Source organism: Eschrichtius robustus, chromosome 19 (genome assembly GCF_028021215.1).
Source record: "Eschrichtius robustus isolate mEscRob2 chromosome 19, mEscRob2.pri, whole genome shotgun sequence".
Taxonomy (NCBI): Eukaryota; Metazoa; Chordata; class Mammalia; order Artiodactyla; family Eschrichtiidae; genus Eschrichtius; species Eschrichtius robustus.
In genome coordinates, this window is record NC_090842.1 from 52,747,700 (window position 1) to 52,801,076 (window position 53,377).

General features: G+C 41.8%; 1 long non-coding RNA gene and 1 pseudogene across 1 annotated transcript; one reads left to right on the plus strand and one right to left on the minus strand.

The window, feature by feature from the left end:
* The first annotated feature begins 11,158 nt into the window (after nt 1-11,158).
* LOC137752887 (uncharacterized) lies at nt 11,159-18,411 on the plus strand. The gene is made up of 3 exons (XR_011071315.1): nt 11,159-11,242; nt 14,951-15,077; nt 15,206-18,411. It is a non-coding gene; the product is annotated as an uncharacterized lncRNA (long non-coding RNA).
* Nucleotides 18,412-42,805: 24,394 nt separating this feature from the next.
* LOC137752399 (armadillo repeat-containing protein 10 pseudogene) lies at nt 42,806-50,601 on the minus strand (annotated as a pseudogene).
* Nucleotides 50,602-53,377: the final 2,776 nt, after the last annotated feature.

A 53,377-nucleotide genomic window follows, 5' to 3' on the forward strand; every position in this document is an offset into this window, starting at 1 on the left:
TTTATTCCAGAGGCCAGCAATCAGGGGAGAGGACGGATTCCTGTCCAAAGGCCAACTCCTAACTGCCGATCAAGGCGCAAGAGCTTTTAAGTGGGGTTTAAGTGGTGTATAGGCGAGGGAGGGGGCAGAGTAGCACAGTCAGGTCTGACAACCATCTTGAAACTGACAATGCGGTGGTCTGATCACCATCATCTTGATTGTTTTAAGTACAGTTAATCTTCAGTTCCAGGATCAGTTTGTTCCCATTTCCTTGAGGCCTGTTCTCAGAATTGTGTGACATGGGGCGGCTTATGTCATGGCTACCATCTGGTCATCATGTACTCATCTTCCTCCACCTGGTGGGGCTTTAGTATCTGCAGAACAGCTCAAAGGATATGGTTCTGAATATTACCTATAGCCCCTGAGGAGTAACTTGAGGACTAGACTTTGTTTCATGACTAAACGATTATTTTGTCTTATGTAGAGGCTTAGAGTTTAAAGTATAACTAAGTTCTAAGGCCATGGGGGTGGTTACAACAGCACCTCAATCTACACAGGAATATTTTCCCCAACCTGCTTCTTCTCTTGAGTGTCTCTGTACTGTTCCCCCCATCACCTCTCCAGAGCTCCGGCTTCAGGAAAAGCCAAGCCCCTTCTAGGCCCACAGTCCCTGGGCCATTCGCACAACCAGTCCCGCACCCCTGCTGCCTCTGTGAACTTATCCCTGCCTTTCTTTCCTCCCTCAGTGACCTCCTTTCTGCTTCTTGACCAGCCCGAGTATGCTCCTGTAGCAGGGCTTTTGCATGTGCTGCCCTCCCTGCCTGGAATGCTCTTCCTCCCAGTGGCTGCGTGCTTCGTTGCCTCATTTCTCAGGTCTGTTCAAATATCACACGTCAGAGAAATTTCTCCATACTCTTTTTTTAAAAAATACGTTTATTTATTTATTTTTGGTTGCGTTGGGTCTTTGTTGCTGTGCGCGGGCCTTCTCTCGTTGAGGTGAGCGGGGGCTACTCTTCGTTGCGGAGCACGGGCTCTAGGCACGCAGGCTCAGTAGTTGTGGCGCACGGGCTTAGTTGCTCCGTGGCATGTGGGATCTTCCCAGACCAGGGCTCAAACCCGTGTCCCCTGCATTGGCAGGTGGATTCTTAACCACTGCGCCACCAGGGAAGTCCTCCCCATACTCTTGACCCCTTACATCAAAGGCGCTGGCCCCCTCCTTCCCCCCGTGGCACTCTCTTTTTTCCCCCTGCTTCATCTTCCTCCATAGCACTTCTTGCCATTGGTTGATTGTCTTTCACTCCCTCTTAGATGCATAAAGAGCTGCAGGAGAGCGAGAGCTTTGCTGTGTGTGCTGCTGCATCCCCAGGACTAGGACAGGGCCCAACACTCAGTGGGTGTTTCACAATGTTTGTTAGAATAATGGAAGGAATATTCCATTTCTCTGGAGTTGATAAACAAGAATATTTTTACTTCTATTTGCCGTAGATGTGCTTATGAATATTGCCTGGGATTAATTAAATTAGGTGAAGGTTTAAAATATTTTGATAAGTCAGAATTAAGTAACTTTTTGTTGGAGGCCCCTGGCTGGCCTTTTCTCTGAGTCACCTTTGGCAGAATAAGGTTTGCTGAAGCCCAGATTTGAAGTTGGGACACAAGTTGTGTGACCACAATCAGAACCTTATGCCAGATAGGATTCACATCTGGTAACTGCTCTTGGCAAGGAGGCACCAAGTATTGAGCTCCAGCTGTCAGCTGGTCTCCGTGGAGCCCTCCCTTGCCATGGCTACTGATGCCTGGGGGCCATACCCCTGAAGGTCACCCCATGAGGGGCTCAGGTGGCTGCAGATGTACCTCAGAGTTCCTGGGCAGGAACGTGAACACCATATGGCCCAGGCTGCACGTGCTTGCCCTTTGTCTGTGTGGGACAGGACTTCAGTGTGGTGGGACACCTGGGCACGTGCCACAAGCCTCCTGTCCTTCAGAAGACACTGCCCTCCATCCCCTCCCCAGCTCTGTGAGATGAGGAAGCCAGTAGCTTGGAGTGCTGAAGTAACACAGGTTGCTGCTATGGATCCAGCCCAGTGCCCTTCCGAGGATGCCACAAGACCATCTGAGACGTCCCTGGATGGTGGGGACATTTGGTGAGGTCAGGGCAAAGTGCTGAACAAGGTCAAGAGAGGAGTTGCAGCAGATGTAGCCCTTTCCTAATGCAAGCTTTTTTAAAATAAAATTTTAATTTGGGATAATTTTAGACTTATAGAAAAGTTGCAAAGATTTGTTGAAACTGAGAATCAACGTTGGAACATTACTGATAACTAAACCCTACACTTTATTTGGACGTCACTAGGTTGTCCACTAATGTCCTCTTTGGGTTCCAGGATCCAATATACAACCTACACACACTGCATTCATTGTCTTGTCTCCCCAGTCTTCTCTGCTCTGTGGAGTGACTCATTCTTTCCTTGTCTGTCATGGCCTTGGCAGTCTTGAGGAGGACTGGTCAGGTATTGTAGAATGATCCCCAAGCTGAGTTTGTCTGCTGTTGTTCTCATAATGTAGACTGGGGTACAGACTTTGGGTTTTGAGAACACCACAGAAGTGAAGTGCCCTTCCCATCACCTTACATCAGGGTATATATGGCAGCAGTATGTCTTACCACTGGGTATATCAGCCATGATTACTTGACTAATGTTGTGTTTGCCATGTTTCTGCACTGTTTTCCCCTTCCCCTGCTGTTTTCTTTGGAAATGAGTTACTAAGTCTAGCCCACTCTCAGGGAGGTCAGGGCAGTAAGTTCCCCCTCCTGGAGGGGATAATCTACATATATGATTCGGGATGTTTCTGTAGGGAATGTTTGTCTCTTCTCCCCCATTTATTTATTTAATCATTTATTTATATCAGTATGGACTCACACATATTACTTTATACTTTAGGTTATCATCTAATATTCTGTTATTTATTTTGTTGGTCAAACTGTTTCCAATTTGGACATTGGAAGCTTTCTCAGGCTTCCTTCTGCTAGAGTTTTCAAGGACCATCTCATCTTGTTTGCACCAACAAACTGCTTTCCTAGAGTGGAAAGTTGAACTTGACTCTTGAGAGAGTTTTCAGCATGTGGAGGGGCACCTCTGGTGGACCCAGCACTCTGGGCCTTAGGACTCCCATCCACAGTGGCCTGTAAGGCCGTGGGCCTCAGAGTCTCTGATGCGGGAGTCAAACCCCACGAACCCACAGCTGTTTACTGATGCTTCTGGATAGGCTATGCAGTCCAAGCACCTCTTGGGACCAGGTGCACTGATGGAGGAGGGCGAGACAGCCAGGAGAGGGGGCAAGGCTGGAGCCACTGGGAGTCAAGAGCGTGCCCAGGAACTTGCTCCCTTAAGGGTCTGAGAAAAGCTGGCAGCACGATCAAAAATGACAGGACTACCGGCCCCTAAGAAAACCCACGTGGCCACAAGTCCTGTGAATTCCCTGGTAGGGAGTGATTCAGAGCCCAAGGCTGGTGTCCGCCAGTCCTCGGGGCCCAGTCCAGAGACTGCAGCAGTTAAGATATTTAGGGGGCTTTGGTAAGGTCCAGCTCCTCATTCTTATCTCCAGGACTTAACCTTGGGGAAAAGGTAAGGATGCTGGATGACTCCCTGTAGTGGTGTAGACCTGTCCTTGACCCTCCTGTGCTTTCCTCTCCGCAGTTCGGGAGAGTACTGCCTTTGGAGCCCGGATAGACTGGGGGGAAGGATGACCAGGAAAACAGGTGGTGGCTGGGGCTGGGACAACAGAGCATTTGGCTCAGAATGGAGTCCCTTAGAAATGTCAGCTCCAGCTGTTCTTTGGCAAAGATACCACCACGTCTTCTCCAGGAGCTCTGCTCTCAGAGTAGGAAGGGCTTCCCACACTAAACACCCGCAAGGGCTGAGGGAGCCACCTGCGCCAGGTGCCTGCCCTCAGGCCTGTGGAGCTCCCTGGAGGGGTGTGGGCTGGGCTCAGGGAGCTAGTGGTTTATAAAGCAGCAGAAACCCTGCCCTGAGCAGAGCATCCCAGCGCTGACACGATGAAGGGAACACTGCTTGTGCTGGCCTTGCTGGTGACCAGAGAGCTGACCTTTGAGACGGGTGAGGGTAGGAAGGAGGGTACAGATGGTCTTCCTGACCCTTGCCCCATGCCATCTCACTGCATCCTTCCATAGTCATCTCCAGGCAGCTTCTAGGGACAGATTTAGAGGGCAGCTGGCAGATCAGTGCCCAGGAGTCCTGCAGAAACCCCCTGAGGCTTTCAGTCTTTGAATGCAGGGGGAGGTCATTAGCTGTGCACACTGTGAGGGATAGTTAGTTGGGGGTAGTGGTGCTTATTGGAAGGGAAGAAGCAGGCAGGCTGGTATGCCTGGGGGCAGTGGTCAAGGGCAGAGGGGTCTCCAGTCCTAGCCCCTCTAGCTGCTCCCTTCTGCTGGGAGTGCCTCATAGAGAATGTTTTCTGTCTGGGATATAACAGTCCTGGGAGAGGGTGGATCTCAGTGGGAGGTGAGTCTGGAAGCATCGGATATGTGAGTTACTATCAAGTGGTGGGGAAACGGGAACCTCCTACCCCGGTGATTCCTTTGATGAAGTGTTTTCTGTCTGTGCTTTCAGTGGAAGCTTGCCCTATATTTTACGGAGTGGTTAGCACCGTGGTCCTCGGAAAGCAAGACACTGTTGGACCTAGCCCTCGAAACAGTCGGCACTACTGAACGGGAAAAAGCAGCCATAGGAAAAAATCCAGGATTGCTACAATGAGTTGGGATTTCTGGACAAGCTCAAGCCTCTGAAACTCATGGTAATTTACTCTCCCCATCCGCCACCCTGACAACCACATGCAGCATATTGCAATATGCCACGTGGTAATAGACCGTGCAGTCATGGGTTATGTGAGAGACAAGAGCTATAAACAATGAAACGCATAAACCTTTGCTCCACCCTACGGCACATATGATATGCAACCACAGGCCACCTGCACACCCAGCCTCTTCTGCTACCGAATATGTCCATAGCATGCCAATTGGCTCCCACACAGCAGAGAACTAATATCAATGCAACACACCAAGTGTGTTGACTCGTGATTTTTTTCTTGGTGAGGGGAATTAGCATTGGAGGAGCAGAATTTTAATCTTTGTCAGGAAAGGAAGAATTCAGCTCACACGCACTAGGAGTCCTGTCAGAGCTCTTTTAGGAATATTGAAAATGACCCCCTGCCTTTAGACTCTTTTCCCAGGAAGGGACTCCCTTGGCTTTGTAAGGTTTCTGGCTTGTGGCCACTTCACTTCCTCTTGTGCCCACTTTGATGGCTATTCCTCTGGCTCAGAGCCCCACTTCCACCGACATTGTCTCAGTGCCTACAGGCCAGAATTCCACTCAGGTGTTTTGGGGCCTGAGGCTCCTGAGGCAGCTTCTAGCTTCATGCAGCTGCTCAGCTGCGCTAGTAATGTATCTCCTGAGGAAATATCTTTCTTTCGTTGTTGTTCTTGTCATACCTCATACTACCAGATAGGTAGTCTGCCTTTTACCCTATTTTCCTCAAAGTGTTGATACTGCATAGCGAGACGTTTTCCCATAAAGCAGAGTTTCTTGCACTAATATAAGCACACAGGGCACATGGGGTTGTTTACAACACCTGCATGCACCTGCATGACAGAAGGGGCTCAGGTGCAGGAGATGTGGCACAAACCCAGCCTCCGCTACCTTGCTCCTCCCTCAGGACCAGCCCCTGCTACGCCCTGCAGAACCCTTGTCATCTCCTCCCCTGCCTGGCATAGCTCGTTGCTCTGTCTCCATCCTGACACCTGTGCACAGGCGATTAGGGAGCCATCCTCCTCCTGGCCTGCCTGATGGCAGCCCCCTCTCCACTGGTGGGTCTGTGGGCCAGAGGTTCTTGCTGGGGATGCAGCTGAATCACTGAGGGTGAGGTGTGAGGTGATCCTGGGGAGACAGGGTCGCCCTGCTGTGGGCTCAGGTCCTGTCCCTCCTCATCCTACTCCCTCCCAGGGTTCCATCCTCCTCAGCGACGAATGTGTTAACTATACAGTGTCCACGGCGATGGATGATATTCTAGGAGACATTTGTAAACTGCTCCCTTTGGGGAGATAATCTATGCGAGTGATGCCTGGTCTACGCTTGGTCTTCCTGCCCTGTTCTCCTTATCAGCTGCAGCTAGAATCCAACACCTGTCCCCACCTGACTCTGATAAAATAACTGCCGCTTCGCTCAGTGTGCCCATCGTCTGCGTGCCGTGTGGGGAGGATGTGAGGCCCAGCAGGAGATCTTGGGAGATGGTGAGAAGTGACACATGTGGTCATTGAGAGCATGGGGACCGGAGTCAGAACCAGGGTAAGCCTAGGCTCTGTCCTTGGCAAGCTGTGGCACCATGGGCAAGTTTGCTGTAACTTTCTCAGGCCATTCTCTCATCTGCGAAATGGGGATTGTGTGTGAAGGTTAAGCAAAATAACACATATCTAACCCCCGACTTCACCAGCCTGGAAAGAAAAGTGTTGTCTGGGGCCACAGATAGCATATCTCCCACTCTGGCCTTTATCACAGTTGCAGAGTTTCTAGTCCTTTAAATGTCCCTCCGGTTATTGGAGGGTGACTCAGGAGATGACCTGAGTAGGCTCATCACAAGTCCCCTCTTTTTCCCAGTGGCATTCGCCATTTTCTACTTCTTAGGTGGATGTCTTCTGAGGATCCTGACCTTTCTTCAGGGACACTTAGTACCACTGCTGTCCTTGGGTTCTGCCACTGGGACCAGGACCCCCATGAAGTCTTGGGCCAGGAGGAAGGGAGTGGATGGAAGAAGCTAACCCAGAGGCAGTGTTGTTGTCATGGAAAGAGCTCAGGCTCTGAAGTCTTAATTGCAGGATGTGCCACATGGGGCACGTGTCCCGAACCCTCCGAGCCTACTTCTAAAAGCATGAAATGAGTAATTGCGTTACCAGTAGGAGACTTGTGAAGCTACAAAGAAGGGACTAGGTTTCACCTCTCTCTCCTAGGGTCTAGGGCAATGTCAGCTACAGTGAGCATGGCCCACAAAAAGAGTGGCATAGCTGGTAAAATCTCTCTACTGTCTGGCCAGGTGAGCAAAATAAGGTCACATGCCAGGAGCTGAACTTGGGACTTGGGGCTAAGAGGCCAGGGCCTTGAGTCCTGGCTCTTCTTTGACCTGATGGCTGAACTTAAGCATTTAAATTCACCCGTTTGTCCATTCTACACCTTGATTTTACATCTGCCAAGTGCTGGATGCTCTGCTAGGCTTAGTATTAAGTGTTCAGGTCATCCTAAAAAGATGTAAAATTTTGTTGAATGGTACAAAATAAAACTTGAACAGATAAAGAGCTAAATCATATCCTTGTATGAGATGAATTGACATTTTAGAAATGTCATCTGTTCCCAAACCCATCTAAATTAATCTTTGTTCGAATGAAGATTGACTTAATATTTGCCCTTGAAGTCAACCAAGGAAATTTTGAAAAGCAGGAACTGTAAAGAGGATTGTTTTCACTGGGTACTGCAACAGAAGTATAAGTCTCCAGCTAATAAATACTCTAGCTTTAGTGGAGGAATATTTAGGTGGTCATTGTGACAGAAGAGAAAACACATGGATAGAGTCAAAGATAGTTTAAGATATAATAATAACAATTTATTGAATCATGAAGAAAGAATGGATTTTTAAAAAATGGCATTGAGGGGCTTCCCTGGTGGTGCAGTGGTTGAGAATCTGCCTGCCAATGCAGGGGACACGGGTTCGAGCCCTGGTCTGGGAAGATCCCACATGCTGCGGAGCAACTAGGCCCGTGAGCCACAACTACTGAGCCTGTGCGTCTGGAGCCTGTGCTCCACAACAAGAGAGGCCGCGATAATGAGAGGCCCGCGCACCGCGATGAAGAGTGGCCCCCGCTTGCCGCAACTAGAGAAAGCCCTCGCACAGAAACGAAGACCCAACACAGCCATAAATAAATAAATAAATAAATAAATAAACCCAAAGTTTAAAAAAAAAAAAGATGTAACACTCAAGATTTCAGCTTTAAAAAAAAAAAAAAAATGGCATTGAGAAAAATGGCCAAAGATTAAAACAATCGAGATGGATCTACCAAGCCTTTTCCTATGGATTTATGTGGATTAACGATTTAATTAACATTGCTCCAATAGTTAATTATTCGTCAGTCACAACTGGTTTCTCTGTCTCTCTGTCTCTCTGTTTCTTTCAGTATGACATTCATGATATCATAAATACTTTGTCTCCTAGGGCAGAATATACAATGGAGAAAAGACAAACTCTTCAGCAAGTGGTGTTGGGAAAGCTGCACAGCCACATGTAAATCAGTGAATTTAGAACACATGCTCACACCATACCCAAAAATAAACTTAAAATGGCTTAAAGACTTAAACATAAGACATGACACCATAAAACTCCTAGACGAGAACATAGGCAAAACATCCTCTGACATAAATCGTACCAATGTTTTCTTAGGTCAGTCTCACTAGGCTATAGAAATAAAAGCAAAAATAAACAAATGGGACCTAATCAAACTTATAAGCTTTTCCACAGCAAAGGAAACCATAAACAAAATGTAAAGACAACCCACAGCATTGACATATATACACTACCAAATGTAAAATAGACAGCTAGTGGGAAGCAGCCGCATAGCACAGGGAGATCAGCTTGGTGCTTTGTGACCACCTAGAGGGGTGGGATAGGGAGGGTGGGAGGGAGATGCAAGAGGGAGGAGATATGGGGATGTATGTGTATATATAGCTGATTCACTTTGTTATAAAGCAGAAACTAATATACCATTGTAAAGCAATTATACTCCAATAAAGATGTTAAAAAAAAAATAAAGACAATCCATAGGCTGGGAGAAAATACTTGCAAACAATGCGACCAACAATGGCTTAATTTCCAAAACATACAAACAGCTCTTACAACGCAATAACAAAAAACCAAACAGCCCAATCAAAAAATGGGCAGAAGACTTAAATAGACATCTCTCCAAAGAAGACATACAGATGGCCAATAGGCACATGTAAAGATGCTCAACATTGCTAATTATTAAAGAAATGCAAGTCAAAACCACAATGAGGCACCACCTCACACTGTTCAAAATGGCTATCATTAAAAAGTCTACAAATAACAAATGCTGGAAAGGGTGTGGAGAAAAGGGAACCCTCCTACACTGTTGGTGGAAATGTAAATTGGTGCAGCCACTATGGAAAACGTTATGGAGGTTCCTCAAAAAACTAAAAATAGAATTACCATATGATCTAACAATTCCACTCCTGGGCATATATCTGGACAAAACTATAATTCGAAAGTGTTCATAGCAGCACCATTTACAATAGCCAAGACATGGAAGCAACCTAGGTGTCCATCGACAGATGAATGGATAAAGTAGAAGTAGTATATATATATATATATATATATATATATATATATATATATATATATATATATATATATATATATACACATACACAACAGAATACCACTCAGCCATTAAAAAGAATGAAATAATGCCATTTGCAGCAACATGGATGGAACTAGAGATTATCATGAAGTGATAAGTGAAGTAAGTCAGAAAGACAAAGACAAATACCATATGATACCATTTATTTTATTTTATTTATCAATTTTTAGAATTTATTATTTATTTATTTATTTATTTATTTATTTATTTATTTATGGCTGCATTGGGTCTCTGTTGCTGCCCGTGGACTTTCTCTAGTTGCGGTGAGTGGGGGCTACTCTTCGTTGTGGTGCACAGGCTTCTTATTGCAGTGGCTTCTCCTGTTGTGGAGCATGGTCTCTAGGCATGTGGGCTTCAGTAGTTGTGGCACGTGGGCTCAGTAGTTGTAGCGCACGGGCTTAGTTGCTCCACAGCATGTGGGATCTTCCTGGACCAGGGATCAAATCCATGTCCCCTGCATTGGCAGGCGGATTCTTAACTACTGTGCCACCAGGGAAGTCCTATTTATATATGGAATCTTAAATATGACACAAATGAACTTATTCACAAAACAGAAATAGACTCACAAGCATAGAGAACAGACCTGTGGTTGCCAAGGGGCAGGGGTGAGGGAGGAATCAATTTGGAGTTTGGGATTAGCAGATGCAAACTATTATATATAGACTGGATAAACAACAGGGTCCTACTGTATAGCACAGGGAACTATATTCGACATCCTGTAATAGCCATAATGGAAAAGAATATGAAAAAGAATATATATATATATACACACATATATATATAAACTGAATCACTTTGCTGTACACCAGAAACTAATACAACATTGTAAATCAACTACACTTCAATAAAAATAAATTAAAAACAAATAAACAAACCAAAAACAAAACCTTTGTCTCCTAATCAGATGCTTGGAGATGGTCTTAGGACATTAGTGCAATTTTCCCAGGTTGCCGCCTCCTGAATAAAGCAATTTTTCCTTTTCCAGCAACTCTTATCTCTCCAGTATCGACCTTTCCAACAGTGAGCAGCTGAATTTGGGTAGGGTACTGGCTTCCTCCAGATACACTCCTGGGTTGAACAGTCACTGACTACATAGACAGGGATGTTTACTGTGGGAACGGCAGCAGAGCTCCATACTTGACCACCTGCTCAGTCACCCAATATCCCTCCACCATTTTCCCCAATATGACCCTGTCTAGAGTTTTTCTCTCTTGTCACTGCCCAAATATACTGTAGCCCATAAAATCGACTTCAGCCCACATGTATTTGAAGAGAAATAAGATAGTATTTATTAGCTTACAGATAATAGGTGGATGCACTGCATATGGAAATGACAAGCTTTAGTGTGTCTTTTGATTTTGTAGCTTTGTGAAGCATAATACAATGTCTCTAATTATTTCTGTGATCGGTTGCAGAGTACACACCACGGAAATCTTTGTGCGTCCCTTTGAGAGGAGCGAGACCCCATCTCTTTATGGGAACTTCGGGGCACCACTTCCGAGAGCCAATTGCTGGGCATCTTGGCCTTTGCCGAGAGGTCTGGAGAGGGCGCCCCTAGCCAGGGTCAGCGTCTGGGTGAAAACTACATTACCCAGATGTCTCTGCGCTGCGCGTCTGCAGCGCTGGGCCAATGAAGGAGAGCGTCCGAGGAGAAGGACGCTCTCATACTTTGCGAAACCTGTCAAGGAGGGACTTCCGGCGTTCGCCCGGCGGCGGTCGTTTTGGTGACCAGGGGTCGGCCTGATTGATCCTGTTCTGGAGCTTTTGGTCCGGCCCGAGGTAAAGTGAGCGGGAAGGGGCGAGAGAAGACGTTGTCTGCAGCTCATAGAGGCGGATCTGTGGCTCGGAGAGGGCGCCGCCTGGGGTGACTCCGCCCGGGGGCTGGGGTAGGGGCTTGGCTGAGCCCACGGCGCCCGGGCTTGGTCGCCCGACTCTCCCGGCTTCGCTCCGCCACAGGCTCTCTGGCGGCTGTGCTGAGGGACCCAGCAGAGGTTGATGCTCTGTGCCGCAGGCCTTCACCTGCCCAGACCCCCACCTCCGAATCCTAAAGCTTCGAATGAGGGGTGCCTGCTCGGGTCACTTCAGGTTGTCCCCTTTAAGACAGTGGAGCGTTCCTGGGTGGAGTCCCCATTTCTGACACTCAGTGTAATGAGTAGAGGACTTTTACACGCAGAGGGACCAACATGTGCAGAGCCATGGAGGTGCGATTGAGGAGCATTCGGGAAACCTGGGGCGAGTCTCCTTATGGAAACTTTGTGAGCGGATGAGCCCTATGTGGAATGGTAGTTGCCCGAGCAGCTGGGCCTGCATTCTGAAGACGCTGGTAGCCACGGAGAGTTGTGAGCAGATAGACTAGATTTGAGCTAGAATTCTAAAAGTTTCTTAAAGGATGCTGAGAGATCAAACTGCGTGCGGGGTAGAGGGTAGAGGTGGGCAGTTGAGGACAGTGGATATGGGGTGACGTTGTGGAGGCTACTGCAAACAGACCAGAATTACCATGGAGGCTGGACCGGAGAGGTGGCTGTAGAGTGGGGAGAAGTGATCCAATTATGAGAAGTTTTTTTTTTTAAATTTTTAATTTTTTTTAAAATTTATTTATTTTGGCTGCTCTGGGTCTTAGTTACGGCGCACGGGATCTTTGTTGTAGCATGTGGGCTCTTAGTTGTGGCATGTTTGCAGGATCTAGTTCCCTGACCAGAGATCGAACCCAGGCCCCCTGCATTGGGAGTGCAGAGTCTTAACCACTGGGCCACCAGGGAAGTCCCTATGAGAAGATTTTAAAGGACAGAAAAACTAGCATCCACTCAGCCCTCTTTCCCCATTTTTAACTAGGAGTTTATGAAACAACCACTCATTTCAACACCGAGAGATCAGTATTTTAAATGTGTAGGTATAGGTAGGCATTTCAATTCAACACTGAAATGTATGAATTTAACAAGTTTATGCAAACACTTAATATTTGGTTCACACCTTAATATACCATAAAGCAGTATATTAAGACACTAAAAAGTCTTAAATATTACATTTTCTCAAATACTCAAAAGGTAAATATAACACACATCTAAAATTTCAAAAGCCATTAAATCATTTGCACTGAAAACATTGACAAAAGCCTTAATTCTGTGGATGGTAGTTATAGCTCATATTTAACACTTGACATACACTAAGGCATACGATACCAACATCAGCCCCATGAGGTTGGTACCATTTTTATGCCCATTTTACAGATAAAAACACTGAGGCACAGGAAGATTGAGTCCTAGTTTAAGGTTACACAGCTAGTAAGAGGCAGCACCAAGGACTGAAGCCCAGAAGTTAAAGTCAGGTCATCTTGCTTCAGGGTAGGCATAGGAGGTTGGATCAGCCCTTGAGACCCCACCATGGATGCCCTTCCTTCATAGTCTCTTCCCACAGTTTTCCATGGCTTCAGAAGCACTTATGAGCAATGCACAGGTGAGTAAAGATTGTCTCAGGCCGTCACTCTCCCCATCTCCCACTCATGGTCTCCAGGATGTGTCCTGGGACCCCCTGCCTGCCACTCTACTGTTGTCATTGGTTCTGAGGCCTCTCCTCAGACTCAAGACCCTGAATCCAGGCCAGGGGTTATATGGAGGGGTCCCTGGTTTCTGACCACTAATAGTCTGTCCTGTAGAAGGTATTAAATGTACTGGAATCACCACGTGCAAATGCTTAGAGGTGAGACTGAGTGGCAACCGCAGTTCTCCATTACGTCTTATGGGATCAGAGAGCCGGGGTGCAGGAGTCAGGCCTGAAATGGCAGGCTGAGGAACTGTGCCTCTATTCTGGGGACACTGGGAGCCATGGAAGTTTTGGAGTAGAAGAGGGTCTGAATCAGGTCTAAACAGACTTTCTCTGGTCACAGAGTGGAGAGCAGACAGTAGGGGTGAGGGAGGCTTCTGCAGTACTCTAGATGAGTGTGGTGACAGCTGGACCAGGTTGGTGGCTGGATCAGGGTAGTGGCTGTGGATGGGGGTTTGTGGATTTGTTTTTAAAGTAGGTCCAACAAAACTTTCTGACTAGAGAGGGGAGTTGTCTAAGTTTTGGCCTTTGCAGCTGGAAGGAAGGAGATGACATTAACTGGAATGGGGAAATCACTTGTAGGCGTAATTTTCAAGAGGGAATATTAGGAGTTAGATTTTGGCCATGTTGAGTCTGAGATGCAGAGACCCCCCCCCCCCCAAGTGGAGGCTTTGAGTGGACAGCTGGACATAGGTCTGGATTTCAGGGGAAGGATTCAGGTTGGAGACACTACAAGCTGGTGGCCTGTGTGTGGACTGGGATGGAGCTGTGAGTCATTTAGGAGGGGGAGTCTTCAGATAATGGTGACAGTGTTGTTAGGGGACAAGGAAGAGGAGGGCCAGACTGGAGGACTGGGCCTCTCTCTGGAGCACCTGAATGGGGCTGGTGCACATCACAAAGGCAGATGAGGGAGAGTAGCGGCCGTGCGGGAGGAGGTAGGTGTGGGGGAGAGGTAGGTCTGTAGGGGACCAAGGCTTCCAAGGGGGAGTGCACATGAGGTGGATGTGGGAGCATAGCAGTAATGGAGGTGAGATGGCAGTGAGGCCAAGGGCTACTCCCCCCTCTAAAAGCACGCTAGAGTTTTGTTGTGACCTTTGGTGAGGCCTGCAGGGTTTCACTTAGGCTGGCAGATAAGCTCAGGGGCAAATGGGTCAGCTGGGAGAGTAGCTAGGCCTGGGCTGGGGGATGGGAGGTTCTGGGTTTTGAATGAGGCTTGAATGGAAAGAGGAAGGCTGAGACTGGTGAAGGGACAGCATGTGTAACACAGCAGTAAAGAGAACTTAAAAGTATGTGGCACCTGCATGTGGTTCTAGGTGGCTGAAGCTGAAGCAAGGGAAGGGCATGGTGGAGAGGCCTTTAAAGCAGGGCTAGGGGCTTCCCCTGCCAGTGTGGGCCATCAGGGCTCTGGGGCAGGATGGATCGTAACTGCGTTTGGCAAGCACTCTCCAGATGCCTTGTGCAGAGTGGCATGTGGGGAGGCCAGGGAGATGCCTTTGGTATGGGCTGAGGTGGAGGAGGTAGCAGTGGTGGTGGGGGGTTGGAAATGTGGGGGAGGCGTTGTCAATGGAGTGATGTGCTCAGTGGAGAGAGCGAGAACTGAAGGTCCCAGGGGCTTGCTCCCAGCAGCTTAAAGGAAGAAAACTGAGCCCATGTCTGGTGTATCTGGGAACTCTTGGGGAACTTGCTGGCAAGAGTGGAGGTGGAGACTTTCATGCCATGCCCAGTGCTTGGATGGCATTTATTTATTTGCCCACATGCCTATCGTGGATGTGGGATGGCACATTGACCAATAGGAAAGAGGAGAATGCTGGCACCAGTGGCATCTGGGCCTTGTATATCCTGAGTTTTGGAGCTGGAGAGGAGTGGGGGCAGGGAGTGGATGTTTGGGGGACTGAGGGTCCTGGTGAGAGAGGCTGCTCAAGGACGTTGCCTTCCCCATCATGGTAGGGCACTGTAACCTTTGAGGATGTGGCTGTGGACTTGTCTCAGGAGGAGTGGGAGCTTCTTGATGGGACTCAGAGACTCCTGTACCATGATGTGATGTTGGAGAATTTTGCACTTGTAACCTCACTGGGTAAGTCCTTCACACTCAGCTGAGTGTCTTTGACTGGGTTCTTTCCTTCCTTGTTTCTCCAGGGGCCACTCTTTCCTTCACACAGCCAGACTGTGGACATTGCTCCCTTCCTGTGTTTTCTTTCATAGGTGCTGTGGGTGCCAGGCTTGGCTGAGTGTACTTTCCCATCCTCTCCCAAGCAACCCTTCAGCATCCCTGAAGCCTTTCAGGGAAGGATATGGGAGTAGGAAGTCTGCAATGAAACCAGTGGATCCCAAAGACTTGGTCACCCTGGCAGAGTGACTGTCCAGATATATTGCAACTCTCTGCCCCAGTTCTGCCCCCTTCCCTCCAGCTGGCATTTTCTCATGCCTGACTGTGCCAGGAATTGCAGGCACCAACATGGTCATTACTTGTGGGGACCACTGGGCTATTCCTATAAGATACTCCTCCAAGGTTCTTTTTGTAACATTAGTTTTTTTTCCTGTGGTCATGGGGTGGGTTGCTCTGCACCAGTGCTGTCTACTCACCTGCCTTGTCTTTCACTTAGGACTTGTGTCTTCCAGGTTCCATGTTGTTGCCCACCTGGAGTTGCAGGGAGAGATGTGGGTGCCTGACGGGGCAGGCCTGACTCCAGCCATAGCAAGAGGGCCCTGGAAGGGGACTGGCCTTGGGAGGTGGGACCTGAGGGATGGCTCCGTGTCAGGGCTGGGTTCACATCATACCAGGAACCTCTCTAGTGCCCATTGTTGTTTTCATGCCAAGGTCAGGGGCCATAATTTACTTCTATCTTTTAATCTCCATTCTTGACAATTTGCCCCTTTATCATTTCTATTCTGACTTCTGGCCAGGTCTAATCCATGCCTGTCTGGCCTTCAGGTCTCCCCTGTTCCTCTCCACTGCTCCCTCGGAAGGGCTCTCCAGCATTGAGCTACACATAATGTATTGGTGAGATGTACACATATTCTAAGCAGTACATGAACACCAGCTACTTGGTTGCAGTTGATTTCCCCTTTTGTTCAGTGCTCATGTCACTAGCAGACAAGCCCCTGCTGAAAGCCATTTGCAGAGAAGTGAGTTGGGAGACCCAGCTTCTCCTTCCTGTACTGCATCCCACCTGTTTCCTTGCCCATAGTAGACCTCCCCATTGTATGATCTTGCCAGGCTCAGAACTGCACAGCAGACCCTTTCTTACATCACTTCAGCCCCTTTGTCCTCCCAACAGTCCTATGTACTAATTCCTGGGTTTGTAAGAAGTACATTTGTGATAGGGCTGCCCCCTCCCACCAGAGGCTGCATGCTTTCAGATTGTTGGTTTTGAATGAAGGATGAGGAGGCACTTTCTCAAGGCGTGTTACAACTCAGGACTCCCAAGGCAGGTCCAACCACCCAGAAGGCCTACCCTTGTGCGATGTGTGGCCCAGTCTTGAAAGACATTTTGTACCTGGCTGAGCAGCAGGGAATATACCCCAGGCAGAAACTGCACATGTGTGCAGCATGTGTGAAACAACTCTGGTATAAGCATTCACCAGCAACAGAAGCAGCACAGTGGAGAGAAACACCTCAGAAGGGTTGAGGACTGGCTTTTGTTTGTTAAGAATTGCAGAGTCCACATGTCAGAGAATCCCTTTATGTATGGGGATGGTAGGAAGGACCTCCTGCCCAGCTTGGGCCTTCTCCAGCACCAGACCACTCACAGCAAGGGGAATTCACCTAGAAGCACTGAATGCAGGGATACTTTTCGCAATGGAGAAGGGCATTATAGGTGAATGTGGGAAACCCTTTAGCCACAAAAATAGGCTCGTTGAACACCAAAGAGTTAACACTGGAGAAAGACCTTATCAGTGCATTGAATGTGGAAAATTCTTTAGGCATAACTCTAGACTTATGGTACACCATAGAGTTCACATGGGTGTAAGGCCTTATGGGCGCAGTGAATGTGGGAAAGCCTACAGCAGAAGTTCCCACCTTGTTTGGCACAAGAAAGTTCACACTGGAGAAAGGCCTTTATAAGTGCAAGGAATGTGGGAAAACCTACAGCAGAAGCACCCACCTTGTTTGGCATAAAAAAACACTGGAGAAAGGCCTTATGAATGCAGCAAACACACACTTGTTCAACACCAGAGACTATACACTGGAGAATGGCCTTATGAATGCAGTGAATGTGGGACATTCTTTAGCCACAAGTCCAGCCTCATTAAACATCAGAGAAGTCACATTGTAGAAAAGCCTTAAGCTAATGGCCTTTCCTCATTTGTTACCAGAAAGTTCAAACTGGAGAAAGGCCTCTGCAGTGCAGGGTGTTTGCTCTCTCCTTGGTCAACGGGAATGACACCAGGGAGAAGTTCTGAGAGTAGGCTTTATAAAGTAGCGATCAACCAAAATTTGTATCTCATACATCTGAACATCCACAGTGGGGAGATTTCGTATGAGTGCCGGTTATGTGGGAAGCTCTCAGGACCTGTATTGCAGTTTGGCCTGCTCAAGGCCCTTGCCTGAGTTAAATCACTGCCAGTACCTGTGGCAGAAGCCATCTCGCCTCTGCCTGCTGGCTAATGTGCATCTGGTTACCCAGTGTGCCCAGGGAAGGCAGACCTCTGTACCCCCCCCCTTCCCTGGAGGAAATCATGAGTGGTCTAAGGCCATTGGAGGCATAATTACATTCACACACTGGGTGTGATTAGAGTTGGGGGTAGCGAGCTAAAGAGGATGTACCCCATCTGTAGTGCTTCCAGAAATATTCTGCTCACTAAAGCTGTGAGGGATGAGCATGTATAGATATTCTCAGGACTTCTAGATTTACATTTCTTCTATGGACAAGGTCACTGGCAGAGCAAATAATAAAGCTTTCTGGATTCCTGGGGCTACTTGGGCTGTTTACCTCAAAGCCACTGTTAGACAGGCAAGAAAATGGAGACTGAGAGAAGAGAGATATTGTAGTCCAAGAATGTGACTTTTGTGACTCACAGTCTTTATTGCTTGCTATTCTTTCCTTCCATTGAAGTAGAGGTGTCCCACCAGAGGGTTGAGAATAGTTATGGTCAAGTCAATATGTTTGTCAAATATTCCAGTTTTTCAAGAGAAGCAGGAGATCCAGATTTTTTTGAAAGCTCGATTGAGATATAATTGATGGGCAGTAAACTGTGTACATTTAAAGTGTAAAATGTGATGTTTTGTCATATGTATGGGCATATACATATATGATTTAATGATATTTAACAAATTCATCACCCTCCAAGTTACCTTATCCTCCTTTATAATCCCTCCTGTCCTCCCTCCCTAGCTCCCCATTCTCATGTCTTTCACTAAAAACTTCCAATTCTAGAATTTTGTATAAATGGAATAAATAACAAGATGTTTACTCTTTTTTGCCTTTTTTTCCTCCACACATCATCATTATTTTCAGATTTCTCCATGTTGCATGTATGGGTACTTTATTTGCTTCATTAGAGAGTAGTATTTACTTGTATGGATATATCACAATTTGTTTTTCTATTCATCTTTTAATGGACATTTGGATTGATACTAGTTTGGAGTTACTGCAAATAAAGCTGCTATGGACATTCATGTACTAGGCTTTCTCTTAGGTTTGTCAACTTAAAGAAAAACACAACATAAGGGTTGTGAGTTTAAATTTTATTCAGGGTCTTACTGAGGACTATAGCCCAGGAGACAGCTCTGAGGAACTGCTCCAAAAACGTAGGGGAGGAGCCAGTATATATATGAATTTTTTGGCTAGGAAATACGTGTAGTCAAGCATACATCTTGGTAAAAGATTACTACTAATCACAAAGAACAGATATCTCAAGTTAATGATTTTAGTGCTTTTCTATGTATGAGACGATGCAAGAATCTGGGGTCACTAAAGTTCTTCCTGAGATATGCATCTAATTATCTAGGGGCCCATTTATCCAAAGCACAGAGTGACTCATCCTGTTTTTTCATCCTGAATTCCCCTCAAGGTACACTGTTGGTGGTGACTGCAGTGGGTTGTGGCTTAACCCCTGTGTAACTGGATGATGAGTGATGCTTTTTGTTCTTTTTTTTTGTTCATGTTCCAATACTTAGGAGTAAAAGGCTTGAATGCCTCATTTGTGCCCACAGCATTTTAATTTATGCAGTGACTGAGTGCTAACACAGAGATGTTAATACCATTGAAAGAAGATTTTATTACATTTCCCAAGGGAAAGGGCACATAGGACTACGTGGAGATCACCACTGTTGGTCAGGAGGCAGAAAAGAGTGAGGGGAAGGCAGAGGCCACAGCCTTTATTGGGGTTTTCATGGGAGAAGCAAGGCAGAGTAAACAGCTTAGGATTGGCTAGTTTGAATAATGACAGCAGGTTTTGGACTAAAGAACTGGTCTCAGATTGTCTGGTACCTGGCCTTGTGTTGATTTAGGGCAGGGGAAATATTGGCTTTGTGTGTGACTTAGTTGGTGGTTGGGGCTATAATTTGGATCGGTTGGTTTGTATATTAGAGACGTACTTCTGGCTAAACCCTTTGCTGTCTCAAGAATGGGACAGTCCTGGGAGGGGTGGTCTCTCCAGCAAGCTTTTTAAGATATCAAAAAATACAGAAAATAAAGAACATGATAAATACACTGAGTCAAAGAGTAAGTGGATGTGTATCTCTTTATGAACTGACAAACTGTGTTCCAAGGTGGTTATACCATTTTACGTTCCCACCCGCAGTGTATGAGAGTTTTATTTGCTCTATATTCTTACCAGCACTTGGTGTGGTCAGTGTTTTTAATTGTAGCCATTTTCCTTAGGTGTGTAGTGGTATTTCTCTGTGACTTTATTTTGTATTTCCCTAATGGCCAGTGTTTAGAATTTTTACATGCACTTACTACCTACCATCCCTCTATTTTCTTTGGTTAAGTGTTCAGATCTTTTGCCTATTAAAATCTTTTTCTGATATATTACTGATTTTTCAGATTTCTTAAATTCTAGATTCAAGTCCTTAATTAGGTATGAGATTTGCCAATACAGTTTTCTAGCCTGTGGCTTGATTTTTCATTCTCTTAACAGTTTTTCCTATGGCAGAGAGTTGTAATGTTGATAAAATAAAGTCCAATATATTGTTTTTTTCGTTTTATTGAACATGTGTTTGGATTGTATGTAAAAAGTCTTTGTCTAACCCATGGTAAGAAGATTCTCTCCTTTGCTTCCTAATGGAGCTTTTCAGTTTTAGGTTTATAATCCATTTTGAGTTAATTATAATGCACTGTGTGAGGTTTGGAGTCAGAGTTCTTAAAAAAAAAAAAGATATTCAGTTGCTTCACAACATTTGTTGAAAGAACTATCTTTTCTCCACTAAATTGCCTTTACACATTTCTCAAAAATCAGTTGCTCTTATATGTGCTACTATTTTTCTATACTTTTTTCATCTATATTTTTGCAAATATCTTAGTCTTAATATAATTTTATAATGTGTCTTGAAATCATGTAATGCAGTCCTTCAACTTTGTACTTCTTTTTCAAATTTCTTCTGGCTATTCTGAATCCTTTGCATTGCCATATGAGTTTTATTTTATTTTTTATTTTAATTTTTCTGTTTGTTTATTTGGTATTAGGGGAAGGGGATATTGTTTGTTTATTTTCTGGATAAGGTAAAAGAACTCTTAAGGTTGAGGTCTTTGTACAAGGGATCTGGCAGGATGGGAGGGTGCAGGTCAGTCCATCTGCCAGGAAGTCCAGAGAATCTGTCGTAGCTCAGACTCAGGCCTTTTTCAAAAATAGGCAGAGAGAGGAGTTCAGCTTTGAGCATAGCAAAACTAGCTGGCACCTCAGTTGTCACCACAGAAGTTTCCTTGACTTGGGCAAAAGGAGTCCCTTTCTTTTCCTAATCCAGGAAATTCCATTAAAACTTTGAGAACTGTGGATGTGTGTGGAGGCTGACATCTTACTTGATATCTTCCTCTGGGAGTAGAGATTTTGTTCCTGAGAGTTTTTGAATTCTGGATGGATCAGGTAGGGAGAAAAAGATAAATGATTCAATTCTGCTTACCTAGGTATAATTTACAAATTGCTGTAAATCTTTTAAAAAAATTTCCTTGTATCTGCTGGTCTTGGAGAGTCTCCTAGAGAGGCGGGAGGTGGCTGCAGCTCACCCTGGGGACATAGACTCTGGCAGCAGCCATTCCTGGGAGCTCCTTCCACTGCATGGACCTCCAAATGAATTTTAGAATCTACTTGTTCTAATTGGGATAATGAGACATAGTGGATATTTTAAAAAATATGTCTAGTGGGAGGTTCAAGATGGCAATGTAGGAGGATTGTGAACTTATCTCCTCCCACAGACACACCAAATCTTCAGCTAAGAAGTATGAAATAATTTCCTCTGAAAAAAAACCCCAAACTACCTGAGCAACTCCTACACATTTAGTGAAAGAGAAAATATCCATATGAAAGTGGGTAGTAGTGGCTGAGACACAATCTTGCTATAAACCCCACCCCCAGCATGGTGACTCACAATTGGGAGGGAACTCAAAACCTTGAGCTTTTCCTTGAGGAGAGAAAGATTTGAACAACACATCTGACACCCCAGCTTTTAAGACCTGCACCTGAAAGATAAGCCCCCAAAACAACTAGCTTTAAAAGCCAATGGGGCTTGTGTCCATGAGACCCACAATGCAAGCCGAGAAACAGTTTATAAAGGGCTTGCAAGTATGGACTCACCCACCCAGGGCCCATGGCAGAAGAAGCTGACTGAAAAGTGGACAGACTTTCTGTGAAAGAGGCTTATTTACTTAAGGCATTGGCCTGAGGAGCAGGCATCTAATTTAACACACATCTAAGGGCCTACTGAAATACTCTAAAAATAGAGGCCAGTGGAAACATCTTTGTGCTCTCCCTCTGACTCACCCCAGCTTGCTGGTATCTCCTGGTAAGGAACTTGTACACTTATCTGGCACCCTGATTTTTGTGGCTGCAGCCCAGAGGACATTTCTAGATCGCTTGGCACTGGAAGGGCTTATGCTTCAGGTCCCACAGGACTGTAATGAACAGAAAGAGTTCTTAATCAGCTGCCACCCCTAGGGCACAGCAGAGATGCAACAGACTGAGGAGCCTAGTCTTTCTGTGAAAGAGGCCTATTAGCTTATCTTCATAGCTGTGGCCTAAGGGGAAGGCTTCTAATTAAACCCAAATCTAAGGGCTGACTATAGTCCTCTCCAGAAACCTCAGAAGATGGGTGCTATCTTCATGCTCTTCCTCTGCTGCACTCTAGAATGCTGGTATCTCCCTGTGGGGAGCTTGTAGACACATCTGGTGTCCCAGTTTTTGTGGCTGCCACACAGGGATGTACCATGATTGCCTGGCTCTGGTGGCTAGCAGGGCTTGTGTTCATGAGTTTGATGGGATGGTAGCACAGAAACGGTTCTTAACTGGCTGTCACTCCAGGCTCAGTGCAGAGGGAGCAGACAGAAATACCCATCTCTAGTATTCCTTTGAAAGAGGTATATTTCCAAACTTTAAAGGCTGCTATGTGAGAGTCTGGCTTCCAGTCAGCCTGAATCTAGGTGCTGACTGAGATCCTCCCGTTTGGGACTCAGATGGGTATTGGCACACCCTCAACTACTGGAAGCCACTAAAAATGAAGTAGATTGCTTGGACAACCACAAAGGTTTGAGAGAGCAAAGAACTAGGGCAGGGTTGGATGATAAGCCTCATCCCCTCCACAAGATAACTCCTTCAAGACAGAGAGGTGGCGGTTTTATCTAATGCAGAGAAACACGTAGAGAGTCAAGGAAAATGAATAAACAGAGGAATATATTCCAAATGAAAGATAAAGATAAAATCTCAGAAAAGATCTTAATGAAACAGAGATAAGTGCTTTACATGATAAAGAGTTCAAAATAATGGTCATAGCAATGTCCACTGAGCTCAGGAGAAGAGTAGATAAAGAGAATTTCAACAAAGATAGATAGGAAATATAAGAAAGTACCAAACAAGAGTCACAGAGCTCAAGAATACAGTAACTGAACTGAAAATACAATAAAGGGGTTCAATAGCAGACTAGATGAAGCAGAAGAAAGGATTAATGAATTTGAAGACAAGGCAGTGGAACTCACCCAGTCAGCACATCAGAAAGAAAAAAGAATGAAAAAGAGTGAAGACAACTTAAGAAGCTTATGGAACAACATCAAGAAGACCAAATTTGCATTATGGGCATCCCAGAAGGAGAAGAGAGAGAAAAGGGCAAAAAAACTTATTTGAAGTAATAATGGCTGAAAACTTCCCTAACCTGGGGAAGGAAACAGACATTCAGATTCAAGAAGCCCAGAGAGTTCCATATAAGAAGAACTGAAAGAGACCCACACCAAGACACATTATAATATGTGTCAAAAGTTAAAGACAGGGAGAGAGTCTTAAAAGCAACAATAAAAAAACAACTTGTTACATACAGGTGAACTCCCATAAGATTATCAGATTTTTCATCAGAAAGTTTGCAAGCCAGGAGGGAATGAATGACACAATATATACAAAGTACTGAAAGACTGCTAACCAACAATACTCTACAATACTCTATGAGTCAAAGTTGTCCTCCAGAATTGTCCTGCAGACAAGTAAAAGCTAAAGGAGTTTATCACCACTAGACTGGCCTTACAAGAAATGCTAAAGGGACTTTTTAAAAAGAAAGGGTGCTAATTAGTAACAGTTAAATATTTGAAGGTGTAAGTCTCACTGATACAGGTAAATATAGTGTAAAATTCAGAATAATGTTGTTAAGGTAGTGGGTCAGTCACTTATAAAGCTAGTATGAAAGTTAAAAGACAAAAGTAGGAAAAATAACTATAACTACAATAATTTGTTAATAGATACACAAGATAAAAAGATATAAATTGTGACATCAAAAACAAAATGTGGGAGGGAGAGTAAAAATGTAGAGCTTTAGAATGCATTCAAACTTAAATAATTTTCAACTTCAGATATACTGATATATAAGTTGTTTCATATAAGCCTCACAAACTATAAAGCAAAAATTCATAATAAATAAAGAGAAAGCAATAATTGCACACAACTGCAGAAAATTATCAAATCACAAGTGAAGAGAGCAAGAGAAGTAGAAGGGAACAAAGACATTACAAAACAGCCAGAAAACAGTTAACAAAATGACAACAAATACATACATATCAATAATTACTTTAAACGCAAATGGACTAAATCCTGAAAATAAAAATAGACTGGCTGAATGGTTAAAAAAACAAGACCCATCTATATGCTGCCTACAGGAGACTCACTTCAGTTGTAAGGACACAAACAAGACTGAAAGTAAAGGAATGGAAAAAGACAGTTCATGCAAATGGAAACCAAAACAAAGCTGGAGTAGCTTTTCTTATATATGACAAAATAGACTTTAAGAGAAAGACTGTAATAAGAGACAAAGAAGGTAATTACATAATGATAAAAGGGTCAGTCCAACAGAAGAATATCACATTTGTAAATATTTATGGACTGAACATAAGAGCACCTAGATATATAAGCAATGCAGTAATAGTAAGAGATTTTAATATCCCACTTTTATAAATGGATAGTTCATTGAGACAGAAAATCAAAAAGGAAACATGGTCCTTAAATGCCACTTTAGGCCAAATGGACGTTACAGACAAATACAGTACATTCCATCCAAAAGCAATAGAATATACATTCTTGTCAAGCACACACGGAACATTCTCCAGGATATATCATATTTTAGGTCACAAAACAAGTCAATAAACTTAAGAAGATTGAAATCATGTCAGGTATCTTTTCTGACCACAGTGGTCTGAAACAAAGAAATTACAAGAAGAAAACTGGGAAATTCACAAATATGTGGAAATTTTAAATCACGCTACTGAACAATCAGTGGGTCAAAGAAGAAATCAAAAGAGAAGTTAGAAAATCCTTGTGAAAAAAATAAAAATGGAAATACAACATACCAAAACGTATGGGATGCAACAAAAACAGTTCTAAGATGAAAGTTCATAGCAATAAACTCCTGCATCGAGAGAGGAGTTCAAGATGTCAGCATAGGAAGATCCTGAACTCACCTCCTCTCATAGGTAATAAATTTACAGCTACATAGGGAATAAATTTCCTCTGAAAAGGACCTGAGAACTAGATGGACAGTGCCTCCATAAAAGAGACACATTGAGATGGGTAGGAGAGGCAGAGACATAGTCTCGCCTGGGACTCCACCCCAGAAGCAGTGACCTACAATCAGGAGGGATCCCCCAAATATGGAAATTTCCCCTGAGAAGTGAAGGGATTGAACCCCACATCAGGCACCCTCACCCTTGAGTCTGGCACTGGAAAGATAAGCCCCCTCCCCCTCAAATGCCTGGTTTTGAAAATCAATGGGGACTAAGTCTAGGAGAACCATAGAACTGTAGGGAATGGAGGAACCGCTCTTAAAGGGCTTGTGCAGAGACCAATTTGACCTGAGAGCCAATGCAAGAGCCAAAATTTGAAGAGTGCCTAGACCATAAGCTAGGGAGACCCGCTTACTGATCTTAAAGTGGTTGCTGGAGAGTCAGGAACCTGCTGGGACTTTCTCCAAGGACAACAGTGGCAGGCACCATTTTTGCAATTTCATTCTAACTTGCTGGTGATGGAGGTAGTGGGTGCCGTTTTTGGTGCGCTCCCTCTAGCCTGCTAGCACTTGTGGATGTGCTCTGCCCACCCTGCATTGCAACCCAGCTAGGTGAGTGTCCCAAGGCCCTGCCCACCCTGCACAGCAGCTGTGTTGCAACCTAGCCATGAGAACGCCCTGAACCCCACCCGTCCTGTGCAGCAGCTTCACCACAACCAAGTTGGGCAAGTACACTATACCCCACCCTCCCTGCACAGAAGATGCACTGCAGTTTGGCTGGGCCAACACCCTGCACCCAGCCCATCCCCGATGGCAGCTTCACCATAAATGGCCAGGTGAGTGTATCATGCTTGGTCCTCCTGGTGCAGCAGTTGTGCCTCAACTGGCCTGGGTGAGTGCCTTGTGCCATGCCCACCCCATACAACTGACCTGGGTGAGTGCTTCGTGCCATGCCCATCCCATACAGCAGCAGTGCTACAACCAGATTGGGAGAATGCCTTAAGACCTGCCCACCCCACAGTGTAGAAGCTGTGCCAAAATTGAGCTGGGTTAGTGCACGGTGCCCTGCCTTACCTGTACTGCATGCTCACTGAACTCAGGAAAAGAAGGGACAGAAAGAACTTCAACAAAGTGATAGAAAAAGTCCAGGGACTTCCAGTCTGGGGTGGTCCAGTGGTTAAGACTTCATGCTTCCAATGCAGGAGGCACGGGTTTGATCCCTGGAACTGAGATCCCACATGCTGCATGGTGCAGTCAAAACATTTTTAAAAATTAAAAAAAAAGCCCAAGCAGAAGTTATTACTGAACTGGAAAATACACTTGAGGGGTTCAATAGCAGACTGGATGAAGAAGAACAAATCAGTGAGCTGGAAGACAAAGCAATGGAAATCACCCAGACAGTGTAGCAAAATGAAAATAGAATTTTAAAAATCAAAGACAGCTTAAGGAACCTCTGGGACAACATCAAACAGAATAACATTTGCATTGTAGGGGTTCCACAACAAGAAGAGAGAAAGAACCTGAAAAGTTAATTGAAGATATAATGGCTGAAAACTTCCCTAATCTGGGTGGGAAACAAATTCAGGTCCAGGAAGCCCAGAGAACTCCAAATAAGATGAACCCAAAGAGAACCACACCAAGACACATTTTAGTTAAAGTGGTAAAAGTTATACAGTGAATCTTAAAATCAGCAAGAAAAAAAACAACTTACTATGTACAAGAGAAACCCCATAAGGTTATCAGATTTTTCGTCAGAAACTTTATAGGGCAGAAGGGAGTGGCATGACAGATTCAAAGTACTGAAAGGAAAAAGTTTCCAACCAAGGCAAGGTTACCATTCAGAACTGATGGAGAGATTAATAAGAGTTTTACAGATAAGCAAAAGCAAAAAGAGTTCATCACAATTAAACCAGCCTTACAAGAAATGTTAACAGACTTATCTAAGCTGAACAGAAAAAAACACTAATAATAAGAAAACTTATGAAAGTAAAAAATCTTATTGGAAAAGGCAAGTATATAGTAAAGGTAGTGGATCAGTCACTTATAAAGCAAGTATGAAGGTTAAAAGAAAAAAATAGTAAAATTAACTAATATTACAGTAATTACTTAAGGGAAACACAAAATAAAAAGATATAAAAGGTGTTATCAAAAATATAAAACGTGAGGGTGGGGGGTAAAAATGTAAAGCCTTGGAATCTGTGTAAATTTATATTGCTATCAACTTATCCTACTACATAGGACGTTATGAACCTCACAGTAACCACAAAGAAAAAACTTATAGTAAACATACAAAAGAAAATGAAAAAGGAATCTAAACATAACAGTAAAGAAAACCAAAACCACAAAAGAAGAAAGAAGAAAAGAAGAAGAGAGGAACTACAAAAGCAACCAGAAAACAATGAACAAAACAACAATAAGTACATACCTATCAATAATTACTTCAAATGTAAATGGAGTAAATCTGCCAATGAAAAGACATAAAGTGAGGACTTCCCTCCTGGTGCAGTGTTAAGAATCCGCCTGCAGGGGACACGGGTTTGACCGGATCCCACATGCCAAGGAGCAACTAAGCCTATGTGCCACAACTACTGAGCCTGCACTCTAGAGCCTGTGAGCCACAACTACTGAAGCCCGTGCACCTAGACCCCATGCTCTGCAACAAGAGAAGCCACCACAATGAGAATCACGCACACTGCAATGAAGAGTAGCCCCTGCTCACCGCAACTAGAGAAAGCCCATGTGCAGCAACGAAGACCCAACGCAGCCAAAAATAAATAAATAAGTAAATTTATTTAAAAAAAGACAAAGTGGCTGAATGAATAGTAAAGAAAGACCCATTCATGTGCTACCTACAAGAGACTCACTTTAGAAGTAAGGACACACATAGACTGAATGTGAAGGGATGAAGAGAGATATTCTATGCAAATTGAAACCAAAAGAAAGCTGGTGTAGCTGTGTTCATAGCAGACAAAAATAGACTTCAGAACAAAGACTGTAATAAAAGACAAAGAAGGGCACTACACAATGATAAAAGGGTCAGTCCAGCAAGAAGATATAACATTTATAAACATATATGCACCCAACATAGGAGCACCAAAATATATAAAGCGAATGTTAATGGACCTATAGGGAGACATCGAAAGCAATCCAATAATAGTAGGGGATTTTAATACCCCAATTGCAGCAATGTACAGATCATCCAGACACAAAATGAATAAGAAAACACTGACCCCCCCCAAAAATAAATAAATAAATACATAAATAATAAAAAGAAACAAAAAATTGACCTTAAATGACATGTGACTTAATAGATATATACAGAACTCTCCATCCAAAAGCAGCAGAATACACATTCTTCTCAGGTACGCACAGAACATTCTCGAGAAGTTATCAAATGTTAGGCCACAAAACAAGTCTCAGTCAAGAAGACAAATCAAATCAAGCAGCTATTCTGACCACAGTGGTATCAAACTAGAAATTAAATACAAGATAAAAACTGGAAAAACCACAAAAACAGCATGTTGGAGATTAAACAACACGCTGCTTAACAACCAGTGGATCACTTAACAACTTACAGGAGAAATTTAAAAATACCTAGAGACAAAACAGAAATACAACACACCAGAATCTATGGGATGAAGCAACAGTAGGTCTAAGTGGGAAGTTCATAGCAATACAGGCCTACCTCAAGAAACAAGAAACAAGAACAATTTCAAATAAACAATCTAGCTTTACACCTAAAGGAACTAAAAAAAGAAGAACAAATGAAGCCCAAAGGTAGTGAAGGAAGGTAAAAAACAAAGATCAAAGTGGAAATTAATAAAATACTGACTAAAAAGAAATTAAGAGCTACATTTTTGAAAAGATAAACAAAACGGGAAAACTTGAGCTAGACTTACCAAGGGGGGGGGGAAGAGAGGACTCTAAATAAAATCAGAAATTTAAGTGGAGACATTACCACTGATACCACAGAAATAAAAAGGATCATACAAGATTACTACAAACAATTATACACTAACAAATTGACAACCTAGAAGAAATAGACAAATTCCTAGAAACATACAATCTACCAAGACTGAAGAAATGAAGAAATAGGTAACCTGAATAGACTGATTACTATAAGGAGATTGTATTAGTAATCAAAAACCTCTCAACAAACAAAAGTCCAGGACCAGATGACTTCACTGGTGAATTCCTCCAAACATTCAAAGAACCTTTAATACCCTTCCTTCTCAAACTCTTCTGAAAAATTGAAGAGAAGGGAGTGCTTCCAAACACATTTTATGAGACCTGCAATACCCTGATACCAAAACCAGACAAAGACACCAGAAGAAAAAACTATAGGCCAATCTCCCTGATGAACCTAGATGCAAAAATCCTCAACAGAATATTAGCAAACTGAATTCAGCAGTACATTAAAAGGATCATACACCATGATCAAGTGGGATTTATTCCAGAGATGCAAGATGGTTCAACATCCACAAGTGAACGTGATATACCACATTAACAAAACAAAGGATATACCTATGCTCATCTCAGTAGATGCTGAAAAAGCATTTGATAAAATTCAGCATCTATTTATGATAACTCTCAAACAAGTGGGTATAGAGGGAATGTAATTCAACATAATAAAGGCCATATACGACAAACCCACAGCAAACATCATTCTCAATGGGGAAAAACTGAAAGCATTTCCTCTAAGATCAGGAACAAGACAAGGATGTCCACTCTCACCACTATTATTCAACATAGTTTTGGAAGTCCTAGCCATGGCAATCAGAGAAGAAAAAGAAATACAAATTGGAAAAGAAGAAGTAAAACTGTCACTGTTTGCAGATGACATGGTACTATACATAGAGAATCCTAAAGATGCCACCAGAAAACTACTAGAGCTAGTCAATGAATTTGGTAAAGTTGCAGGATACAACTTGCACTAATGATGAAAAATCTGAAAGAGAAATTAAGGAAACACTCCCATTTACCATTGCAACAAAAAGAATAAAATACCTAGGAATAAACCTACGTAGGGAAACAAAAGACCTGTATGCAGAAAACTATAAGACACTGCTGAAAGAAATTAAAGATGATACAAACAGATGGAGAGATATACTATGTTCTTGGATTGGAAGAATCAATATTGTGAAAATGACTATACTACCCAAAGCAGTCTACATATTCAATGCAATCCCTATCAAATTACCAATGGCATTTTTTACAGAACTAGAACAAAAAATCTTAAAATATTTATGGAGACACAAAAGACCCTGAAGAGCCAAAGCAGTCTTGAGGGAAAAAAAACAGAGCTGGAGGAATCAGACTCCCTGACCGCAGATTATACTACAAAGCTACAGTAATCAAGACAATATGGTACTGGCACAAAAACAGAAATCTAGATCAATGGTACAGGATAGAAAGCCCAGAGATAAACCCACACACCTATGGTCACCTAATCTATGACAAAGGAGGCAAAAATATACAATGGAGAAAAGACAGCCTCTTCAATAAATGGTGCTGGGAAAATGGGACAGCTACATGTAAAAGGATGAAATTAGAACACTTCCTAACACCATACACAAAAATAAACTAAAAATGGATTAAAGACCTAAATGTAAGGCCAGGCACTATAAAACTCTTAGAGGAAAACATATGAGAAACACTTTTTGACATAAACCACAGCAAGATCTTTTTTGATCCACCTCCTAGAGTAATGGAAATAAAAACAAAAATAAACAAATGGGACCTAATGAAACTTAAAAGCTTTTGCTTTTGCAAAGGAAACTACAAAGAAGATGAAAAGACAACCCTCAGAATGGGAGAAAATATTTGCAAACGAATCAACGGACAAAGGATTAATCTCCAAAATATATAAACAGCTCATGCAGCTTAATATTTAAAAAAAACCCAATCCAAAAATGGGCAGAAGACCTAAATAGACATTTCTCCAAAGAAGACATACAGATAGCCAAGAAGCACATGAAAAGCTGCTCAGCATCACTAATTATTAGAGAAATGCAAATCAAAACTACAATGAGGTATCACCTCACACCAGTTAGAATGGGAATCATCAGAAAATCTACAAACAACAGATGCTGGAGAGGGTGTGGAGAAAAGGGAACCCTCTTGCACTGTTGGTGGGAATGTAAATTGATACAGCCACTATGGAGAACAGTATGGAGGTTCCTTAAAAAACTAAAAATAGAAGTACCATATGACCCAGCAATCCCACTACTGGGCCTATACCCAGAGAAAACCATAATTCAAAAAGACACATGCACCCCAATGTTCACTGCAGCACTATTTACAATAGCCAGGACATGGAAGCAACCTAAATGCCCATCGACAGATGAATGGATAAAGTAGATGTGGTACATACATACAATGGAATATTACTCAGCCATAAAAAGGAACAAAATTGAGTCATTTCTAGAGACGTGGATGGATCTAGAGACTGTCATACAGAGAGAAGTAAGTCAGAAAGAGAAAAACAAATATCGTATATTAACGTATATATGTGGAACCTAGAAAAATGGTACAGATGAACCAGTTTGCAGGGCAGAAATTGAGACACAGATGTACAGAACAAATGTATGGACACCAAGGGGGGAAAGTGGCAGGGGGTGGTGGTGGTGGTGTGATGAATTGGGAGATTGGGATTGACACATATACACTGACATGTATAAAATGGATAACTAATAAGAGTCTGCTGTATAAAAAAATAAATAAAATTCAAAAAAAAAAGCTGAAAGTCTGATTTCTGGGGTACTATAAATATATATATGTATATGTATAAATTATTTCTATATATAGATATTAAAATATCTATATAGATTTATAATTTAAACTGATTATTAGGTGCTAGGCTTTCTGGTAGGAATCTGTGATACAATGGTGAACAAGAGCAAGTATATCTCTGCCTTTGTAAATCTGATAGGGTAACCAAATCTAATCTAATTATGCTGTGTTATCCAATGGAAAAGCTTTGAAAAGTTTTTAAAAAGTGCAATGAAAAGAAACACCAAATCTGGGGATAGAGAGGTAATGTTACTTTGTACTTGCTTTTTATGTGGATACTTGAATCATTTTATGATAAAAAAACAAACAATGAAAACCTAGTTGGGTCCAGCAGTTTCAAGTAAAGATAAAATCACTTGGAAAGGCTCTTGACAGAAAGTCACAGAGTCTTCAGTGATCTGAAAAAATCTATGTTTGAGATGTAGAGAGTTAGGGAACATGTGATGGAAAGTGAAGCAATAACTGTTATGTAATGACTGGATCTGAGAGATAATGTGGGAACAGTCAAGAATATTAACCGTAGTCCTAAGAGTAGTACAAGCCAATTAGAGGTCTAATCAGAAGTATGAAATCACAACATTGTAAATCAACAATAAAAAATTTTTAAAAAGTATGAAATTAGTATCTCTCCTTATTATAATTTACTAAGTATTCCATTTAAAATACCTTACATATGTGGCAAAAGCTTATATGTTTACAACTGTCAATGCTGACACCAGAACCACCTGGAACATACTTGTAGTTGAAAACTTGGGTTTATGAAGACACACACTATGTAGGACCATGGGGCATCTGACTAAGGGTATTAGAAAGACCTAATTTTGGGAAGGATACAAAGAAGCAGGTGTATTTTATTTTTTCCTGCTTTATTGAGATATAATTGACATATAACAGTGTGTAAGTTTAATGTGTACAATGTGTTGATTTGATATACGTATGTATTACAAAATGATTACCACCAAAGTGTTGGCTAACACCTCCATCATGTCACATATTTACCATTACTTTTTTGTGCTGAGAACATTTAAGTCTATTCTCCTAACAACTTTCAAGTGTATGATACATTATTGTTAACTGTAACCATGAACCATAACTTATTCATCTTCTAACTGGAAATTTGTACCCTTTGACCAACATCTCCGCATTTTTCCAATCCCCAGTCTCAGGCAACCACCATTCTACTCTGTTTTTATGAGTTTGGCTTTTTTAGATTGTACATAATACATGAGGACATATAGTATCAATATTCGTCTTATTTGTCTCTGTCTTATTTCACTTTAGTATATCCATCCATATGGTCACAAATGGCAGAATTTCCCATTTTCTCATGGCTGAATAATATCCCATTGTATGTCTATACCACATTTTCTTTATAAATTTATCTGTTCATGGACATTCAGATTGTTTTCATCTTAGCTGTAGTGAATAATCCTGCAGTGACCATGGAAATGCAGATATCTCTTCAAGATCCTATTTTCACTTCCTTTGGATATATACCCAGAGGTGGGATTGCTGGATCATATGCTAATTCTATTTTAATTTTTTTTTTTTTTTTTGGCCACGCTGTGTGGCATGTGGGATCTTAGCTCCCTGATCAGGGATCGAACCCGCATCCCCTGCAGTGGGAGTGTGTAGTCTTAACCACTGGACCACCAGGGGAGTCCAATTTTTAATTTTTTGATCCCCCCCGTACTATTTTCCAAAATGGATGCACTGATGTACATTCACTCCAGTAGTGCACAATGGTTCCCTTTTCTCCACATCCTCACCAACACTTGTTATCTCTTGTCTTTGGATGATAGTCATTCTAACAGGTGTGAGGTGATATCTCATTGTGGATTTGATTTGTATGTATCTGATGTTTAGTGATGCTGAGCATATTTTCATGTACCTGTTAGCCATTTGTATATCTTCTTGGTAAAAATGTCTATTCAGTTCCTCTGCATTTTTCAGGTTGTTTGTTTTCTTTCTATTGAGTTGCATGAGTTCTTTATATATTTTTTAGTGATATCTTTTTAAAAAATATTTATTTATTTTGGCTCTGCTGGGTCTTAGTTGTGGCATGTGGGATCTTCGTTGTGGTATGCAGGATCTTTAGTTGCGGCATGCAGACTTCTTAGTTATGGCATGCTGACTCTCAGTTGCGGCATGTGCGATCTACTTCCCGAAATAGGGATTGATCCCGGGCCCCCTGCATTGGGAGCGTGGAGTCCTACCCACTGGACCACTAGGGAAGTCCCTCTTTATATATTTTTTATATTAATCCCTTATCAGATACAGATATATGGCTTGCAGTTTTTTTCTCCATTCTCTAGGTTGCCTTTTTATTTTGTTGATTTTTTTTTCTGTGCAGAAGATTTGTAATTGTTGTAATATTACAGTTGTTGATTTTTGCTTTTGTTGCTTGTGCTTTTGGTGTGATATCTAAAAAATCATTGACAAGACTGATTTCAAGGAGTTTTTCCCTATGTTTTTCTCTGGGAGTTTTATGGCTTCAGGTCTTATATTTAAGTCCTTAATCCATTTCAAATTAATTTTTGTGAATGGTGTAAGATAGGGATCAGTTACATTCTTTTGCATGTGAATATCCAGTTTTCCCAACACCATTTATTAAAGAGACAGTACATTTGCAATTGAGTATTCTTGGTTCCCTTGTCAAATATTAGTTGGCCACATATACATGGGTTTATTTTTGGGCTCTTTATTCTGTTGCACTGGTCTATGTGTCTATTTTTATGCCATTACTGTACTGTTTCAATTATTATAGGTTTGTAACATATTTTGCAGTCAGGAGTGTGATGCCACCAGCTTTACTTTTTTCTCAAGATTGCTTTAGCTGCTTTTGTGGTTCCATATAAATTTTAGGATCCCCCCCTGCCGGGTTTATAAAGAATACCATTGGAATTTTGATAGGGATTATGTTAAATCTGTAGGTGGTGGGACTTCCCTGGTGGTCCAGTGGTTAAGAATCCATCTTCCAATGCAAGGGATGTGGGTTCGATCCCTGGCTGGGGAACGAAGAGCCCACATGCCGCAGGGCAACTAAGTCTGCGTGCTGCAACTACTGAGCCCATATGCTCTAGAGCCTGTATGCCACAACTACTGAGCCTGTGAGCTCTGGAACCGTGCGCCACCACTAGAGAGAAGCCCGCGCACTGCAACTAGAGAAGCCTGTGTGCCACAATGAAGAGCCCGTGCACTGCAATGAAAAGATCCTGCATGCCACAATGAAGATCCTGCATGCTGCAACTAAGACCTGACACAGCCAAATAAATAAGTAAATATAAAATTATCTAAAAAATCTGTAGATGGCTTTGGATGGCATGGGCATTTTCACAATATTAACTCTTTCAATCCATGAACATGGGATATCTCTCCATTTGTGTGTCTTCTTCAGTTTCTTTAATTAATGTCTTACAGTTTTGGTGTACAGGTATTTCACCTCTTTGGTTAAATTTATTCCAAGTAGTTTATTGTTTTTGATACTATTATAAGTGGAATTGTTATATGTCATTTTCAGATATTTAATTGTTAGTGTATAGAAATGCAACTGATTTTTATATGTTGATTTTGTATTCTGAAACTATCCTGAACTTGTTTCTTAGGTTTGACAATAAGGATTTTCTATACAAGATCATGTCATAAGCAAAGAGAGACAATTTTACTTCTTCCTTTCCAATTTTTTAATAAATTTATTTATTTATTATTATTACTATGTTTTGGCTGCATTGGGTTTTTGTTACTGTGCGCAGGCTTTCTCTAGTTGTAGTGAGTGGGGGCTACTCTTTGTTGCAGTGTGCAGGCTTCTCATTGTGGTGGCTTCTCTTGTTGCAGAGCACAGGCTCTGGGCACGTGGGCTTCAGTGGTTGTGGCTCGCAGGCTCTAGAGTGCAGGCTGAGTAGTTGTGGCACATGGGCTTAGTTGCTCCGTGGCATGTGGGATCTTCCCAGACCAGAGCGCGAACTCATGTCCTCTGCATTGGCAGGCGGATTCTTAACCACTGTGCCACAAGGGAAGTCCCCTTCCTTTCCAATTTAAATACCTTTTTTTTTTTTCCTTGCCAAATCACTCTGCTTGGACATCCAGTACTATGTTAAAGAGGATTGGTGATAATGGGCACCCTTGTCTTTTTCCCTGATCTTAGAGCAATAGCTTTTAACCTTTCACCATCGTGTATAGTGTTAGATGTGGGTTTGTCATATATTGCCTTTACTATGTTGAGGTATGTTCCTTCTGTACGCAATTTGTTGAGAGTTCTTATCATGAAAAGATGTTGATTTTATCAAACGCTTTTTCTCCATCTATTGAGATGATCATAGAATTCTTTTCTTTCATTCTGTCAATGTGGTGTATTACATTTATTGATTTGTGTATGTTGAATCATCCTTATATCCCAGGGATAAATCCCACTTGATCATGATATATGGTCCTTTTACTGTGCTCTTGAATTCAGAGGCTAATATTTTGTTGAGAATTTTTGCATTTATATTCATCAGGGATATAGGCCTGTAGTTTTCTTTTCTTGTAGTGTCCTTATCTGGCTCTGGTATCAGAATAATGCTGGCCTTGTAAAAATGAGTTTGGATATATTCCCTTCTCTTCAGCTTTTTGGAATAGTTTGAAAAAGATTGGCATTAATTCTTCTTTAAGTGTTTAGTAGAATTCACCAATGACATCATTTGGTCCTGGGCTTTTATTTTGGGCGAGTATTTTGATTACTGCTTCAATATCCTTACTCATTTCTAGTCTCCTCAGATTTTCTATTTCTTCTTGATTCAGACTTAATAGCTTGTATGTTTCTAAGAACTTATTCATTTCATAATTTGTTGGCATGTAATTCTTCACTGTAGTCTTCATAGTATTTTGTGGAATCAGTTGTAATGTCTCCTCTATCGTTTTTAATTAGTTTGAGTGCTCTTCCTTTTTTCCTTGTTAAGTCTAAGTAAAAGTTTGTCAGTTTTATCTTTCAAAAACATCGACTCTTGGTCTCATTGATTCTCCATTGTTTCTGTATTTTACATATTCACTCTGTTCTTTATCTCCTTCCATTTGCTAACTTTGGGTTTAGTTTGTTCTTTTTCTAATTCTTAGAGGTGAAAAGTTAGATTGTTTATTTGGGATCTTTTTTCTAATGCAGGCATTACTCACTATGAAGTTCCCTCTTAGCACTGCTTTTGCTGCATCCCTTAGTTTTGGTATGTTGTGTTTTTATTTTCCTCTTTTTCAAGGTATTTTTTCAAATTTCCCTTTTGTTTTCATCTTTGGTTATTTTAGATTATATGTTTAACTTCCACATGTTTTTGAACTTTTCAGTTTTCTTTCTGTTATTGATTTCTAGTTGATACCTTTGTGGTCAGAAAAGGTACTTGGTATGATTTCAATCTTTTTGAATTTGTTGAAACTTGTTTTATGACCTAACATATTATCTATCCTGGAGAACATTCCATGTGCACTTGGGTATACACATTCCATGTGTATAGTTCAAATCCAATGTTTTCTTACTGATTTTCTCTCTGGATTTTCTATTCACTATTGAAAGTGGGGTTGAAGTCCCCTTCTATTATTGTATTGTTGTCTATTACTCTCTTCAGTCTGTTACTATTTGCCTAATATATTTAGGTTCTCCAATGTTGGGTGCATATATATTTACAATTATTATATCCTCTTAATGAATGAACTGAACTGTTTACTATTATATAATGAACTTCTTTGCTATTAAACTTTTTGAATTAAGGTCTGTTTTGTCTGATATAAGTATAGTTATCTGTGCTGTCTTTTAGTTTTCATTTGCATGGAATATCCTTTTCCATCCCTTCACTTTGAGCCTATGTGTGTCCCTGAAGATGAAGTGAATCTCCTCTGTGCACCATTATATCCTCTTAATGAATGAACTGAACTGTTTACTATTATATAATGAACTTCTTTGCTATTAAACTTTTTGAATTAAGGTCTGTTTTGTCTGATATAAGCATAGTTATCTGTGCTGTCTTTTAGTTTTCATTTGCATGGAATATCCTTTTCCATCCCTTCACTTTGAGCCTATGTGTGTCCCTGAAGATGAAGTGAATCTCCTCTGTGCACCTAGTTGGATCTTGATTTTTTTTTATTTTTTTTTATTTTTTTAAAAATTTTTTTAAACATCTTTATTGAAGTATAATTGCTTCACAATGGTGTGTTAGTTTCTGCTTTATAACAAAGTGAATCAGCTACACATATACACACGTTCCCATATCTCCTCCCTCCCGCATCTCCCTCCCTCCCACCCTCCCCATCCCACCCCCCCAGGCGGTCACAAAGCACCGAGCTGATCTCCCTGTGCTATGCGGCTGCTTCCCACTAGCTATCTATTTTACATATGGTAGTGTATATATGTCCATGACACTCTCTCACCCTGTCACATCTCACCCCTCCCCCTCCCCAAATCCTCAAGTCCATTCTTTAGTAGGTCTGTGTCTTTATTCCCATCTTGCCACTAGGTTCTTCATGACCTTTTTTTTTCCCTTAGATTCCATATATATGTGTTAGCATACTGTATTTGTTTTTCTCTTTCTGACTTACTTCACTCTGTATGACAGACTCTAACTCCATCCACCTCATTACAAATACCTCCATTTCATTTCTTTTTATGGCTGAGTAATATTCCATTGTATATATGTGCCACATCTTCTTTATCCATTCATCCGATGATGGACACTTAGGTTGCTTCCATGTCCTGGCTATTGTAAATAGAGCTGCAATGAACATTTTGGTACATGACTCTTTTTGAATTCTGGTTTTCTCAGGGTATATGCCCAGTAGTAGGATTGCTGGGTCGTATGGTAGGTCTATTTTTAGTTTTTTAAGGAACCTCCATACTGTTCTCCATAGTGGCTGTATCAATTTACATTCCCACCAACAGTGCAAGAGTGTTCCCTTTTCTCCACACCCTCTCCAGCATTTATTGTTTGTAGATTTTTTGACGATGGCCATTCTGACCGGTGTGAGATGATACCTCATTGTAGTTTTGATTTGCATTTCTCTAATGATTAATGATGTTGAGCATTCTTTCATGTGTCTGTTGGCCATCTGTATATCTTCTTTGGAGAAATGTCTATTTAGGTCTTCTGCCCATTTTTGGATTGGGTTGTTTGTTTTTTTGTTATTGAGCTGCATGAGCTGCTTGTAAATCTTGGAGATTAATCCTTTGTCAGTTGCTTCATTTGCAAATATTTTCTCCCATTCTGAGGGTTGTCTTTTTGTCTTGTTTATGGTTTCCTTTGCTGTGCAAAAGCTTTTAAATTTCATTAGGTCCCATTTGTTTATTTGTGTTTTTATTTCCATTTCTCTAGGAGCTGGGTCAAAAAGGATCTTGCTGTGATTTATGTCATAGAGTGTTCTGCCTATGTTTTCCTCTGAGAGTTTGATAGTGTCTGGCTTTACACTTAGGTCTTTAATCCATTTTGAGTTTGTTTTTGTGTATGGTGTCAGGGAGTGTTCTAATTTCATACTTTTACATGTACCTGTCCAATTTTCCCAGCACCACTTATTGAAGAGGCTGTCTTTTCTCCACTGTATATGCTTGCCTCCTTTATCAAAGATAAGGTGACCATATGTGCGTGGGTTTATCTCTGGGCTTTCTATCCTGTTCCATTGATCTATATTTCTGTTGTTGTGCCAGTACCAAACTGTCTTGATTACTGTAGCTTTGTAATATAGTCTGAAGTCAGGGAGCCTGATTCCTCCAGCTCCATTTTTCGTTCTCAAGATTGCTTTGGCTATTCGGGGTCTTTTGTGTCTCCATACAAATTGTGAAATTTTTTGTTCTAGTTCTGTGAAAAATGCCAGTGGTAGTTTGATAGGGATTGCATTGAATCTGTAGATTGCTTTGGGTAGTAGAGTCATTTTCACAATGTTGATTCTTCCAATCCAAGAACATGGTATATCTCTCCATCTATTTGTATCATCTTTAATTTCTTTCATCAGTGTCCTATAATTTTCTGCATACAGGTCTTTTGTCTCCTTAGGTAGGTTTATTCCTAGATATTTTATTCTTTTTGTTGCAGTGGTAAATGGGAGTGTTTTCTTAATTTCACTTTCAGATTTTTCATCATTAGTATATAGGAATGCAAGAGATTTCTGTGCATTAATTTTGTATCCTGCTACTTTACCAAATTCATTGATTAGCTCTAGTAGTTTTCTGGTAGCAGTTTTAGGATTCTCTATGTATAGTATCATGTCATCTGCAAACAGTGACAGCTTTACTTCTTCTTTTCCGATTTGGATTCCTTTTATTTCTTTTTCTTCTCTGATTGCTGTGGCTAACACTTCCAAAACTATGTTGAATAATAGTGGTGAGAGTGGGCAACCTTGTCTTGTTCCTGATCTTAGTGGAAATGGTTTCAGTTTTTCACCATTGAGGACAATGTTGGCTGTGGGTTTGTCATATATGGCCTTTATTATGTTGAGGAAAGTTCCCTCTATGCCTACTTTCTGCAGGGCTTTTATCATAAATGGGTGTTGAATTTTGTCGAAAGCTTTCTCTGCATCTATTGATATGATCATATGGTTTTTATTCTTCAATTTGTTAATATGATTTATCACGTTGATTGATTTGCGTATATTGAAGAATCCTTGCATTCCTGGGATAAACCCCACTTGATCATGGTGTATGATCCTTTTAATGTGCTGTTGGATTCTGTCTGCTAGTATTTTGTTGAGGATTTTTGCATCTATGTTCATCAGTGATATTGGCCTGTAGTTTTCTTTCTTTGTGACATCTTTGTCTGGTTTTGGTATCAGGGTGATGGTGGCCTCGTAGAATGAGTTGGGGAGTGTTCCTCCCTCTGCAATATTTTGGAAGAGTTTGAGAAGGATAGGTGTTAGCTCGTCTCTAAATGTTTGATAGAATTCGCCTGTGAAGCCATCTGGTCCTGGGCTTTTGTTTGTTGGAAGATTTTTAATCACAGTTTCAATTTCAGTGCTTGTGATTGGTCTGTTCATATTTTCTATTTCTTCCTGGTTCAGTCTCGGCAGGTTGTGCATTTCTAAGAATCTGTCCATTTCTTCCAGGTTGTCCATTTTATTGGCATAGAGTTGCTTGTAGTAATCTCTCATGATCGTTTGTATTTCTGCAGTGTCAGTGGTTACTTCTCCTTCTTCATTTCTAATTCTATTGATTTGAGTCTTCTCCCTTTTTCTCTTAATGAGTCTGGCTAATGGTTTATCAATTTTGTTTATCTTCTCGAAGAACCAGCTTTTAGTTTCATTGATTTTTGCTATTGTTTCCTTCATTTTTCATTTATTTCTGATCTGATCTTTATGATTTCTTTCCTTCTGCTAGCTTTGGGGTTTTTTTGCTCTTCTTTCTTTAATTGCTTTAGGTGCAAGGTTAGGTTGTTTATTCGAGATGTTTCCTGTTTCTTGATGTAGGCTTGTATTGCTATAAACTTCCCTCTTAGCACTGCTTTTGCTGCATTCCATAGGTTTTGGGTCATCGTGTCTCCATTGTCATTTGTTTCTAGGTATTTTTTTTTTTTTCAAATCTTCGTTTTAATGTGTGTACATTTTGAATATATATTTTCATTAAACAAGGAGGAAGATTAAGCAAAATTGTTATAAAGAAATGTGCCTTTCAGGGAATTAATACTTATGTTTGCATCACTTGATAAATGATCCTTAGCCTTCATAATGTACATTATTACTGCTGTAGCTAATTTAGAATTTTCATGTTTTCCTCATATTTCTACTGTAAAAATATGTCTCCCAAGTTTCATTTCTGTATCAGGATAACCCTGAGAAAGCACATTTTTCTGTTTGAGGATTTGTGACTTCCTATGGAAATCTATGTATTTACAAATGAAATTTAAAGTACTCTTCTCTTAAAGCTTTGCCTTAAATACATGAATAGGAAAGCTTCTGCTTACAAATTGATTTACTTAATAACTAAGCATGGTGGTGGTTATGAACTTGATTACAAAACCTGTGGGGGGGGAACCTGGCTGAATTCAAATATATCAATAAATTGTTAGAGTAGCTTATGGGATAAAAATACTATTAAAAATAACTGCTGAGAATTTTTCATATCTTGTAATTTTAATCATGTAAAAAATATGGGTGAAAATTAATGAATAAAACTTCTTTCAATTAAGTGGAGAAAATAATCCTGTGACAGACATTCTTCTTCTTTATTTAAAAAAATTTATGAAATTTATGCCCAGAGTTAAAAACTCAAACACTAGAAGAAGGTGTACATAGAAAAGTCATTTCCTCACTCCCTAATCCTATTCTCAGGAGTCTGGCTTTCATTCTAGGTATATATACCCAAATGCCTATATATGAATGATTGATAGAAGTGTTCTGTCCATATATAAGCATAAATTTTTTGATTTAAAAAAACCATAAATGGGGTCATATTTTTCTACAATATGTATTTTGAAAAACAACCATATTTCATGGATGTCTTTCCACATCAGCACATTCAGACTTGCTTCATTCTTTTAAAAAGACTATATAACTGATTTAACCAATTGCATTTGGATAGATTTTGATTGATCCCAGTATGTTATACACATCAAACTGAATGGGAGTGGGTGAGTACTAGGAAACATTTCTCCTAACAGTTTACAGTTTTCATGGACTAGAATAGATTCTAATGATTGATTAGAACAGACCTGAAAGAGTGGCAGGTGGCCTTGGGAGTATGGGATCGATCTCATCACTACTAAAAGAACAAGGTCCTTCCTAGGGCGCTTATGAAACATACTGCTGCTGTCCCAGATGAATAACTGCAAATCACTGCCAACAGTGGAAGGGTAGCTTACACATAAAAAGGTCACTGTCACTCCGTGTAGAGGAAATAACTGAAGTAGCTTAGCAAAAAGCAAAATAAAAAACAAAGAAAATGGTTTCAGAACAAGCTCTTATATTCATTTTGGTATCAATAAAATGGTCCAAAATAAACCAGGAGACCAGGGCAAGTTGTAGCTGTGTTAATGATGAAAGGTGTTATTTACTGTTTAAATTCAGCAGTTGAAAGAATCCCTTTGTAAGGAAGGTGAAAAATGAGAAGTTTATGTGTATTATTTCTAGACTGCATTACTCTTTGGAAAAATATGACCAACCAGTTAGAATTTTGGTATCATTGTTACCTTTTCCTTCACATCTGCATCATGGTGAAAAACTAAAGCTCTCATTTTCTGGGCACATTCGTCTCCATATAACAGGTAAAACAGTGAACCTTCAGTGAAAGTTGGCTGAATAGCTAAATGGCCTTCCTTTTCGAGGCAGGTAGTTATATTCTGAAACAGTGTGAGAACTCGAAGAAGAATCTCCTTTGCTACATGGCCATCATAAAGGGAAAGGAATGATGAATCCACTTTGGCACCAAGGAGTCCATCTGTCATGGCTGGATTTTCCGACAAATTCAAAAGCAGTTTTAAAACTTGAACCTTGGTGCTTCCATTTCCAGTGAGCAACAAGTGGAACAGGTCTGTAATGTAACTGCTAAGCATGTGCTGGTGGTCATTGGTCACCGTCATGTTTGTTAACAACCTTAGTCCGGCCAGCTGCACAGCGGAGTTCAGGGGGCCGGAGAGGACATCCTCACAGACTTGACTGACGTACACCTTTATCTTTATTTGATTTTCAATATTCACACTCAGGTTATTCAGTGCATTTAAAGCTTTCTCTTTAATACTCTGGTTGGGATTGTTGATTTTGCTTCCAACGATTGGAATACCACCCAATTCACGAATCATGACTTGGTTGACTGAAAAGGCTGCATTGTTACCCAGAGTGACCAAAGCTCTTTCGATAATGACAGGATCCTCAGTAGATTCAAGCAGGTAAAGGAGTTTCTGAAGTTGTTCAGCATTTAGGATATCATCATATGAGCCATTGGTTAAGTCTTCTGCGGACCGCGAGGGGCGCAGCCGTAGCCCGGGGCCACCTCGCCGCCAGCCCCGCGTCAGCCTGTCTCTAGGTATTTTTTGATTTCCCCTTTGATTTCTTCAGTGATCACTTCGTTATTAAGTAGTGTATTGTGTAGCCTCCATGTGTTTGTATTTTTTACAGATCTTTTCCTGTAATTGATATCTAGTCTCATAGCGTTGTGGTCAGAAAAGATACTTGATGCGATTTCAATTTTCTTAAATTTACCAAGGCTTGATTTGTGACCCAAGATATGATCTATCCTGGAGAATGTTCCATGAGCACTTGAGAAAAATGTGTATTCTGTTGTTTTTGGGTGGAATGTCCTATAAATATCAATTAAGTCCATCTTGTTTAATGTATCATTTAAAGCTTGTGTTTCTTTATTTATTTTCATTTTGGATGATCTGTCCATTGGTGAAAGTGGGGTGTTAAAGTCCCCTACTATGATTGTGTTATTGTCGATTTCCCCTTTTATGGCTGTTAGTTTTTGTCTTATGTATTGAGGTGCTCCTATGTTGGGTGCATAAATATTTACAATTGTTATATCTTCCTCTTGGATCGATCCCTTGATCATTATATAGTGTCCTTCTTTGTCTCTTGTAATAGTCTTTATTTTAAAGTCTATTTTGTGTGATATGAGAATTGCTACTCCAGCTTTCTTTTGATTTCCATTTGCATGGAATATCTTTTTCCATCCCCTCACTTTCAGTCTGTAAGTATCACTAGGTCTGAAGTGGGTCTCTTGTAGACAGCATATATATGGGTCTTGTTTTTGTATCCATTCAACCAGTCTGTGTCTTTTGGTGGGAGCATTTAATCCATTTACATTTAAGGTAATTATTGATATGTATGTTCCTATTCCCATTTTCTTAAATGTTTTGGGTTTGTTATTGTAGGTGTTTTCCTTCTCTTGTGTTTCTTGCCTAGAGAAGTTCCTTTAGCATTTGTTGTAAAGCTGGTTTGGTGGTGCTGAACTCTCTCAGCTTTTGCTTGTCTGTAAAGGTTTTAATTTCTCCATCAAATCTGAATGAGATCCTTGCTGGGTAGAGTAACCTTAGTTGTAGGTTTTTCTCCTTCATGACTTTAAGTATATCCTGCCACTCCCTTCTGGCTTGCAGAGTTTCTGCTGAAAGATCAGCTGTTAACCTTATGGGGATTCCCTTGTGTGTTATTTGTTGTTTTTCCCTTGCTGCTTTTAATATGTTTTCTTTATATTTAATTTTTGATAGTTTGATTAATATGTGTCTTGGCGTGTTTCTCCTTGGATTTATCCTGTATGGGACTCTCTGTGCTTCCAGGACTTGATTAACTATTTCCTTTCCCATATTAGGGAAGTTTTCAACTATAATCTCTTCAAATATTTTCTCAGTCCCTTTCTTTTTCTCTTCTTCTTCTGGGACCCCTATAATTCGAATGTTGGTGCGTTTAATGTTGTCCCAGAGGTCTCTGAGACTGTCCTCAGTTCTTTTCATTCTTTTTTCTTTATTCTGTTCCGCAGCAGTGAATTCCACCATTCTGTCTTCCAGGTCACTTATGCGTTCTTCTGCCTCAGTTATTCTGCTATTGATCCCATCTAGAGTATTTTTAATTTCATTTATTGTGTTTTTCATCATTGCTTGGTTCCTCTTTAGTTCTTCTACATCCTTGTTAAATGTTTCTTGCATTTTGTCTATTCTATTTCCAAGATTTTGGATCATCTTTACTATCATTATTCTGAATTCTTTTTCAGGTAGACTGCCTATTTCCTCTTCATTTGTTAGGTCTGGTGTGTTTTGACCCTGCTCCTTCACCTGCTGTGTGGTTTTTTGTCTTCTCATTTTGCTTATCTTACTGTGTTTGGGGTCTCCTTTTCACAGGCTGCATGTTCGTAGTTCCCGTTGTTTTTGGTATCTGTCCCCAGTGGCTAAGGTTGGTTCAGTGGGTTGTGTAGGCTTCCTGGTGGAGGGGACTAGTGCCTGTGTTCTGGTGGATGAGGTTGGATCTTGTCTTTCTGGTGGGCACGTCCACGTCTGGTGGTGTGTTTTGGGGTGTCTGTGGCCTTATTATGTTTTTAGGCAGCCTCTCTGCTAATGGATGGGGCTGTGTTCCTGTCTTGCTAGTTGTTTGGCATAGGGTGTCCAGCTCTGTAGCTTGCTGGTCGTTGAGTGAAGCTGGGTCTTGATGTTGAGATGGAGATCTCTGAGAGATTTTCGCCATTTGGTATTACGTGGAGCTGGGAGGTCTCTTGTGGACCAGTGTCCTGAAGTTGGCTCTCCCACCTCAGAGGCACAGCCCTGATGCCTGGCTGGAGCACCAAGAGCCTTTCATCCACACAGCTCAGAATAAAAGGGAGAAAAAAATAGAAAGAAAGAAAAAGGATAAAATAAAATAAAATAAAGCTATTATAATAAAAAGAAAAAAAAATTTTCAGAATAAATGTATTCAGAAAAAAATTTTTTTTTAATTTTTAAAAATAGATTTATTAATTTTTTATAGTAACAAATAAGAAAAAAAATATTAAGAAAAAATTTATTAAGAAAAATTTTTTTTTTATTTTTTAAAATAAAAAATATGAAAAAACTTATTAAAAATTTTTTTAATTTCTAAAAATAGAAAATAAGGAAAAAATTATTAAGAAAACATTTATTAGGAAAAAAAATTCTTTTAAGTTAAAAAAAAAAAAAAAAAACCACGGACGGACCTAACCGTAGGACTAATGGTGAAAGCAAAGCTATACAGACAAAATCTCACCGAGAAGCATACACATATACACTCACAAAAAAAGGAAAAGGGGAAAAATTAATATATCCTGCTCCCAAAGTCCACCTCTTGAATTTGGGATGATTCGTTGTCTATTCAGGTATTCAACAGATGCAGGCACATCAAGTTGTTTGTGGAGCTTTAATCCGCTGCTTCTGAGGCTGCTGGGAGAGATTTCCCGTTCTCTTCTTTGTTCGTACAGCTCCTGGCATTCAGCTTTGGATTTGGACCCGCCTCTGCATGTAGGTCGCCTGAGGGCGTCTGTTCCCCACCCAGACAGACCGGGGCTAAAGGAGCAGCTGCTTGAGGGGCTCTGGCTTACTCAGGCCGGGGGGAGGGAGGGGTACAGAGGAGGCGGGGCGAGCCTGCGGCGGCAGAGGCCGGCGTGACATTGCAGCAGCCTGAGGCGCACAGTGCGTTCTCCCGGGGAAGTTGTCCCTGGATCACGGGACCCTGGCAGTGGCAAGCTGCTCAGGCTCCCGGGAGGGGCAGTGTGGAGAGTGACCTGTGCTCGCACACAGGCTTCTTGGTGGCGGCAGCAGCAGCCTTAGCGTCTCCTGCCCGTCTCTGGGGTCCGCGCTGATAACCGCGGCTCGCGCCCATCTCTGGGGTCCGCGCTGTTAGCCGCGGCTCGCGCCCGCCTCTGGGGTCCGCGCTGATAGCCGAGGCTCGCGCCCGTCTCTGGAGCTCATTTAGGCGGCGCTCTGAATCCCCTCTCCTTGCGCGCTGCGAAACAAAGAGGCAAGAAATAGTCTCTTGCCTCTTCAGCAGCTGCAGACTTTTTCCCGGACTCCCTCCCGGCTAGCACCAAAGCCCGAGCCTCAGCTCCCAGTCCCCGCCCGCCCCGGCGGGTGAGCAGACAAGCTTCTCGGGTTGGTGAGCGCTGCTCGGCGCCGAGCCTCTGTGCGGGAATCTCTCCGCTTTTCCCTCTGCGCCCCTGTTGCTGTGGGATCCGCGCTGATAGCCGCGGCTTGCGCCCGTCTCTGGAGCTCGTTTAGGCAGCGCTCTGAATCCCCTCTCCTTGCGCGCCGCAAAACAGAGAGGCAAGAAAAAGTCTCTTGCCTCTTCGGCAGCTGCAGACTTTTTCCCGGACTCCCTCCCGGCTAGCACCAAATCCTGAGCCTCAGCTCCCAGCCCCCGCCTGCCCCGGCGGCTGAGCAGACAAGCCTCTCAGGCTGGTGAGTGCTACTCAGCACCGATCCTCCGTGCGGGAATCTCTCCGCTTTGCCCTCCGCACCCCTGTGGCTGCGCTCTCCTCCGTGGCTCCGAAGCTTCCCCCCTCTGCCACCCGCAGCCTCTGCCCACGAAGGGGCTTCCTAGTGTGTGGAAACCTTTCCTCCTTCACAGCTCCCTCCCACTGGTGCAGGTCCCGTCCCTATTCTTTTGTCTCTGTTATTTCTTTTTTCTTTTGCCCTACCCAGGTACGTGGGGAGTTTCTTGCCTTTTGGGAGGTCTGACGTCTTCTGCCAGCGTTCAGTGGGTGTTCTGTAGGAGCAGTTCCACGTGTAGATGTATTTCTACTGTATCTGTGGGAAGGAAGGTGATGTCCGTGTCTTACTCTTCTGCCATCTTGCCCCTCCTCTCTTGATTTTTTTTTATCCACTCAGCCATTCTGTGTCTCTTGATTACAGAATTTAATACATTTATATTTAAAGTAATTATTGATAGGGACTTGCATTTGCCATCTTGCTTGCAGTTGTTTTCTGGCTGTATTGTAGTCCTTTCTTTTTTCCTCTCTGTTGCCGTCCTTTGTGAATTTATGATTTTCTATAGTGGTATACTTTGAGTCCCTTCTCTTTATCTTGTGTTTATCTACTATAAGTCTTTATTTTGTTACCTTGAGTGCTACGTGAAATATCTTATTGCTGTAACAGTCTGTTTTAAGCCAATGACAACTTAACTTTGATTGCATAAAAAAACTCTACCCTTTTACTCCACCCAACCATCATTATGCTTTTGATGTCACAATTTGTATCTTTTAATATTGTGTATCCATTACCAAATTTTTGTAGCTACAGCTATTTTTAATGCTTTTGTCATGTAACCTTTATACTACAGTCAAGTGTTTAACACACCACCATGTTACAATATTAGAGTATTGTGACTCTTAACTATATACTTACCTTTACCAGTGTGTAGTACTATTTTCATGTTTTTCTGTTTCTACTTAGGAACTTTTTTGTTTCAGCTTGAAGAACTCATTTCAGCAGTTCTTGTAAGGCAGGTCTAGTGGTCATGAACTCCCTCAGCTTTTCTTTTTTTGGTAAAGTCTATCTCACCTTCATTTCTACAGGACAATTTTGCTGGGTAAAGTATTCTTGGTTGGCAGTTTTTTTCTTTCAGCACTTTGAATATATCATCTCATTATCTCCTGGGCTGAAAAATTCTGCTTAGATATCGCTGATAGACTTATGGGGGTTCCTTTTTTTTTTTTTAAGTGTTATATTCTTTTAAAAATATCTATCTATCTATCTATCTATCTATCTATCTATCTATCTATCTATCTATCTATCTATCTATCTATCTATCTATCTATCTATATTTGGCTGCACCAGGTCCAAGCCAAGGCATGCGGAATCCTCGCTGCTGCATGTGGGGTCTTCTTTGCAGCATGTGGGATCCTAAGTTGTGGCGTGTGGGATCTTTTAGTTGCGGCATGTGGGATCTTTAGTTGTGGTATGAGAACTCTTAGTTGCGGCATGTGGGATCTAGTTCCCCGACCAGGGGTAGAACCCAGGCCCCCTGCATTGGGAGTGCGGAGTCCCAGCCACTGGACCACCAGGGAAGTCCCTGGGGGTTCCTTTATATGAGAGAAAATTTGTTTCTCTTGATGCTTTGAAAATTCTCAGTCTTTGATTTTACACAATTTTATGGTATTTTGGAGATGACTGTTTTAGAGTGAAATGTTTTGGTTTATCTATTAGCTTCATGAACTTGGATGTCAGTATCTCTCCCCAGGTTTGGGAAGCTCTCAAGACATTATTTTTTTTAAAGAGTCTTTCTTTCTCTCTCTCTTCTCCTTCTGGTATTCCAATGATGCATAGATTGCTTCTCTTAATGGTGTCCCATACGTTCTGTAGTTCTCAATCTTCTTTTTCATCTTTTATTCTTTTTTTCTCTTTCTCCTTCTGATAGGATAATTTTAAATAATCTGCCTTTGAGCTCACCAGTTCTTTCTTCTCCTTATGCTATTTTGATGTTAAAGCTCTCTATTGAATTCTTCAGTTCAGTCATTGTATTATTCAGCTCCAAAACTGTTTGGTCTTTTTATTTAAAGCTCTCTATCTTTGTTGAACTTCTCATTTTGTTCTTGTATTGTTTTCCTGATTTTGTTAAACTGTTTAACTGTTCTCTTGTAGCTCTCTGAGCATCTTTAGATCAACTATTTTGAATTATTTGTCAGGCAATTCATGTAGCGCCTTTTTTGTGTGAGTCAGTTATAGGATGTTTACTGTGTTCCTTTGGTGGTATCATGTTTCCCTGATTCTTCATGATCTCTGTAGCTTTGCATGGGTGTCTGTCCATTTGAAGAAGAAGTCACTTCTTCCAGACTTTATGGACTTTGGAAAGGAAAGAACTTCACCTGCAGGTGGAGGCATGCTGGAACATGTTGAGACCCTGGTTCTAGTGCTGCATGGCATGAAGTGTGAATATGTATGTTGTCTCTGGGTCTGGGTGGGAGTGGTGACTCTGGCTCAGGCTGCTGGGGTACAAGGCATCAACAACTTCATGGTCATTGGTGAGTGATGTAGGGGGTCCACAGAGGCTGCAAGGAGTTTTGGGGTCCTCAGCAGCACCTCCAGGTCCAGTGGCTAGGGAACAAGGCACGGAGCAGTGGTAGCCAGAGCTGGTGTTGTGTATATGCTTACCTGTGGGGGCCAGCTGCAGGTGCATGTAAACTGTCAGGGGCCAGTTCCAGACACATGTGTAGCGGTGGGGGCCAGGGTAAACTGTAAAGGCCAGGGTCAACTGTGAGTGCACTGGCAATGTGCACAACCAGGGCTGTTGTGTCTTGCCGTGGGTGCATGTAGTAGAGGCTTGAGGTTAAGAGTTAGGTTGGGGGTATGCAGGCATACAGCTGGAGGGGCTAGCTGAAGGTGAATCCAGTAGTGCAGGTCAGTGACATGAGATAGGGTCAAATCTGAGGCCACAAGGAGCTGTGGAGGCCCTGGGTGCTGACATGCACTACTGTGGCTGCAGGATCTCCCCAGCCATGTGCCACAGCACTGGAGGCCAGTAATGGGGGTTTGGGCCAGGCAGTGCATGTACAAAGCTTCAGGAGGCTAGCTGTAAGTAAGCCCAGTGGTGTAGGCCTGTAGCAGGAGAGAGGGCCTAATTCAGGCCTACAAGCAACTGTGGGGGCCTTGGCTGTTGGCATGCCCTTCTGTAGCTGCAGGATCTTGCTACAGGTGTGCACAAAGCAATGGAGACTATTGATAGGTTTCAGGCAGGCAGTGTGTAAGTGCACAGAAGGAAAGGCTAGCCCTGCGCATGTACATGGCAGTAAAATTCATTTTTACTTACCTGATTGGACCCCTTCATTAGCCTATAATTTTTCTTAAGACAAACTTCAGAATTCTTGGTCTATCTCCAGAACCATCTGTTGATTTTCTTTCCAGTTTCATATCGTGCTGTCCTACCCATGTCTCTATTATTCTCAAAACACATAAGATTTCTACCATTACCCTGAGGCTGCACAAGACTTCCATGAGATTCTTCCAGTTGGTTGTCCTAATGTCAGAAGCACCTGAACTATGCTTAGAAAATCCATCACAAACTTTCATAGTGAGAGGCTTCTTTCAGATCTCCAAACAAAAAATTTTCCTCTACCACACTATTTCAGAATTTCGTGAATTTCTTCATTGAAGAACCTAGCATAGTTAATTCTAGTAATCTTTATATAATTAATTATATGCATAATGTTAACGTGTACATCTGTTATAGGATTTATGAGTTCTGGGACATTATTTCTCCATCCACTGTTCATTGAATCACAGATTCCTAGGGAGAATCTGAAACTCCTAAATATTAACAGATGATGGAAAGAATGATTGAATGCCCTTTGGAGAACAGAGTCATACAGTTACAGTTTCACTGTCCAGGAAGCAAAGCAAAACTGAGAGACATGGGTATCACTGACGATGACTATAAAAGGGCCAAATGTTGAGAAACATGAAGCAACAAACAAGATATGTTCACCACTCACTGGCCTAAAATAACAATAGAGTCCTCTAAACAGTCAAAATGAAAGAGGGTGAGGAAAAGGAAGCAACACCTCACTAGGTATAAGATGATGTGTGTGGCTCTGTTTTCATGGCTAGGATTGGGGGAAGGGCTGTTTTTTTGTGACTGGATTGGACTCATGGCTTCAACCTATGTAGGACGAAGACCATGGTGACACTACCCCAGACAATGGGGCCCAAACACATAGTCAATTGTAGAGACTATAACTGTAAGTAGAGGGCTTAGAAATCTGTCTGGAAAGAGTAAGGAACATACCCATAATTTATTATTACACTTAAGCTTTGGCTGTTCAATGTACTACTTTCATAGGAACAAAGGTATTTACCAAGAGATTAAAGATCCAACAAAGGAAATAAAGGAAGCCAATGCACTTTTGGGAGCCGGTCTGAGCTCCATCCACCCCAGTTTACTGGGGAAAAGCTTAATGCCCTGGGAGCCACTCATGAGGCTGGTCGTGCTGAGGGGCACCCCTGTGCCCACTCTGAAAATACAAGTTGTCATCCTGTATCATCCAGGAAATATTTCGATCCAAATGCTGCCACTCTCTGAGGCTACCTTGCCTTGTGTTCATGTCACATATATTCTTTCCACATTCCTTTTTCTGCCTTTTATAGTATTGACTTAGGTCTCTTTTAATATTGCATTTTATCAAAAAATTTTTGATACACTGTTTTAAAAATGAAGTGGTTCTCAACAGGTGACTGTGTTGCCCCAAGGGGACATTATCAATGTCTGTTGAAATATTTATTTACTTATTTAAAATTTAAAATTGTGGTAAGACTATTTAACATGAAATACACCTTTAAAAAAAATTAATTAATTAATTTATTTATTTTGGCTGTGTTGGGTCTTTGTTTCTGTGTGAGGGCTTTCTCCAGTTGCGGCGAGCGGGGGCCACTCTTCATCGCCTCTCACTGTCGCGGCCTCTCCCGTTGCGGAGCACAGGCTCCAGACGCGCAGGCTCAGTAGTTGTGGCTCACGGGCTTAGTTGCTCTGCAGCATGTGGGATCTTCCGAGACCAGGGCTCGAACCCGTGTCCTCTGCATTGGCAGGCAGATTCTTAACCACTGCACCACCAGGGAAGCCCTAGATACACCTTCTTAACAAATTTTTAACTCTTAACAAATTTTTAACTGTATAATACAGTATTGTTGGATCTAGGTACAATGATGTATATAGTAGATCTCAAGAATTAATTCATCTTGATGAACTGAAACTTTATGCTCATTGATTAGTAACTCTTCACTTCCCCCTCCCCCCAGCCTCTGGCAACCATGATTACACTCTTTGATTGTATGAATTTGACTATTTTAGATACCTCATACAATAGTGGAGTCATATAGCTTGTTTTTCTGTGATTGGCTTATTTCACTTAGCATAATATTCTCAAGGTTCATCCATGTTGGCACATACTGCAGAATTTGCTTATTTTCTGAGGCTGAATAATATTCTGTATTTTATTTATATAAGAAACATTTATATACTTATATATACATTTATATATTTAATGTAATATTATCCATCCTAAAAAATGTGATAGGCTAAATATCTAATATATG